Source organism: Magnolia sinica, chromosome 18, assembly GCF_029962835.1.
Source record: "Magnolia sinica isolate HGM2019 chromosome 18, MsV1, whole genome shotgun sequence".
NCBI lineage: Eukaryota > Viridiplantae > Streptophyta > Magnoliopsida > Magnoliales > Magnoliaceae > Magnolia > Magnolia sinica.
The window spans coordinates 13,472,189-13,544,277 of NC_080590.1; the positions used below are offsets into that span (position 1 = coordinate 13,472,189).

At 39.6% G+C, this 72,089-nt stretch overlaps 1 protein-coding gene across 4 annotated transcripts; it reads right to left on the reverse strand.

The window, feature by feature from the left end:
- Positions 1-3,114: 3,114 nt before the first annotated feature.
- LOC131232260 (nuclear pore complex protein NUP214) lies at positions 3,115-54,028 on the reverse strand. 4 transcript variants are annotated; one of them, XR_009164829.1, is made up of 19 exons: positions 53,554-54,028; positions 49,022-49,233; positions 42,830-42,998; positions 42,080-42,220; positions 41,607-41,731; positions 40,238-40,347; positions 37,952-38,008; positions 37,648-37,787; positions 31,430-31,592; positions 30,049-31,219; positions 17,518-17,670; positions 17,056-17,113; positions 8,419-8,552; positions 8,174-8,295; positions 6,748-7,099; positions 5,880-6,111; positions 3,758-5,791; positions 3,308-3,641; positions 3,115-3,274 (listed from the first exon to the last, which is right to left on the reverse strand). XR_009164829.1 is itself a non-coding variant. In XM_058228493.1 (18 exons), the coding sequence occupies exons 1-18, from the start codon at positions 53,765-53,767 to the stop codon at positions 3,526-3,528; spliced, it is 5,703 nt and encodes a 1,900-aa protein (XP_058084476.1). In that variant the 5' UTR covers positions 53,768-54,028; the 3' UTR covers positions 3,115-3,525. The 4 variants fall into 4 exon arrangements, 3 of the variants coding, with proteins under 3 accessions (XP_058084476.1, XP_058084477.1, XP_058084478.1); XM_058228493.1 differs by having other exon boundaries at positions 3,115-3,641; XM_058228494.1 differs by lacking the exon at positions 37,952-38,008 and having other exon boundaries at positions 3,115-3,641; positions 53,554-54,027.
- Positions 54,029-72,089: the final 18,061 nt, after the last annotated feature.

The following is a 72,089-nucleotide window of genomic DNA, read 5'->3' on the forward strand; positions in this document are numbered from 1 at the left end:
CCCCACATAATGGAGAAATACCTTTCCATAAAAATACTGCGGGGACTCCGTTAACGATTTTCTTCGTAGCAATTGTGGTCTTGGTTGTGACATGTGGGTCATTAATCAGGTGGACCTGACAATGAACATAAATGAGATGAAAGGTAGAGGCTAGTCCACTCATCATCTGGACCACACTTTTATATTGAATGTGAACTGTTGTTCATTTTTCTGACCATATTGTAGATATATTTTCTCAAACCCTCTCCTCATCTGGTGAGTGGGGTGGTTTGATTTTTGAGCTATAGTCATGGCATCACCTGATCAATGGTAAAGTTCTAGCGATTGGGCCGTGTTGGAGCCAGACCTGGATGTTACTTTCACGACTATGCATGACATGGTTCATCTCTCCATCACGTCCATCAAATCCAAGTCTTTCAATCCGAAATCCTCTCTCTCTCATCGATGCATAGGTTATCCACGGTAAGGCCCCTCAGTGTGGGCCAATCGCAACCCCACCATTGCATTTTGTCCCTTTCTTTTCTACAAGAGAAGTGGAAGGGCAGATTCCCTTCATTGAATTCACACCAGTTACGTGGCAAGAGTGTGAGTAATTTGGACCATTCATCAAGTGGAGTCTACCGTGAACATTCCTGCCCGAACGGCCTGGTCTAATAATCAGTCACTACATGCGTATGAGAAAAATGGACAGAGGATCTACATTCAACCTGCCCCAGGTGGTCCATCTAATGAGTGGATCTTGGTTGTGGTCAGATGCCACACGTGGACACTCAGCACACATTGTACAAAAAATCAGAGTTGCACACTCGTCAACTGAGCCACGCATGTGTATGTAGAACTTTTGAACCTTTCCTTTTTCTAACTGCCCGCGCTCCCCCCCCCCCCCAAAATTTTTTTTAATGAATCCGGATTCTTTTTCAATGGTGGGCGTCACTGTACCAACTGTTTTCTGTGGTGGGTCCACTTGAACTTTGGATCTGCCTCATTCTTCTGCTCATGTCCTAAAATGATTTCTCCAAATGGATGGACGGCGTGGATACAATACATACATCATGGTGAGGCCCACAAAACTTGGTGACGTCACTTCAATGGCGAACCTCGCTACTGAAGCCGTCAGTAGCTAATCCACGTACTGGGGCCATCGGATACTGAGCACTGTGACATGACCCTACAACACCTGCTTTACGCAGCTGCGTAAAACACCGATGCCATGCGGAGCCACCATGTTGTATATGTAAATCCACCCCGTCCATCAGGTGTAAACCTATTTGAACGGCACATGGAAAAGATCAGCCCGGTAAATGTCTCTGACGAGCACACTAATGGAAATAATGTAAAACTGATTCTAAAACTTCTAGTTAGCTTGGTTGGGCCCACTTGAGTATGGGATCAGGATGATTTTTGTATCTTCACTTCATCCTCACACCTGATTAACAGGCTCGGGTAGGCCTACCAAAGCTTTCAAGAAAAAGAGAGAGAGAGAGAGAGAGATGAAGTCATGATGACTGTGTCATGCAAGCCGGAAAAAGTGCCCTGTTTGCACGTGATATGCCACAGGCCTTGCTCGTTTTTTATCCATAAAGAAATACATGGATCCACGTAACAGGCATAGACCACTTGGCTTCTTTTTTTCTTTTCTTTTTTCACACGCACTAACACAAGTGAGATTTCACCGCAATAGGTACTTGAACGAGTAAGGACCCGATAGACCACTTAGCTTTTCTTTATACTTAAATAGGTTTTTTTGCAGACAGTCGTCACCTCTTTTTATGTGTTTTGAAAGACAATCGTCACCTCTTTTTTGTATATTTTGAAAAAGCCATCCTACACTTTGTTTTGAATGGACCATGTCATCATATCCATTTTACCTTTAGGAGTGCTAGTTAGAATCTGATGTACGCCCCACCCTGCATTGTGATTTGAAGTGTTTTGCCGCGGTTTGGCTAGTGAACCCAACACCAACCAGCTAGCTGGTATCAAAGCTCTGTGGGCCCCACCATGATGTATGTGTTTTATCCACGCAATCCATCCATTTTGCCGGATCATTTTAGGACACGAGCCATAAATGAGGCAGATCCAAATCACAGGTGGACCACACCATGGAAAAACAGTTGGGATTGAACACCTACCATTGAAAACTTTTTGGGGACCACGGCAAGTTTTGGACCAAGCGAACATTTGTGTTTTCCCTTCATCAAGGTCTGTGGGAGGAACCTAATTAACAAGGATTCAATTTTTAGACAAACCCAGTATTGGGTCTCCATCCACACTGGTGTCTATTGCGTGACTCACCCAAATTGTGAATCAGGCTGGGGTTCAACCCTGCTCGACCCAACCCGAGCGGTTATCAATGGGTTGGACTAGACAACCCAAACCGATCCAACCCAAAACCATGAACAAAATTAAGAAGAAAAGAATTGATCAAATTTTTTATTATTTATTTATTTTTTAAAATATGCTGTTTATCTGGGGAGGTTGTGCTTAGTCTCAGTGTCCTATTCCATTCTTAAATTTGAGTTGGGTCATGGCAGGTTTGGATTGGGTCTGTTGAACCTGACTGATTTACAATTAAATGTGTAAGGTCTAGTCAATTAAATGTGTGAGGTCATGTCGAGTCAAGCTTGAAGAATTTTTAAGTGGGTTAGGTCCGGTCAGAAGGGAACGGGTCATCAGTCAGGTTTGGGCAAGAATTCTTCGCCCATTTAGTAAATGGGTCAGGCTTGGGCTGAACCCGACCCGGTCTGAACCCGACCATTACAACCGCTAATTTACACAACTAGGCTTTCTACAAGAAATGATAAATTCCTGCAAACCCTTACGAACACTATCCTGACCCATCCAACAAACACACCAAGACAAACGAATCCAAAAGATTAGCTATTCCATGAAGCCCACCATCCAATTCAAGGTGCAGGCTTGCTTGCACAGTTGCATGGGTTACACGGGCTAATAGCCATCTAATAGCATATGTACCAGTTGGTGCATGTAATGTGGGCTATCTTTTCCTGTAAAGAAGACCCACTCATAACCATGAATACATTTCAGTATCATTGTTATGCTCTACAGCAATCTCTAAGCTTTAGTAAACCACATTAGGACATGTACGCCTCAAAATCAGACGCAAGTTCCAGTCATATCGTTATCACTCTCCATTAAATTGAGTAAATGAAACAATAACTTAAATTACAACAGATACCAAGACAAACAACCCATGAAGAATCTTACATGGAATAACTTCCATAGGAATGGCATCATCGACTCTTTTTCTTTTCTTCTTCTTCTTTATAAAAAATAAAATAAAATTTACTCGAATGAGTCAGATACCAATTTGTATACAAGCAGAAACAACAAGCACACTGCCAAAACTAGAAGAGTTGATATTTAGAAGAAAACTGCAGCTTCAGTTCCATAAAAATAAAAACAGACACCTCCCTACACATCAATATGGGTATTAGTATCATTGCTTCCAAGTAAGAGTAGTGTCTGGTTACCTGGCTTTCTACTGCAAATATTGTAGGAAACCTTCTATCTTCTCATCTGTGTGAAAAGTTCCGGTGGTTTTCCGGTTCCCATGGCATTGCTACCACCAAATGCAGAGAAGCCACCACTCCCTTGTGGGTTGCTGAAGGCCCCAAATCCACCTGAAAAACACACACAAACACAAGATCAAAGTAAGAAATTGCCAAAGGGCATTGCTCCACATGAGCCGGTTTGACTCGGTAAGGGAAGAGCTCCGTGAAAGTATCAACAATTTTACCTGAAGCAGCTCCTGCAAATCCTCCACCACCACCACCACTGCCAGAAGCAACAGCGGCAAACCCACCACCTTTAGAAGCAACACCGGCAAACCCTCCAACAGTTGAAGCCACAGTGGCAAACCCAGAGCCAGAAACAGGTGACCCGCTCTTTGCAGCAGCTGAAAAACCACCCCCATTAAAGCCACTGGAAGATGCAAAACCAACACCTGGTAAACCAGGACCCAGCTGCCTCGACTGTCCAAAAGCACCAAGAACTGATCCCAGTGCTTGCTGTCCAGCTCCAATCTGCACTGGCTGGCCGAACCCACTTCCCATTGGTGATGGAGAAGTGGCCATGTTTCCAAATCCACCAAAAAATGCACCCTGATTCATTGGTTGCGATGACTGAGGAGTAGAAGATGGGAAGCTCAAGGATGCAGGTCGAAACAGCTCTCCACTGGGAACTGTCAAAGAAAAAGGAGAGGTTGTAGGATTTGTGGCTGCAGAACCAAATGGAGCACCAAAAGGGTTGGGTTTTGATGCATTTGATGCAGGGCTTGATCCAATCCCAAATCCACCAAGGGATCCCAAGCTCAGCTCAGTTGTGTCCAGAGCTTCCTCATCCATCTCATCCTCTTGTGTAATAGTAACATCTGTACCTTCATTCTTCCCCTCAGCTGGGGTGCTCGAAGGTGTTGGAAGCAGAACATGTTCAGCAGATGGGTTTTCAGGTTGAGAGTTCAAAGAAACACGAGATGCAGCACCAAAATGGTTGAACATATTAGTCGTGGTAGAAGAACTGGGTTGGCCACCAGATGATGATCCGGAGGAAACTTCAGCTGCACGTGCCAGTGATTGAGCTGGGCCTGAACTTGAATTATTTTCACCATCAGCAGCTGTAGGTTGTGAAGGTGGAGCCTGTAATGCTGAATCCTCAGAAGGGGATTGAATAGCAGATGGAACCTGTGATTTTTGCCACTGAAAAGAGAAAGTTGAGGAAGAAGAAGAAGAAGAAGAAGAAGAAGATGATGATGATGATGGAACTGTTTTGTTGGTATCCATGCTGGGCCGTGTACTTGGAAATTGTCCTCTGAAAGGCATGGCCGGTAGAGAGGATGGCACACTTGATACAATGTTAGGTGATGAGGATGGTGCAGCCAATACTGGGTTAGGAGACGTGAATGATGTAGTTGATACAAGTTTAGGTGAGGAGGATGGTGCAGCCAAAACAGAGTTAGGAAATGTTAATGATGCAGTTGACACAAGGTTAGGTGAGGAGGATGGTGCAGCCGATACAGGGTTAGGAGACGTCAATGGTGCAGCTGATACAGTGTTAAGTGATGAGGAGAGTGGGATAGGAGGTGCAGAAGCCGGAGTTGATAATGAGAATGATGAAGAAAATGTTGCCACTGATGTTGTGTCACCAGACTGGGTTCTGCTCACTGGTGTATCAAATTGAAAAGTTTTTCCACTCAAACCAGCAGAAGGCGGAATAACAGCCACAGACGCAAACGGTGAGGTATGAACCTTTTCTGGTGCAGCGAACGGACTTTCTGGAATTACTGCCCCATGCTTCATGCTTCCAGTTGTTTGTTTTGTCTGAACATTTTCTCCCCTGTTTAAATTTGAAAGCTCACTTGCCTGAGCCTTTACATGTGCTGCTTTTTTTGGCAATCCATTCCTCGTGGATACAACGGCAGAAACACTTCGTGATGCTGTTTGATCTGGAGTAGGAGTTTCTAACTGGACACTAGATCTTGTTTCAGAAATTGAAACAGCTTGGATGGAGGAAGGATGAAACTGCCCAATACAAGTTGCCCCAAAGCTTGATCGCTCAGCAGAACCTAAATTCTCTTTAGTGTTATTCCGAACAGTGCTGAGTGGTGATGATGTCGATGCTGATGACAGCGCTTGAGGATTGGCTCTCTGCATTACTTGCATCGAAGGAGATTTCAATCCTCCAGCATCCAATGCTCCTGTGCTGTCTTTGGACCATTTGAACAGAGTAACTGAAGGAGATTCAGAGGCCTGTGTTGAAGGTTTCCCTTGAATGCCTATAAGAAAAATAGATATATATTAATACAAAGGCATATTCTTGTTAGTGATTTCATCCAGTTCTTTAAAATAATGGTACACAGTTACCTTTGCTTGATAGATATATGTTAGACCGTTGCTTGTTTATGGATGCCTGCAGGGAAGAGGATGACAATGTCGTATGATCCTTCTGGTGAAGGAAAGAAAATCCATCTTCCAGTTGAGAATTAAAAGCCAGCTTGGTTATCCCAAAAGATGACTTGTTTTTACTGACCCTCGAACGTTCCTCTAGCAACATCCTTTTTACAGTGGTTTTCTGAGGCTCGAAACTAGCCCAGCTCTGTATAAATGCAGCCCAATCAGTACCTGCCCAATATGCAAACTACAGGTTTTCTCTCTTTTCACCTGACAGACGCTAAATATTATCAAGCTTATAGATGGGAGGTATTAAACATTTATCAAGTAAACTACAATTCAAAACCCTTTTAATTGAGGCTTTTAAGACTGCAACCCTGGACTGGTTCAATAGCACATAACTCTCACCACCACACTAACTGGTCTTCATTCCAGATGACTTTATAACGGTAGAAGGTTTCTAAAACCTTCCACTAACTAATAGAAAAAAAAGAGTGAACAGGGACAGCATTTTATTGGGCATTTAAGGTTAGATGTTGAGAACAGTAAGCAAATGTACTTTTCATCATTAATGCACTTAAATTACCATACACAATATACTTCTAGTAGCAAATATCTCAAATTTGGTTATATATATGTTCAGCCTATCAGTTGCCATGGACATGTTCTGTTGAATACCTAAAGTCTAAAGCAAGGTGTTTAGAGACATTGTGTCATATGAAGAATGGAGTCATACCTAGCATAGGAGGCAAGAAAGATGATAAAATATAAGGCCATAGGATACGTAAATAACAATCCACAAAAGCATTTTTTTTTTCAAAAGGATTTAGGGAAGTATTACTCTATCCAATGAGTCTCTCCTCCTCCTTGTAGTTTCTGGTTCAACACACTTCAGAGCACTTGATGTATTTTTTCTGGACTGTTCCTTGATAGCACTAAATGAAGAAAATGGGAGTTTCTTGATGGATTCTGGACTACGGGCAGCTTTTTGCACATCTGGGGATTGAAAACCATCACCATCATAGGCTAGGCCAATTGACTCAAACAACTCTTTTGCTACATTCTGTTTCTTTACGGGCGGTGACTCTATATTAAGCACAGCCATCTGTTTTGAGAGGCAATCAGAGAGTTGCTTAGCCACTGCTAATTGTGAATTCATTGTGTTATATAAACTATGCAAAGACTGAATTTGCCTGCAGAGAAATATAAGAAACAATTAGAAGAAATAACCCTATTAAGGAAGTTGAAATCATATGGAAAATAGACAGAATGGTATCATACTTCATAGTTGATGTTATGCTACTTGGGCTCAAGGCAGCTTAACACTTTGCTTGGAAGGGCAGGCAAATTGCCACTAAATATTGGCAGAGGGTTTTCTACCGAGGCAGCCTCCAATTGCCATTGAGATCGTTCCTTGTAGGTCAAGAAACAAGGTCAATGGAAATCTGGGCAAGTGACCATTCCGTCCAATCTCAAATATAAGAATTCAAACACACCATCAATGCATTTTGCTGTCCTGAACCATTGCTCTGAATATTTTCAATGATAAAAGAACAGAAACTTTAATCTGGACTCGAAAAAGGCTGAGGCCCATGCACCATGATAGGTGTAAAAATCTTTTGAAATTCACATGTTATCATATCTTTGTAGAAGGTGACTCTCTCAATGGCATTACATGGACATTGGATAGGATAGGATCCAATACCCATGGAGGCTGGGATGTATGACTGATGAGAGCTTGCATTTATCTAATGGCCTCGAGATCTCTTTCAGTTATATTTTCCATCACACTAATGAAATAGCCCGCCTTCATGTATTGGGCAAGCTCAGATGGACCACTTCTATGCATTGGACAAGCTCTGCCCTTCAAGGTTGTATATTTCTTTCATCCTCAATAAACATTTTATTTATAAAAAATCAACCAGGTTTGGCACACAATGTATACCAAGGATCCTTGTACACCTATATCCGACTGTCAAAAGAGAGTGACTAGGAATTCAAGAAGCATTTGAAGAAGGGTGGACTCCACCAATCCATTTTGAAATATGTAGGAATTCCTACCCACCATCTTTGATAGGTGGGAGATGGGTGTACACATAGTCCTGGTTTGTCATACATGTAAGATTTTCTCTTTAGAAGAAATGTATCCAAAACCAGTATGATTTCTCTGAAATTCCTCAATTAAGGTGTTCGTTTGAAAATCTATTATCAAAAACCAGTATGATTCTCTATTCTATTGTCAGAAAATGGGAGATTATTTTTCATACCTTGAAGGTTCTGAACTACTGACTGTTCTCCGCCTCATAGAAACTCTGTTGTTGTCACCAAATTTATTGAACTCAAGGGCATTGAAATGCCTTTCCAGTTCTATAATCTGAGTCATCAAATTCTGCCAAAAGAGAGAGAGAGAGAGAGAGAGAGAGAGAGAGAGAGAGAGAGAGACAACAGAGGTACATATAGAATACAAGCAATGAGAAATAGGTTCACGTTCATAATAATGGCAGGTGAGTACCTGGTTTATTTTCAGTATTTGCTGTCTCTTCAGTTCAAATTCTGGATTCAGCTTCTGATGATTCCAAAGCTCCCAATATTGCATATTAGAAGCTTGCTTAACGACGCCTTCCATATACACTTTCCTTGCCAAAACTGAAAACAAAATTACATATATTATTGAAGAACACAAACTATAGATCAATACACAGCCTGCCCCAGAGTTTACAATAAACCATGCCTGTCTATTTAAAAAAATTGAAGATGTAGGTGCTTGAATGTGCACCGCATATCAAAAATTGAGAAAGGTGTCATGCTACCATGAAAAACAATATACATTGTGCATTGACTACCATACAGAAGCACGTGTTGTTTGTATATCACGATGCACCATCTAGCAGATGAAAACACATTATAGAAGCCAACCCATCCATATCTGACGATCTCAGTCATTATTCACTTAGAAAAGGCAAAAAGTGGACTATATATATATATATATATATATATATATATATATATATATATATATATATATATATATAATGGAAACGTTTTCACTCGCTTTTTGAGAAGTTTGTAGCAATGGAAACTTCAATGTGAACAGGATTCCTGCACACCACCAATGGATGATGGGAAATGATTCATATGCAATGCCATGGGTAGCAATTGGAACTTGTGAGTTGTGCTGATTACTAAAGGCTTCTCTCATGTGCGATAAATATTTCATCAAACTAGAGTTTACAAAATTGTTCAAACATGAGAAGAAACTTAAAATAAAGATATCTCGAAAGGAAACCTGAAACAGTTTGATGCGGACACAAGCGCATTCAAGGTGTACCAACGAAGAAAGCGCCAACCACAAGTGCCGTCCTTATGGATAGGCGACTATTGAGGAGCTGAAGACCTTTCACATGTGATTGGACATATAGAAAACCCCACTCCGGGAAGACACATGTGAAGGAAGATTGGAGAAAGAAGACCGAGCACCCAAACTTTCCCGTACTTATGTTATTTGCGCGTTTTTTACTTAGTTAGGGGTCTTTTAGTAATTTTATGTCTTTATTTGCTTATTCTAGGGATATTTTAGTAATTTTATATCTTTATTTGCTTATTTAAGTGGGGTAAAGCCCTAAACTCGAATTTCAACTATTGATTAATGAAAAGCAAGCCCTTTGGTTGCCTCCTTCCTCTCTTCTCTCTAATGGTGCTTCTTCTCTCCCCTTGATCTTCTTCTTCTAATTTCTTCTTGTGCCCCTCCAACTTCTTCAAGGTAATAATTTTTTTCCTTCTATTTTTCAGTTTTGGCTAATCCTTCTTCGATCAAAATCTTGAGAACCGATCTAAACCCTAAACCCCCAAATTCTCAAATCCCTAATCCGAAAAACTTCTTGGTTCTTCGGACTAGTGATCTTCATTGATCGATTGCGTGTGACCATGTAAGATCGGGAGGTCTCATCCCTCGCTGGATCCAACCTAAGTAGTAATTGAATTCCATAATCCATGGTTGTAGTGATGGCCTGCTCCATTGCATGTTTCCTTTATGATTTTCTCAGTTATGATGATTACTGTTAGAATTTTAGATCATTTATTCTTTTTATTACCGCCGATTAATTATGTCCATGAGCATGCATCATAATTAGGGCTGTCCTGCGTCAAATTTGGTATCAAAGCCTAGGCTTGCATGGTTTTTGTCTAGATCGAGTTATCAAATTAGGGTTTTAATTTTTATGTTTAACTTAGGAAAGTTCCAGGTTTAGAAAGTTTTCAATTTTAGAAACTTTCCAATTTTAGAAAGTTCCTAATTTGGAAAAATTTTCAGATTTAAGTTCTCCTGTTTCAACTTAATTGTGTCAGTTCATAGTAGTTTTGCATTCATCGCATTCATCTTGAAAGTCATAACACCTAGTAGTCTAGTTAGGTAGAGTTTGGTTCAAGTCTTCATTGTATGCCCACGAGAAGAGGTAGAGGTTTCGGACTTCAACATACCATGAATAACGAGCAGTTATCTGAGCAACTTGCTCAATTGATACAAAAGATAACTGCCCTAGAAGCGGGTCAAAGGCGTGAGTTTGCCCGCCTTGAGAACCAAATTACCACTACCATGACTAAGGTAGAGCAACTAGAGGCATCCCAAAAGGAAAACCCCGCTGTAGGGGAAGATGCGCACTCCCAAGTGGAAGGAATCATTGAAGAACGCGCTGCCGCACGTGGTGGTAGTAAGGATAGAGATCGTGCTAACGGTCGTGGCGTGGTGCGAGAGGCACGAGCCACATGTGGTCATCAAGACCGCTATGATCCAGATGAGCATGCGATGAAGAGTGTGAGAGTTGAGCCCCCGAGTTTTGATGGGCGCTTGGATCCCAAGGCATTCCTTGACTGGGTTGCTGACATGGACCACTACTTTGAGTGGTATGGCATGTCAGAAAACCGTCAAATGCGGTTTGCTAAGATGAAGCTTGTGGGTCAAGCCAAGCTCTTCTGGACCAACACCGAGCGTAGGATAGAGAGAGTTGGTAGAGCCCCTATCACACATTGGTATGAGATGAAAGAGAAGTTGAAGGAGAAGTACCTTCCTCTCTCATACCGTCAGAAGCTCCTTGACCAATGGTAATCCTTACGCCAAGGGTCAATGCCTGCAACTGACTATATCGCTAAATTTGAAAAGTATGTGATGCGATGTGATATCCGAGAAGACCCTCTAGTAACGCTCTCGCGTTTTAAGACGGGCCTTTGTGCGGATCTTCAGCGCGAGCTTATTACTCGGTCCTTAACGGACTTAGATGAAGCATATCAAGTCGTGCAGGAGTTAGAGCAATATCTGAAGGCTCCTGTCGTTCGTCGTTTTGAGTCCCGAGACTCCAGTGCTAGATCTAGTTCCCAAGGAACTAGACCTAATATTGGTAATCAACTTAGGGCACAGGCGACCGTTCCGCCTAGGCCTAGGGAGGACAAGGGCAAAGGGGTTCTTGGTGCCGGTCCTAGTAACATGAGCCAAGTGAGGTGCTATGAGTGTGGCAACCTTGGCCACATGTCTAATCAGTGTCCTACGAAGAGCCATGGGAGAGCCTTAGTTATAGGCAAGTCCCACGAGGGTGGAGATGACCAGGGTGATTATGAAGTTGAAGAGTATCACCCTGAAGGAGGACTTACTGATGAAGAAGAAGTGAATGGAGAAGCAACGCTTGCAGTAGTCAGGCGTGTGTTAGCTCAGTCTAGAAGTAGTGATGACTGACATCGAAGCACTATCTTCTACACTATTGCCAAGTGTGGTGAAAAGAATTGTAAGGTGATATTGGACAGTGGAAGTTGTCAGAATGTGATTTCCACTAGCATCTTAGATCGCTTAAAACTGAAATCTACACCTCATCCAGACCCGTATAAAGTTTCTTGGGTTGACAAGACATCCCTACCTGTTACCCAGCAATGTCTAGTCCCCATCGAGTTTGGGTCATATAAAGAGTCCCTGTGGTGTGATGTTTTACCTATGGATGTGGGATATGTTATCCTAGGTAGACCATGGCTATTCGATAATGATGTCACGATCTTTGGCCGTTCGAATGCGTGTACTTTTATGTATAATGGTAAAAAGATCAAACTTAATCCCATGCCACCTGAGAATACACTAGGGAAGAAGAAGGATGAGAAGGCAAGTGAGCCTAGAGAAATGAGGAAATCCAAACCCAAGTCTTTACATATAATTAGCGCAAGAGAGTTTGAAAAAGAGGCTAAGGAGGATTCTATGGTGTATGCCCTTGTGGCTAGAGAAATTACACCTGAGTTTCCATCAGAGTTGCCCCATGAGGTAACCTCGGTCTTGAAGGAATACAGTGATGTATTTCCTGAAGACTTATCGAATGAGTTGCCACCTATGAGGGGCATACAGCATGCCATTGATCTTGTCCCAGGGTCTACTCTACCGAACCTTCCTCACTACAGGATGAACCCTGCAGTGCATGCAGAGTTGAAGAAGCAAGTTGATGAGCTTCTGCAAAAGGGTTTCATCCAAGAGAGTATGAGCCCGTGTGCCGTGCCTGCATTGTTGACGCCAAAGAGAGACGGCACGTGGCGCATGTGTGTGGACAGCCGTGCCATAAACAAAATTACTGTCAAGTATAGGTTCCCTATACCTACACTTGATGATATGCTTGACATGTTGGCCAGGTCCATTATATTCTCTAAGATAGACCTCAAGAGTGGATATCACCAAATCCGTATACGCCTAGTAGATGAGTGAAAGACGGCGTTTAAGACGAAAGATGGGTTGTATGAGTGGTTGGTCATGCCCTTCGGCTTGACTAACGCACCCAGTACTTTCATGCGGGTGATGACACAAGCTTTGAGGCCGTTCATGGAAAAATTCCTAGTGGTGTACTTTGACGATATTCTTATTTATAGTACTACTAAGGAATCACACCTTGAACATTTAAAGAAGGTCTGTAGTGTCCTTAGGAAGGAAAAGTTGTATGCTAATCTTAAAAAATGTGCATTCATGTCTAGCCAAGTTGTGTTCTTAGGATTTATAGTGTCATTTAAAGGGATGCGCGTAGACCCTGAAAAAGTCAGGGCCATAGTTGAGTGGCCAGAACCAAGGAACATTCATGAGGTGCGAAGTTTTCATGGCCTAGCAACTTTTTATCGTCGGTTCATTAGGGGTTTTAGCATGATCATGGCTCCCATTACCAAGTGCATGAAAAAGGGAGAGTTCGTGTGGTCTAAAGCCGCCATCAAGGCTTTTAAAGAAATTAAGGGCAAGATGGTGGAAGCTCCTGGCATGCGTCTACCTGACTTTTCTAAAGTCTTTGTAGTAGCGTGCGATGCATCTGGTGTCGGTATAGGTGGAGTGTTGAGTCAAGAAGGACACCCAGTGGCCTATTTCAGTGAAAAACTGAATGAGGTAAAACAAAAATACTCCACTTACGACAAAGAATTTTATGCGGTAGTGCAATCCCTGAGACATGGGCGACACTACCTCCTACCGCAAGAATTCGTTTTGTTTTCTGATCATGAGGCTTTGAGATATTTGCATTCTCAGAAGAAACTCAACCCAAGGCATGCTAAGTGGGTAGCGTTTCTTTAGGAATATTCGTTTGTTTTAAAACACAAGGTCGGGGTTGAAAACAAACCAGCGGATGCCCTTAGTAGGAGAGTGGCGTTGCTCAACTCCTTGAGTGTAAAGGTAGTCGGATTTGAGCAACTGAAAGATGAATACCCCATATGTCCTGATTTTGGGGGTACTTACGCGTCGCTCTCTAGTGACCAGCATATTATGGGTGAATATGTTCTTAAAGATGGCTTTCTTTTCAAGGGAGACAGACTTTGTATTCCCCGTATGTCCATTGGTGAATTCCTCATCTGGGAGCTTCATTCAGGAGGGATAGCTGGCCATTTTGGTCGTGATAAGACCATTACCCTCGTGGAAGATCGTTTCTATTGGCCAAGCCTCAAGCGAGACGTAGCCAAAGTTTTAGGGCAGTGTCGAACATGTCAGCTGGCAAAGCAAAGAAAGCAAAATACTGGGCTGTACACGCCATTGCCAGTGCCAGTGCCACATGCTCCGTGGCAGGACATTAGTATGGACTTCGTGCTCGGGCTTCCCAAGACTAAAAAAGCACGATTCCGTTTTTGTCGTTGTGGACCGTTTTTCTAAAATGGCGCATTTCCTCCCATGTTCGAAGACTTCAGATGCGTCTCATGTTACTCGTCTCTTTTTTGATGGTGTGGTGCGTCTCCATAGGTTACCTAAAACCATAGTGTCTGATCGTGATGTTTGATTTACTAGCTATTTTTGGAAGACACTGTGGCACATTATAGGAACTCGTTTGCAATTTTCTACTGCTTACCACCCACAAACAGATGGTCAAACTGAAGTGGTAAACCGTAGCCTTGGAAATCTTCTACGTTGTCTAGTGGGTGAACATGTTAAGACTTGGGACCTAATTTTACCAACTGCTGAACTTGCTTATAATGGGTCAGTTAATAGATCTACAGGGTTGAGTCCTTTTGAAATTGTAAGTGGTTATAAACCTAAAATGCCCATAGATCTCTTACCTATGTCTGTTACCCAAAGGTCTTTTGAGTCAGCTGATGCATTCGCACGCCATATTCATGATTTGCATACACATATTAGACAGCAGTTAAATAAAAGCAATGATGATTATAAAGTTTCAGCTGATTCTCATCGTAGAGTGCAAGAATTTCAAGAAGGAGACTATAATGGTGCGAATAAGGTCAGAGCGATTCTCTCAAGGATCTGCAAAGAAATTACAAGCGTGTAGTGCTGGACCATTCAAGATATTACAAAAGGTTGGGTCCAACGCGTATCGGGTTGACCTTCCACCTGAAATGAGCATTAATCCAACTTTTAATGTGGAAGATCTAGTCCGTGCCCATACTCCCATTGTTGATACATCGTCCCTTTCATGGCCTTTTTCTGAGTTTGCTACCCAACCCCTTCCACCCCCTCCTCCACCCATTACCCATAAAGAAGCAATTGAGGAAATCTTGGATGACGAGATAGTATCCACGAGAGATGGGGGTTTCCAAAGGTATCTTGTCAAGTGGAAGAACAAACCATCGTCTGCATCTACGTGGCTGTCGGGCGACGCATTGCAGGGTATTGATCCAGATTTACTCGAGCGCTACAAAAGTTTCAACTCGTCGGAGTCGAGTTTTTCTCACCTGAGGGGAATTGATGCGGACACAAGCGCATTCAAGGTGTACCAACGAAGAAAGTGCCAACCACAAGTGCCGTCCTTATGGATAGGCAACTATTGAGGAGCTGAAGACCTTTCACATGTGATTGGACATATAGAAGACCCCACTCCAGGAAGACACATGTGAAGGAAGATAGAAGAAAGAAGACCGAGCACCCAAATTTTCCCGTACTTATGTTATTTGCGCGTTTTTTACTTAGTTAGGGGTCTTTTAGTAATTTTATGTCTTTATTTGCTTATTCTAGGGGTATTTTAGTAATTTTATGTCTTTATTTGCTTATTTAAGTGGGGTAAAGCCCTAAACTCGAATTTCAACTATTGATTAATGAAAAGCAAGCCCTTTGGTTGCCTCCTTCCTCTCTTCTCTCCAATGGTGCTTCTTCTCTTCCCTTGATCTTCTTCTTCTAATTTCTTTTTGTGCCCCTCCAACTTCTTCAAGGTAATAATTTTCTTCCTTCTATTTTCCAGTTTTGGCTAATCCTTCTTCGATCAAAATCTTGAGAACCGATCTAAACCCTAAACCCCCAAATTCTCAAATCCCAAATTCGAGAAATTTCTTGGTTCTTCGGACTAGTGATCTTCATTGATCGATTGCGTGTGACCATGCAAGATCGGGAGGTCTCATCCCTCGCTGGATCCAACCTAAGTAGTAATTGAATTCCATATTCCATGGTTGTAGTGATGGCTCGCTCCATTGCATGTTTCCTTTATAATTTTCTCAGTTATAATGATTACTGTTAGAATTTTAGATCATTTATTCCTTTTATTACCGCCGTTTAATTATATCCATGAGCATGCATCATAATTAGGGCTGTCCTGCGTCACAGTTTCCCTGTGTTGCATTGACAGATGAAAATAATGCGCGTGGGCAGAAATCCTCTCAAATTTCTCTTGCAAATTCAAAAATTAATTTACAATGCTTGTTATATACCATCTATAGATCTGCTGCAATAGCTCCTAAAACGTCCAACTAATCATGTGATCAGAGCGTTAATCACAGCTAACCCACAACAATCCAAAACAAACTCCAACCACCTTGCAACTCCCTATCTAACAACTAAACAACACTAGGAATTAGAGAAATATCCCCTAATGTCCTTACACTTGCTAAAAAGATCAGAACTATCCGTGATATGTTCATGCCACCTATCACATGGCCCTTTCCATTGCTCTTTTTCGGCCCTTGGGATAATTGAGGCCCGTGTGGTCTACATCACCGGTTTACCAGATCAACAGATTGGGATGGCACATAGATGCAGTAAACGAAAGCAAAACAAAGAAGAAAACATGGAATATGCAGTTTGTCATGTTGGGTGACTATGTGCAAGAGAGAATGATTGGAGAGATTTCACTATGCAGAAGTTTCATAGTACAATTGAGATATATACTTATCCCTAACATTACTCAATTTGAGTTACCTATTTTCTAGTGTATAGTACTACCCGGGGTCAGGTGAAACACAATAAAAAACACCTGCATATTATGCAACACTAAGAAAAACTCTATACGTGTTGATAGAAAACACAATGCAAGGTGTTCCACAGACTTCTGTAACAAAGCAAAGCACACACATCTGACGAATGGAGAACAGATGGTTCTCCAGTTAAACTAATAAACGCGGGAGGAGACTCCATCACCCAAATTCCATATATTAAAACCATCACATAGATTTGAGCCAATGTTCCATTCGTTGCTACAACCACCTGGGGAGATCCAAAAGTTGTCATCCATTAGGTCATTCTAATAGACTAAAGCCACGCTCTTTAACTCCTTAACAAAGGGGAAAGGACTTTTGTGTCCCTGAGTTTCACTGCAGATAATTTTCAATTGCATGCATTTCTGAACCAAATATCGAAACGTCCTTATCATCAAGTGAAAAAAGAAAAAGTATAGGCCCTTTTAGGCAACAATCTACACTTCGGTAATTTGTAGAATCCAGAACATACCTTGCACAGTTTTGTCTCTAAGATGTTGGATATCGCCAAGCCGTTCGTCCAATGTTTTCTACAAAGTCAATGAAAAAGTGAACTTCTACATAAGCAAATTAAAAAGAAATGCATTGACCATTGCATGAATTATCACTTCTGAATTAATTAAATAATATGAACACATGCAAAGCAAATCAGACCACAATCATCTTGCAAATATGATGGTCAATGGAGGACACATATCCAATACTAAAGTGCATAGAAACATTAAAGATTAGCCTCTTTTCTAATCAATGTGAGAAACTCTGAAGGGTCCATAAAAGCAGTAGTGGTCAAAGCTGTGAAGTGATCATAATGTATGTCATTGGCACATGTATGGCAGGGGTAAACAAAAGTAAAAGCTACGACAACCTTAGTTTCTAGACCATTGCATCAAACTCGCAAAAAGAAGGTACAAAGGATACAAACTAAAAATGTTACCTTCCACACTCTACATCTCTCTGAAAGGCTCTCTAAACCCTCCTCCAGTTCTAAAACTGATCTTTTCTGGAAGACAGTGCATGCATCCCTGAAACCACCCTCTTTTTCAATGTCCGATAGAAGAAAATCCAGTTCCTTTGTCATCTCGATCACCTGAACATAAGATACACCATTGGTGCCACTGAAAAGGAGAAATATATGATTTTGAGAACAATCATTGCCAAGCTTTGGTGCAAATCAAATATCATAAATTTGGTCCTTGGGAAGCATCATTAGTTAGCGGTGTCATTCCAGAGATTTAGAAAGTACAACTAATACTGTTATCATCTGCGTCCAAAAAAAAAAAAAACCAAATCCATGACCAAATAAAACTGAACACAAGCTGAGCAAATGAAGCCGAATAAGAATATTAAATCATAGTTTGCAAACCAGGACTCCCATTAAGACTCGATCAATCACCGTGTCAGGTCGATAGGAGATTTTGTAGGCTCTCCTGTTCATAGCAGGACCCATCAGGTCACCAAACATTTAGGATCTCCAAACTAGGAGATCTTTAAGGATCACCATCCATGTCAGAACATATCATGGAAGATAAAAGAATCGTGCCCTTCTTCCATTATGACCAACTGAAACTCAGGATAATTGGGGCAGGCCCAGTTTCCCCAACCCAGTCAGCCAGTAAATGATCGGTACAAGTTGACTAGCGTAAATCCTGGGTTGACCAGAGAGGCTTGCAAAATATATACATGTGGGACTGCTCTTTTAAAAACCAGCAAATTCTCACCACAAGATGCATGAGCAGTCCATAACCTGACATGAAGAACCAAGGCTGTATCATATACCATTAAGTACATACGCATGATGGAGTCTGCAAACATGACACAATAGATATGCATCAAACATATAGAGATCATTTTATGATAAGCATCATGCATCTAAATGCAGAAATCTGCTGCACTTGAAGTTAATCAGTACTTGATCTTTGGTGTTTGAATCATCATGAATATTTATAATCACCCAAGAATTGACCAATGGCCAAAGGTCAAGGCTAGATCTATGTTGACGGTCAAATATTGCATATTATCCCCCATTTATATCTTGGTTTTATGAACATGATAATGCTTAATGTTTTATTTTACTCATGTTTGTGTTGCAAGGTGAATTTAAGAGCTTGGATTGAAAAGGGTGCTAAAAGCATGGATTTGATGCTCAAGAATCACCAAGGCAAGGGATGGATCTTAGGAGACCAAGATTGAAGAATTCACATGCCAAAGATCCAAGAAAACCAAGCGAGGAATGAAGAGAATCAAAGATTTGAAGTGAAGAAAAGGAATCCTGAAATCATCCTGAAAAAGCATATTCTAAAACTCTGGGTCATTTTGTGAAATTGTGCAGAGTGAAGTCTATTTTGGGATGCGCAGAGTGAAGTCTATTTTAGCAAACTGCGTAAATTTAAGGCGGTTTCTAGAGTTTTCCAACTAGGTGCGAAAGTTGGAGTTCCACAACTATAAATAGGAGTCCCTAGGATATTCCTAGGCATATTCTAGGGTTTAAGGAGTGGAGCAAAAGGGTGGAGAAGCTGTCGCCAAGAGTTTTTCTTCCTCTTCCTTAGTTGTTTTCATGTTTTTCTTAAGAGACTTTGGTCCAATCATGTTTATGGTTGGATAAACCTCTTAGCTAGGGCTAAGAGGTGAAGCTTATAGCATGATAGGATGTTTCTATTGCTTTAATTCATGTTTATGTTGAACTTCATGGATTCTAATTTGATATTTAAAGAATACTTTCAGTTTTTAACAGTTTATTGTGACTCAAATTACAGTAAATCTGCAATATCTTTGAGTATCTTCTTTTTCTGATTTAAGATTGTGAAATTAATAAGTCTTGTTGTTCACCATCATCTCTTGGGCATGGTAGGGTGATGGAATCCTTCCTAATCTTCACAATTCTCCTGCTTTGAGATTATGGGATTGATAAATCCTGTTGTTTGCCATTGTCTCCTGGGCATGGTTTGGTGATGGAATCCCTGCTAATTATCATAGTTCTCCTTCATTGAGAATTAGGTCAATGGAAGTTCAGATTTGGTTTTATTAATATATTTTCCAATTGGATAGGATATGACTCCAATTCTAATTGTGTTACTTGAATCAAGCAAGAGGGCTCCTTGATCACTACAAGTGGATTTTCCCACCTTTAAATTCTTAGTTTTAATTACTTAATTCACAATTACTCTCTCAATCACTTTAGAATTAGTTTTATATCTTCTTTTAGTTCTACTTCTAGTTAATTTCATAAACACACAAGATCAGTCCCTGTGGATTCGACCTCGGTCTTACCGAAATTATTACTACATCGCGACCTTACACTTGAGGTTGTGAACAAGTTTTTGGCGTCGTTGTCGGGGATTGACGGTTGCGTTTTCTGGATTTGATTAGTTTTGGAATTAGGTTAAAATTATGATTTTTCTACTTTCTATTTTTAGGTTAGGATTTTTTCAGAATTATTTTAGAAACTAACTTAGCTTTTTGTTTCTAGGTTTAGAAACTTTCCTTTTTTGTTTTTAGAAACTAATTTACTTTCTAATTCTAGAATAGAAACTTTCCTAATTTGTTTTTAGAAACTAATTTTTATTTTTTATAAACTTTCCTAATCCGTTTTTAGAAACTAATTTCCTTTCCTTTTTCTGTTTTTAGAAACTAACTTACTTTCTATTTTTAGAAACTTTCCTTTTTCTTTTTTTAGAAACTAGGTTGCTTTCTTAGTTCTTTTTTAGAAACTAATTCACTTTCTTTTTTCTTCTGCAGGATCCCAACATAGAAACTTCTAACTTAGTAACTTCTTTCTAATTCTTTCTTTCTATTTCCAGATTTAGAATCTTTCCTAATTTGTTTTTAGAAACTAACTTTTCTTTCTATTTCCATATTTAAAAACTTTCTTAATTTTTTTTAGAAACTAACTTTTCTTTCTATTTCCAGATTTAGAAACTTTCTTAATTTTTTTTAGAAACTAACTTTTCTTTCTATTTCTAGATTTAGAAGCTTTCCTAATTTGTTTTTAGAAACTATTTATTTTTTCTAGAAACTAATTTGTTTTTAGGACTAACTTTTTGTTTTGTTTTTAGGTTAGGATTTTTTTTGATTTATTTTTAGAAACTAGCAATTGTTTTCTGTTTTGTAGGATCCTAACATAGAACTCTCCAAATCGGTAAACACCTTCTAACTTCTCCTCTACTTACTTTTCATATTGCTATAGGATATTTCTTTATTATATTTTAGGATTAGGTTCAGGATTAGGGTTTCACCATATATATGCAAGAGTGGAAACGTCAGTATGCTGAGCTAGTTTTAGAGAATGCCAGAAATTGTGAAGGGCTGTCAGATGATTATGTTAGGAAACTACCTATGTCTTAAAAATTTTCTGAACCATCATCAAGAACCAACCAGAATACAATGTTCCACCGGTTAAGAAGTCCTTACGCGATCATAGGCAGGAGAATAATTACACCCCATAGATTAAAAAAACAGTACGTGATTGTTAGGGTTATCATAATTATGGGAGTGAGAACTATTATCACCCATCAGACAAGAAGAAAACAATGAGAGATTATATTATGGGTGATAATATGTACCAACAACCATCATATTCTCCCACCTATGACCCGTACGACTATGATCAGTGGAAACATCAACATTGGAGAGATGAACTAACAATTGATTATAGTGACTATTCTCTTGGATCTCCTACCTTTGAAATCCAACCAGAAACGATCCAAGAGGATTCACGTTTGAATTTCACCGACTATCAAGAACAGTTCAACCAACTTGTCGCGAGCATGATGAAATCAATGGAAGTGAGTGAATTGCGCCTCGATAAGGTTGAAGAGGCTAGATTATCACAATCTTAACCCAATCTAGAAACACAATGCGAGGAAAGTGATCCTAACTCGCTTGTGGAAAGTACTGAAATTGAGAATGAAGAGTTGGATTGTGTTAACGAGCATACGACTCAATTTTCCGAAGAGTCGATCTTAATGACTATCCAAAGGAATGATCAAGAGACATGGGTGTCTTTCAAATATAATGATACTGACACGCTCCAGTCATATGACACACTTGACTTCAATGAGGAAAAGGCTAGTTTATTCGTGCTTCAACTCAACCTAGAAAAACAGTGTGAGGAAAGCGATCGCATCCCACTTGTGAACTGTACTGAATTGGAAGATGATAAGTATTGGGATGAGAATCATGAATTTATAGCCCAAGATTCACTGGAATCGATTTCAATTATGGTTCAGGAAAGTGATCACGAGGTACAGGAAGTTGTCGACCATAATGATTTACTCCACCCATCTGACACGCCTAATTTAAATGTGAAGGATAAGCCTCTTTCAATTGACCCTTCCAGCTCTTTTGAGGCGTGTGTAGACCACTCGCCTGATTTAGATTATAGTATGACTAAGGAGATAAACAAGTTGCCCGATATAACTTTGGAATTTGAAACCACACAGTTAAGGCCACCTTCTAAGCCGTCAACACTTGATGATATACTGCCTCTACTAAGTAGTAACAATGAACAGTCTTCACATAAATGCGCCTACTGATCCACAATCTGTCTATACAGGGCAGAGCGAGATGTATCCGGTGACAATTGACTCTCACCAAGGTGAAGAATAAGAGATCATGTTTCCCTCTATTCTAAGAGAAGACGAAAGAATCATTGGGCATATCATCACAGACCTCAATGTGGAAAATGAGCCTTTCTCAACTGACTATCTCAACTCTCTGAAAGATCGCTTGGCATATTTTGCAGATTCAAATGATCCCATGATTAAAAAAAATATAATGGATGCCTTGCAAAACAATACCTCGGTGGTTGTAACTGACCGAGAGAACCCTTACTATGAAGCCCCTCCTTCCACAGATCTTGAATGTTTACCATTAAGGGAGGAGTTGAAAGTTGAACCGAAGCCTGTAACTTCGGAATATGTTGAGACTACATCACCTACTGAGAATTTCTCTGAATTTTATTTACTTGTAGTCTCTGATTCACCATGTTGTGCTAACTCTGAAACTTGCTCTGACTCAAGTGAATCATATGTACTTTGGACACCTCAGGATATTAAAAAGAAACTTTATGCTGAACTCTACAAATTTCTCTGGAAAATCATGCTCCAGGGCATCCAAACCTATTGCAAAAAAAGGCTTTTGGATGATCTTGTTACGAAACCTACTGAGAAATTTATCAAGATACTGGTCAGAGGAGGAAACTTGTGGCATGACTAAGTAGCTTTCCCCTGTTTTCCTAGTTAGGTTTATTGCTTTCAAAGAATTTAGGATTAGGATAGTTTGGTTTTCACCGTTTAGGATAGTTTGCTTTTTGCTGTTTAGAAAAGTTTACTTTCTGATAGTTTAATTCTTGTGCTAACTCATCTTCAAATTGAAATATTTTGAAAAAAAAAAACTCGGAATTCCTTCTTCAAGTACTACCTTTCCACCACTTCCCTTTTCTTTTCGTTACCTCATTTGCATTGAATGCTTATCTCTTTTACATTGATGACAATGTAGATTTTAGGTTGGGGGTGTGGATTAGGCAAGCCAATCCGTTGTTTTCTTAGTCTTTGGGCGAAGTTGTGAAAAATTGAGAAAATTTTCTGAAATTTCTGCAAATTTGAGTAATCTCAAAGTTAATCCATGAAATAGAATTACAAGATACTTAATGTTGATGCCTTATGTCTCTTGGATTTTAGTCACATGGGAGATCTCAAAATTAAGTCAAGTCATTGATCCTCGATTAGAAGTTTTAAACATTGATTGAGTCATGATTTCACATGTAACATCCAGCTTACACATTAAAGTGTCAATTTGACATTGAATTATTAACTTGGTGATTATTTAACATGAAAGGAACCCACCTGGGGAATTTGTCCATCATATTTAAAAATAATAATAATAACAATACCCAGCTAAAAAATAGTTGCCTTCAAAAAGGCCACCTATTAAAAATCTTTAAAAAAGGTTGACATAACGTGAAAGCCATCGATGGAAAAATCAAAAGCTGGAGGAATAAAAGAGGTAATTAAAAGATGAACTGTTAGGCAAGTTTCGGTTTAGATTTTGGTTGTCCTGAATGCTCTTTTAATTATCAATGTTATCATGAAAGTGAAGAATTGAACCTTCACCCATGGAACTCAATGTTTGGAATTGTTCTAATTGGAGGATTAATGCTTTGAACTTGATTATAAAACTTACTGAGTGCTAGAGTTTAGGAGAAGGCAATGCACAACATTGATGTATTTTAGAATTCTATTATCTGGATTGTTTTTTTAGGAACCACTTGAGCCTATAGAAATTATCCTGTGGTTCTCGAAATATTTTTCGCATGTTTTGCTCGGGACTAGTAAAATGCTGGTTGGGGATTGCTTCCTAGACAATATGCTTTGATGGAAACATCTTAAAAGTGGAGCTTCTGGAGAGGGACTCCCCTAAAATGAGCAGTTTTGTGTTTAGTGTGGTTTCACATCAAAGAGCTGCATCAACGGCACAGTTTGGATGGTCAATAACTACATGCAACTGGGAAAGGAAACAATAACACTTCATCAATTACCTAAAATACTTCGTAGTTACAGGCATTCAAAAATTCAACATGTATAAATACAGCTCCTTGGTAACACGAATTCATCAAGGGTCATTCCCATTTTAATTTTGATACATTTGGAGTGTATTAATCTACAACACGAAATCTGCTACGATCACCCTGGAAATGTTGAACCTTTCCTCTAAAACTAGGTAGTGGTAGAGAGCCATGTACCCAATTTCTTTCTTCTTCATCTTTTTTGAAAGATGGGAACTTTATTATAACAAAGAAGGAAAAGAAAACACAAAAAAGAGAAAAAAAGAAAGTAGAAAAAAAAAAAAGAAAAAAAAGAAGAGAAATAAGAAAAATGAAGGAAAAAGCTTTCAAAAAAAAAAAAAAAAACTAACTAGAAGAACCCTAAGAAACTAAAAATTAAAATTAAAAAAATAAATAAAAAGAGCCAGACCCATGTCTGGAAAAGACCCCAAAGGAAATCATTCAAGGAGCCCAATCACTAAAAAACACAAGAACTCTAGAGAATACACCTGCCGAGGAGACGCTTCTATTCCTAAAACAATGATTGTTTCTCTTTGCCCAAATGGCCCGGACAACAGCATGCAACAGGAATCTCCATTTCCTATTTCCAATAACACTTCCAAGGTCAGCATGCCACAAACAGAAGAGTTGATCAACAAAATCAGGCATTGCCCATGAGATTCCCGCCAGTCTGAGGATGCTCCACCACATATCTAGAGAAAACTGCTAATGGATGAACAGATGATCTATTGTCTCCTCGTTATTTAAGCAAACATTGGGGAAGATCATTCATCTTTTCTTTAAATTATCGATGGTGAGGATTTGGTTCCTTCCAACGAACTATCCAAAGGCCGCTACTTTTGGAGCGACACCGTATGCCCAAAGAGCTCCTGTATGACAACATCGAGTTGGGACTATAGGAGCTGCCAAGTGTTGATAGATGGATTTAATTGAAAACAGGGCCGAACTTGACAACGACCAATGCACGGCATCCTCCTCAAAAGGAGAAGGGGTGAGCTCCTGCAAGCGAGATAAGAGGCTAGTAAACTCGTCAATTTCATTGTCAGTAAGGATTCTTCTAAACAAAGGCAACCAAGTCCCACCGTTCTCATTTTCATTGAAGGACTCTCCCACAAAGACATACGGGTCAAGGCCGATTGAGAAAAGATTAAGGAAGCATTCAGCCAGCGTGGGAGATCCACACCAATTATCAAGCCAAAACCAAAATTCGGTGGTCATTCCCTAAGGAGAAGGAGATTTTATCAAATACACAGGGGGCTAACTTCGCAATGCTTTTCCAAATGAAAGACGCTCTATACAAAGATGAGTCTTTTGTCCTCCACCCATAAAGAGAAGTGACATACTTACCAGCGATAATTTGGCGCCATACGCTATTGGTCTCTATTCCAAACCTCTAGATCCACTTACCAAGGAGGGCTTTATTAACCAAATCAAGATTTCTAACAGCAGTCCCCCCTTCATCAAAAGGGGTACAAACCTCCCTCCATTTTAAGAGGGGAAATTTTATGGAATCATTGCTTCCTTGCCACAAAAAGTTTTGACGTAGTTTATCAATCTTAATAACGATGGACTTTGGACATTGGAATAGGGATAGATAGTATATGGGCAAATTCGAAAACAAAGTCTTTATCAAAATGAGCCTTCCTCCAAGTGATGAAACATTCAATTTCCGGGTTAAGAGTTTCCTTTCTATCCTTTCCACAATTTTGCCCAAAGGAAATGAGGAGGTTTTCTAACGCATAGGGGCAAACCCAAATAAATAATGGGGAGGCAGCCTACCTTGCAACCAAAAAGATCCAACTAAAGAATTGCATACCTCCTTCTGAAGATTGATATTTGATACCAAAGATTTCACCTTTAGAGAGATTGACTTTCAGACTTGAGATTACCTCAAACCAGCATATGGTCATGCTAAAAAAAGTAACCATATTCTCATCTGGGTATCGTCAGCAAACTAAAGGTGGAATATATCTGACCCTTAATCAACATTCTACTGAGGGCTTCAGTCACAATAACAAGGAGGAAAGAGGATAAGGGATCACCCTGCCTACGGGGAGGACCTAAAATAGCCAAAAGGGGAACCATTGATCAGCACTGAGAATTTGGGAGAGGATATGCACACTCTAACCCAGACTCTCCACCTAAAACTAAAGCCCATTCTTTCCAACATATAATCAAGGAAGGCCCAATCAAATATTATCATAAGATTTTTCTGAATCCAGCTTACAAAGTATGCCAGCTTTTTCTTTAATCCTCGATACAAGAGTCCAAGCTTTCATTAGCTATAAGCACACGGTCAAGAATCTGCCTGTCCTCTACAAAAGCAAATTGAAAGGGAGAGAAAACCTTGGAGGCCACTGTCCTAAGCCTTTCAACTAAAATTTTAGAAAGGATTTTGTAGGGCCCTCCTAGAAGACTAATAGGACAGAAATCTTTAATGCATTGGGCACCTTTGATTTGAGGAATTAGAGCCAGAAATGCACTCCCCATTTCTGAAGACAAACGGCCGTGATTGTAGAGTTCCAAAACAAAGGCCTTTGACTCCATCCGAATGACATCCCAAATATGTTGGAAGAAAGCAATGAGATAACCATTAGAGCCCGGGGCTTTATCTCTAGCTAAACCCCCAGCTGCATTTTTAATTTCTTCTATCTCAATGGGTCTTTCAAGATGCAAAGCTTCTTCCTCAGAAATGCATTTAAAATTTAAATCATCAATCCTAGGGCGATCCACATCTTCAGTTATAAGCAACTTACAATAGAAATCAACAATCAAGCCAGTAATGGTCTTTTTATCTGAGACTAAGACCTCATCAACAATAAGGGAGGAGGTAGAATTTGTCCGCGATCGAGCAATTAACAATACTATGAAAGAACTTTGTATTACGATCTCCCTTGTTAAACCAAATAGCCCGAGATTGCTGATGCCATTTTATCTCTTCCTCTTTAAGCCTTAAACAATAGTCATGGGAAAGTTGAGCTCTAGCAATCTTGTCCTCATCAGATAATAACCCAGCCTCCTCAATATCCATATCTTGAATGGTTGGAGCAAAGAGGACATTTCAGCTTCCCTTAATCCAAAAACTTCCCGATGCCCAAGATTTCAGCTTCAATTTCAGCATCTGGAGACTTTTTAATAAAACAGAACTAGTACACCCCTCAATCTAGAAGGATGCCGACCAATCGAAAATCAGATATTTAAAACCTTCAACCTCCATCCAAGCCAACTCAAACCGAAATGGTTTAGGCCCCCAATTCAATTCATTAGTTTTAAGTTAAACCAAGATGTGGTTAGAAATAGGCCTGGATTCTCCCTCGATGTTTATCTCGAGATGAGGATACAATCGAGGGGGGCAGGGATTTTCTCCTAGATGAGGTTTCTCTAGAGTGGGTATTCTTCCTTCTAAATCACCAACCATCGTTGGCGTGGGAAGAAAACATACCGATGGTCACTTAGTGGTATGTTAGAGGGAAGGACTAAGTCTTCCTAGTTTCCTTCCTTTTTGAAGCAATTTTCTCGACCTCTTTCTCTTCAACAACATCTCTAATAATAACAGTTTCAACTCCCCAATTTCTTTTGAAAGCACTAGCAAGAAAAGCTGAGTAAATAAATGGAGAAAGCGCAAGAAAAAAGAAGTATGGGAAGGTGTTATATAAATTTTGTGATTAGGGACGATACACAAATGCTAGAACTTATGCTGCAAATAATAGCTTGAAGCAAATACAAGATCCTGTTGCCACATAAAATAGGAATGATATTCAATACATTTTGTAACCATATGGATTGGGTGCACATGGATGACCTAGATACTTCAATAACCAGGTAACTACTATGATTGTTGAGAATTATCATCACCCATGTTTTAATAACATCTTGGAGTATGTGATTGTGATTTTGTAACTCCTACACTGGTTTAATTATAAGTTGGAAATTATAGGTGGTATTGATAATACTACAAATGATCCGTTCATTTGATCTAGACCATCATCATGCCCACCCTTGATTGCCCATCCCTCTTGGGAAAAAAAAAGGCTCAGATGATCCTTAATGGAAAAGGAAATAGACGATGCATATTGATCATACTACAGTCTAATAATTGATCACCCATCGATGTCGAAAATCACTTCTGTCAGATGATCGTAACCATCAACAATGGCTAGGGCAATGGACGCCCATATTTATCATACTAAGAACGATCCGATTATCTAGACTATAGTTCCATGACGAGTGAAGGAAGCGGTGATAGATTTGGGTGCAGCACCTAATTAGAAGGATCCTAGCAGCTCCTGCCCTTGATTGCCCATCATTATAGAAAGATCATTATGTTAGATGAGCCGAACTGTCTATTCAATGGTTAGGGAAACGGATGGTGCATGTCATAGTAAAAACGGTCCGATCATTGATCTAGACCATCCATCATGTAGCCCCACCCTTGATCCCCCACCACTATCCAAAAATCACTTTTTTTCACATGATCCCTATCGTCAGTATGGTTAGGGAAATGGATCTAGACCATCCATCATTTTTTCTGGCCCCAATTTGTTACATGGAAGCAACGTCCTATTACTTGTTGGCCCAATTTCAGCTCTTGCTAGTGTTCTTCCTCTAGTAATTGTTGTTATTGCATTCTTTTGCTCTTATGCCAATTTGTTACCTCCAATATCCATTTCGCAATCCACGTTCCAAGGACTTTTAAAAGGCAACAATTTTCTTCAAACGAGATAGGAAATGACACTACGGATACACAAAAGGCCAAACAGTTAGCGACCCACTCAAGTCTTGTGACTCCCTTTAGTGAGACATTTGACCATGAAGTTTGACTCCCTGGGGACAATGGCCACAAATCTGCACAGACGCTAAAGATTTAATCTCTAAAATGCATAAGGTGAGCCTCCACAGCCCCAGCTTATCCGATGAAGCCCACTGAATTGCATTATGAGAGTCTCCTTCAGAGATCAACTTTTCAGAATGAGAGGGTTAAAAAAATTCAGTGGCACCCATTTTATGAGAATCTTCTGCATGTTTTAAGAAATGGTAAACCATTAAAACAACCACTAACAACTTCCAAGATGATTAGCTGCAAGTTGAATCACCTAGACTAAGCCAGCAACTGCTGCAATCATTTTTAGAATTGCAACCCATGGAATACAGTTTTGCATTCAAGGTAATATAAACAAGTTAGCATAGTTTTTCATGACTCGTAATAATAATTCTATAAGGAAATAACTGCAAAACATCCCTTGGAAACAAAGAACAATAACAAATGAATAATAAAGATAGTTTTATGTGGAAAATAACGACGACGAAGATGACAAGTAATCATATATGTACATTTAATCAGTAAGAATCTTGCAATGCAATGCAATGGCATGTCCCGAATTTGAGTGCTATAGGTTGGTAATTTGGTGGTATCCAAGCCCCCAAATCAACATGCATGAGCTTATTAAAGAGGATTGTGTTTGGTAGGAAAGTATCATCTCAAAGTGCAAATGATGATGGATATTCTACAATGGTTCTAAAAATAGAGGAACACAACTGCATAGATTGGATGCAGTCTGATAAGGGATGGTGGAAAAGTTCGAAAAGCATGAGATCTACCACAAAAGTCTGACCAACAATAGAGAAATAAAAAAGATAAACAAAACAACACTAATTTTTAATCTAGTCTCATTCAATCAAGATTTTATTGGTTATATCAACTAATGAAAGGAGACAGTCTAGAGCAAAGCCACTGTAAAGGCATGGTCATGCAATATATATATATATATATATATATATATATGTTAAAGAAGGCATTATTGCAACAAATAAACCAACTAAAAGGAATATGCAGTTATTGAAGTCAAACATAAGAAAGCTACATTTCCATGAAAATCAGTAAGAGCATGAGACGTGAGAGATCACATTGATATAACTCTTTGATAACTCCTGTTCCGAGTCCAATGCACCTGGAGACCGGTTCGTTCTCTGGTAGGTGAGCATATGGTTCCCTTTAGAGCCAAGAGACTTCCCAAGCATAGAATCTTCTTGTGACGAGCTTGGAAAGCTATGAATGAGAGTTGTAGACTCAGCATTTCCTGCCCCAGTCCAAGCTGTTCTCCGCCCTTCACTTTGAGTGGCTTTACCAGAAGAAAATATGGAAGACGATGGAGTTGTCTCAGAGGACTTTGAGCTAACAATTTTTGCGCTCGGCTGAACAATAGATGGAAAACTCTGATTGGCAGGAATATGTTTGTTATTTCCTGTCCAAATACCAAAACCTTTATTCGCGTCACTTTGAGTTGAGACACCAGAGGCAACAGACGAAGACCTTGTGTTGAGGTCATTTGAATTGGAGAGTTTTCCACTGGACTGGGATCCAGACGAAATACTCCTGACGCCAGTAGATCCAGTCATTTCTGTCAAACCCTTGCCCACCTCACTACTTTTAAGAGATCCCTTGTAGCTTTGTTGCCAGGTGGCAGATGTGTCACTTGGTAAGTTTCCTGCCAGAGAACTAGCGGTCATGCCAGTTCTTATTGGAGTTGAATCAAGTTTTTGTGTTCCTGTCTTGGTGGAATCTTTAATTGCTGGACTAAATCCCTCTAAAAGTGGTGACTTCACAGGTGGTTGCTCTAAATTTGAGATTTCTTGGCCGGAAAGCCCTACATTCACACCAGCAGTAGCACTGTCTTGCTTTTGTCTTGCAGGATGGCCGTTGAGTTGTGCATCTACTTCAGATGCCTGGATATTCCCGAGACTCTTCAGTTCCTTATTTGCAGCAACTGATGATGAATCATGAGAGGCAGACCCAGACGTGGTGACGCTCTCACTTCTTTTTACAGCAGACATTTGATCAACAACAGAGGATGACCTTAAAGACTCTTTCTGTTGAATAAATTGTGAAGCATTTTCCTGCAGAATGACATCACTTTTATTCATTTGGCTTGACTTGCCATCCATAACTACTGCATCTGTTCCATGATCTTTTATCACTGATCCCATTCTCACTACACAAGCAGAATCCTCCGCCCCACCAGTAATATCACTACAAGGTGCAGAGGGAGTCTGAGGCAGAACCGCCATATCCGAAATCCTACGAAAGAAAATTATTTCAAGGTCAATAAAAAGATATGGTATGATCATGGAATTAAAAAAAAAGTTTAGAAGAAACAAAAGACACATCCTCGGTATTCAAATACAAATATCTGTTTCCTGGAGGAAAATAAAAATAAAAAATCTGTTTGCTTGAAAATACTTCAAGACCATGGAGGAGCCCTGAAATACAAGCATCTTATTGAAGTACCTTGCGACATGGAACATGATAAGCTTCCCGTCAGTAGTAAGGCATAGTAAAATACAGTATGGTGAAAGTTCTCTATGTTCTGCATCACGCACATATTTAACTTTTTCATATAAGGAAACTTTGTCGATGCCAAATCCCACGATCAAATTATCATCCCCACTCTCTGAAAGAAAGGAAACATATTTCAGTCAAAACTTGCGATGGGGTGCGAAATAAATATCCTTCATATCAATTGAAATATAAATGATGAGATAGATGCAGCAAGATGATCATATGCAGTCTGTTTACATTGAGCAGTCTAACAACCCAAATATTCCAAAAAGTGCTACTTTACCTCCAAAGACGATCACAATTTGAAAATGAGATCACAAACTTTACTGAGCGTATGAATCAGTTACATGGTACGTGTTGCTGTCTTACGAATTGATAGCTAAAAACAGAACGTGTGGTTAAAAAACAAAAAGCATAATGAAACATTGACTTAAGAAAATAAGGTTAAAAGACAAAAAGCATAATGAAACATTGACTTAAGGAAATAAGATACATTCCAAAGTTATAGTAAGTTCATCACCTTCACCTTTTATTCTCGTTCTCCCACCTTTTTTTCTTGTTTTAACTTAAAACTTTTGATTATAATAACAAAACTGACCCGAACTTCACCTATTTGTTTAGAGAGATACACATGAATGCTATTGTCCCTACCTAATGAAGACGTTAGCAACTCCCACAAAGCTTTTAATTGACACAAGGATAGCAAACCATTGACTCTGTCTGTCAATTTGTTCAATACCATGATTAGTAGGCCATGGACAAAAATCACAATGATTGTATGATCCTAAGATCCTTCAAATGTTGTCCACTTGTTATGACCATCCATTTTTTACAAGTAATGGATAGGATGGAAACATCATCAACCAAAAAAATGCTTCTTTAGAATCATACCCAATCCACAGTGCAGCTTATCGATTAGATGTTTCCAGATAATGGCTGGACCTGTTTCTCTGTTCAATCTAGACTATAAATTTTTCATGCTATTTGTCAGATGGCTAGGATCAACAAAATGGACAGTCCGGATTAATGATTGACCATCACATGTGTCATTTAAAAGCTCTGGAAGCATTAGTATTACCCTACACAATGCTTTCCGCATCTTTTTCGCATAATGTATCACAGCCTTCGGATACGGATACATACCGGTTATCGGATGGGATATATCGGTTGCATTGCGCAATGTCTCATTGTTGTTGGGAAACATGGAAAACATTGGGAAATTGGTTGAATTTCTCAATGAAACTTCAAGGATTGTTAAAAAAGAAATCAATACACACTTAGAAATCAAAACATCACAAAAAAAAAGTACACATAATAGGTTTCCTCTATATAGGGTCCTAATCTTTGTTGTCTGACTGAACTGAGGCAAACACATTCAAAGTCAATTCATATAATTTACAAATGTAAGAAGACATGTATACTAACACAAGCAATACATTTAAAAGTAAAAGAAGTATAAAACTAGAAATATACTTGTGAATGATGTGTGTGGTTTTGGCTTAGACCCGCATAGAGTTGCGCATGCATTAGGAATAGAATTTTTTTAAAAAAAACTCTGAAATGGGGGGCCAATTGACCGCTGATCAGGGTAGAATATATATATATATATATACACATATATATTATTTTTTAATTATTCTTTAACTAAAAATTATTTATTTCCAAAAAAACCCCAAATTACTAAGAATAACTAGATCAGGCTGCATACATGTTTAATTTCGTGTTTGGGCAGTAAAATTGCAACCAATTTGGGAGAAACTGGGAAATTTTGACTTTTTCCCAACTTTCAGCAAATTGGCACATCTCCCCCAAACCTCGAAATCGAAGCCTCCGAATCCATGATTATTTTTTTATTTTTTTGCATAACATAAAGAATCATGGATTTCTTACCATTTGATACTAATTTCACATGATTTTACAGCAAAAGAAAATGGGGATCAAACTCGAAAATGTTCATCATATCAAAAACGGCCCCAAATCAGCTTGGATCTGGATTCCGACTCGAAATTTGTGTTTTTCTTCAAAGGGATTCGAGGGTCGAAATTCATGACGTGTCGTCCAACACATCTTCTTCAAAGACTTGTGGTCCAATGAGTTCCCTAGATACATATGATATTTGTATTGCCCTAAAAAAAGGTAAACTTGCGCATCATCCCATCTTTAAATATATTTCATTTAATTGCTTATCTCCAAATTTCCGCAACTTTATCTTATTCTTGCCTTCTCACTTTGTTCTCAAGTCATTTGAGGAAGCTCTATTACATAAGGGGTGAATGTGTGTGTGTGTGGGTGGGCAAAGAGAGAGGGAGGGAGGATGATATGGAGTGTGCGTGTGTGAGAGAGAGACGGTTCACAGTGTCAGTTTCCTAGACTATTCTGGCAATCCTTTTTTGCACACTCATTAGTCTTGTGTATCTTTTGCTTAGGATTAAGGTCTATATCCCTCCCTTTAGATTATCACCATCTAAGCCTTATCCAAATTAATTAGGGTTGGCTGCATGAATCCTTTTCCACATTCCACTCTATCAAGGGTCGGACCTCTAGTTAGACCATAGGTCATCAAGCACATCCTTTTAGGCCTTTCCTTGCTCTTTTAGAGCCTTTAACTTGTACACACTCCTAACTGGCACAATCCTTGGTCTTCGTTGCACATGACCAAACCATCCAAGTTTGCTTTCCCCATCTTATTACCTATTAATGCTACTACTAAATTCCCTCGAATGCATTCATTTCCAATTCCAGCCTTCCTTGTCTTGTCACTCATCCATCCCAACATCCTACGCATCTCTACAACAAGTATGTGCATGCACACATGCATCGTGCATGCTTGTATGCATGTGTGAGTTCATGCATGTGCAAGCATGCACACATGTGAGAAAGAGAGGTATGTGCTTGCGCAGGTAAAGTGTGGCCCACATGATGAGTAAATCCACCTAATTTTTCTAACAGGACAGCCATGCAACAAGCGGCCACAAACAAGTAGCTTGGATCTTGCACACATGTGATACATCTCAATGCCAACCTATTGGATGTGTTGGATCTCACATCCAAAGATGCACCTGACAAGTTGGAACTTATCTGCTGGTTAACAGTAATATTTATCATCCAGCCAAAAATTTTACACGCACACACACACACACACACACACACACACACAGAGGAATGATCCCATGCAGTTGACCATACATTACAGTTGACTGCATGTTGGTCCCAACATGAAGTCGGTCAGCCATTCAAACCATGCATCAGAGGCGACCCGCCATGAAAATGGGACTCCCCAAAAATCGGCCAAGACCCGAAACTCAGGTGGAACACACCAACTGGAGCAATGCTAAGTCATGCCTAAAACCTCTAACATCACTTGGTGGGGCTCACCTGAGTTTCGGAATGGTTTGAATTATGGTCAGTCCCTTCATACGGGTGTAGCACAACAATGAACGGGTTGGATGGCCTATAGACATCATGGTTACACCCAAAATTTTGAGTCAGCAGCTGAATTTATTTTTCCCACAAGTCACGTCCAAAATGTGGGTTTAACACAGTTTTGCTGCAACCCTTTGGAAAGAAAATTACAAACAACCCCTTCTGAATGGAGACCAAGGTGTTCCGTTGCGGTATCGGTGGGCATAACGGTGCCCACTGTTACCGATACGGATACGCCCCGTATCGGCCAATACCGGGCCGTAACAGCCGATGCAGCGTGTGTAACGGTACAACAAAAAAAATTTATTTTTTATTTTTTTTAAAAAAAGGTCAAAAAATTATGCAAAAATATCCATTAAATCCAGAATATGCTAAATATTCCAAATATGCATTCATTTATAATTTGGAACATGTTTGTGGTGGTGTAACGGTCCACTCTTTGATAAGAATGCTATATCGGGTTGTCTGATGGATTTATGAACCTAACAACCTGGAATTAACTGCAAACCTTTTACATTTAGTTTTCTAACTATATAATATCTATATAAATTTACTATAATGAATGTAATACCAAAACATCTTATATTTTCAAGTTTTCCTTTTATTTATAATGCTAGGGCATTGCATACTTCGTGACTCACATACATTTCATTTCAATATATAGAGTTTAGGGACTTTTGTATCCTATTATGTAATTCGTATACCTAACAATTTGATATCATTTTCCTCAATGGATCTTTAAAAAAAATTAAAATTAAATTGGGGTAAATAGTGTTGTCAATTTGGGGCTAATTAGGGGACCGTTTGATGCCCTAAACTAGCCTCAAATTAATGCAATCTATTGGCACTTATCCCACTAATGGATTGGTGGACATTTATTGGACAGTGAAAAATGAAAAATATCAAATGGTCCTATTTCAAAAAATAAGTGTCTACAAACTAATAGTGAAAATTGTTCAAACAATTTAATTTTGGGATTGCGACTTAGCAACAATGGCCCAAAATTTAATTGGTTAATTTTGAGTTGATATATACCTCATGTATAAATTTTTAGGGCCATGTACGTGGGGTTCACTCGATTATCTATTATATATACATGTCATCCATCCTTTTTTCAACTCATTTAAGGGTATTGCAAAAAAATGAGGTAAATCCAGACCTCAGGTGGACCACTAGTGGGCCAGGCGGGCCACCTCGATGTATTTGTATATCCGTGCCGTCAATCCGTTTTGCCAACTCATTTTAAGGCATGGTCCAAAAATTCAAGTAAATCTAAATCTTCGGTAGACCACTAGTGAGCATGCCTTTAAAAGTGGGGCCCACCTTAATACATTTGTTGTATATCCATGTGGTCCATCCTTTTTGCCTACTTATTTCAGGGCATGGACCAAAAAATGAGGCTGATCCAAATCTTAGGTGGATCAGAAAATAAGGATTTAATTCCCACCATTAAAAATTTCTTAACACATTTTATTTTGGGATCAAGCTGTTATTTGTGTTCTCCCTTCATCAAAGTGAAGGTCCATGTGACCTCAATAACAGGTTGGATGGAAAATAAACATTATAATGGGCCCTAAGAAGATTTTAACGGTGGGCATTCAATCCCAATTGCGTGATCCAATTGAGATTTTGATTCCTTCATTTCAAGGATCGTGTCTTAAAATGAACCTGAAAAATTATGGATGGCATGGATTTACTATACAAAAATCAAGGTGGGCCCCACCCCATTCGTTTTTTTTTTTTGGAAAAAGAAAAGAAGAGGGAGGGAAATGAAAAGAAAAGAGGGAAAGAAGAGAGAGGGGACCGAAACAAGAGAGAGAGAGAGAGAGAGAGAGAGAGAGAGAAGAAGAAGAAGAAGGGCAACAATTGTTGCCGCCGCAGCCCAATAATAATAATAAGAAGAAGAAGAAGAAGAAAAGGAATATATATATATATATATATATATATATATATATATATATATATATATATGTTTTTTTTCATCTTTTTTCATTTTTTCCATTTTGCTTAAGGGTTATGGCCCGTAACGTTTGTTACGGTACTGTAACGGCCGTTATGGGCCGTAACGGCCGTTACGAACCCAAAAAAAAGAGGTGCCCCGTTTTAGGGCCATATCGCGTAACGGTTACTGTTACCGTTACGGATCAGCCCTTACGGCCGAAACGTAACTGATTTTGAATACCTTGGTGGATACAATGGCCCAAATTTTCTGCATAGGGGCAAATAGCTATACCACCAGTCCACCCAAAACCGGACTCTATTTCTCAATCCAACCCGGAATTTAACATGATTCTCTGTCAGTTGAATAGAATTTACTTCTATATATTTTATAACTAAACTCAACATACATTGTAATAATATGTATGTAGATAGGTGAATAGTGTTTCTTTTCTTTTTTATAATTTCCCCCTCTTTCTATTTTCCCAAATTTTCCATGTCTTTCTGATGTTTTATTAAAAGAAAAAAACTCCACTAAGTTACAATTCTTGTTGCATCAATTCAGTTCAGTCCCTGGTACCAAGTCTTAGAACCTTCATTACAAGCAAAAATGAAAGACATTTACGTGAAAATGTTGACATTCTACAAGCACCCCAGGACTAATAGCATCTGGAATCAGTTACGTTACACGCACTAAAAAAAATGTGGTCAACAAAAATATTGAATAAGATTGATCCTTAATCTTAAAATGCACAAAAAAGGAAATCAAGGCAATTGTTTCCAATACATAGTGCAAGGTATTACACCTGGAAGTTCAATCCTTGGGACTTCTTTATCATGTTTAAACTCAACAGCCACTGCTTCTCCTCGCTTGTCACCACCTGACCACCCTAACAGAACAATATGTTGGTCTGTACTCTTCCTATTGGCTGCAAGCATGAGCTCCCTAACACAAAAAACAAAGTGATTATCAGCTACCAATTACTCAAATGTGATATTAATCTGAAAATTTTCAAAGAGAATTATTGAAAACAACTGAATTTTTCATTCAATAATTTTTTTTTCAAAAGCACAATTAATCCTAATTTATGGAACCTTAGAAAACATTACCAATTCAATGGAAGTGATATGCCATTTGAACAATTGATGTTGGGAGTGAACACGCTCCTTATTACACCACAATGATGCAAACCCAAGCCACAACAAACCCGGATCAAACCCTAGATATTAGAAATTCGGATCTAACACCACTGCTAATCCGTGCGCATTATGGAAGCTCGATAAACGAAGATAAAATAATAAAATACAACAGATAACCAAACCAAAAGCAATCAACCACAGAACACACAATATTTTACATGAAAAACTCTTACGGAAAAAAAACCACGCCACAAAGTGATAGAGATCTCAACTATAATCAAAACCTTAGAGTACATCACTCACCATCTTCGATTACAGGATCGCCCGATCTCCCCTTGCGATGCACACCCCTAGGAAACCCTAGATCCCTTGAGAAAATCCCTTCTCAAGCCCTTACAAGTGTAAAAAACCATCTCCCTTAGCAAAACCCTTGCCCCTTAAGAGAAAACACTCATATTATGTTAAAGCCCTAATCCGAATTAGGCTTTATATACCTCACTTACGCAAAATCGCACAATTCGATGGTTGCACCACGGTCCACCGGCAGTCAACCTTGAACATTACACCAAGTCATGGTCGACCGTGGATTCTCACGGTCAACCGTGAACATCACAGCGAGCCGTGGTGGACCTTGGAACTCCAAGGTTGACCGTACTGCCCTATGGAGCAGAATCCAAGTCATCCTGCTCAATAGTTGAGTTTCAAGAACAACAGGAATTATGCATTCATCTTTAGTAGCAAAACCCATAAAGGCCACCTAAGTCAACAGGGCAACTGTATTCTCACTCTATGAAACGAACTCAACCAACTAGTCTAGTCCAACCCCCAGAACGGATAGGTTTATCAATACAACTAAGCCACCAAAAATGGCTCTGATTCGGCTTTCGGAGAATTGACCAGTTTATCTTGTTTCTGATGAGCCTACCAGTTCTTCATTTAGATGAAGTAGCAGTTTGATAGAAATCCAAAGTTTATTAAAAGGGAATGGGAGTAGTGATTCTAATTCAGTTGTTGCTTCCTTTCTCAATTGGGAATCACTACGCCCTTCATTTGGTGGCCCTAACTATAAAATCCACGTACAGACAAATTTCTGATCACCACCATTTTCTATTCTACTTGTTTTCTATTATTTCTTCTTATGATAGAACAAAAGACAAACTTTCTCCCGAATGGCAAAGCCATACAGTGACAAAACTACTCAAAACAAACAAATCTAAACTATCATAAACTATTCGTGGCCAATGGGGTGGTCCACGATCAAGAGTGATCCAAAGGCCCATCGTGCGCGGTCCAATAGTCTGATCGATGCGTGCACTCAATCCAACAGTCTAGACTCCTCAAGAATGTAACCCACATGCATTTTCCTAGTGTAGGATCTTCGAAAATGCATCAAATGCATGTAAGGTCTTCAAAACGGTCTAGTCGGGCCCACTTAATGGTCATCCATCCAAAGGGAAACTGGTGATGATCTCCTCCTCTAGTAGACCCTGAATGGTGCTCTGATGTCTTCATCGAAAGAGATAAGATTTATGAAATATTAGGTTCTTTTAAGAGAAGAAAGGATAAGACTTCTGAGGAGGAAGATTTTAAAGTTCGATTATATTTTTATGTGGATGTAGATAGCAAAATCTATTATAATGCCCCATGAAAACGGATTTTTTTTTTCTTTCTTTCTTCTTCTTCTTTTGAAATTTTATGAAATTTAATACACAAAAACGCAAAATGGCAATTTAATAATGTAGACGGAAAGGAAAAATAAATGAGAAGAGAATTAGAGGAAGAGAACAATTGAAATGCATTATTAGAATGGGTACATGAGAGCATGATTTATAGACCTCTCCAGCCCATCCAGGAGATTTCTAGACTATACAGTATTTTAAAATCTTCCTAAATCTAATGTAATTCCAAGACCATCTACGGAATTTCTAGAATATCAAGGAGCATTCTAGAATCCTCCTAAATCTACAATAATAAAAGATTTCCATCGTCTACAAATCATCCTCTAGCATCTACAAAATTACAAGAATTCTATGTGCCATTTCCTAGAGACTTATTTTTCTATCACACCTCGAAAGTTTTAACCCATACCTTTTCTATGGGTAGTTTTAACCCATACCACAAACATGAAACAACTAAAATGCATGAAGCAACTATTATGCCAAAAGATCATACATGAAGTGAACATCATTAGGAATTAGCTTTTTTTAGGGGGAAATCATGAAAAATTATAAGAGCAAAAACAACTTTCAGCCATACCAGTGCTCCAAGTAGTTCGCATACAAATATGGTCCACGTCCCAAGGGTACTATATCATCAACAATACATGCAAATAATTCACTGAAGGAAAGCACCGCCGGCTTGGAAGCCTACAATAAAAAAGTATGAAAACAATTTAATGACAGTAACAAAAAATATTCGTATGTACAACTGAAGTCTAAGAAAAATAAGCCAACATTTTATGTTGTAGAAATCCAAAGTGGGGCCTTGTCTGCAAAGCTGAAACCGTTATGACACATGTAGAGACTGCCATTTGAACATAAAAGCTTGTTCGTTCAGCTGTAAGGGTGGAATAACCTCCACATTTTATGTTTTTAAACTGCCGTTTTTAAAGGATTCCAAAATTTTATTGGAAAAGAACTATACGAATGAATGACAAGACATTATCCAAGATAAGAAGCGGAGGACACTCCTCATGATCCCCTCAAGCACCCATGATTGACAGGGAAAACCTTTGTAGCTCGAACCCAATCAATGGCCAAACATTTAGCTTTGAGGAAAACCACATCAACAAGGTATCACTGGTCACAGAAGATCTAACATTTCATTCATTACATACCGCCCAAAGAACCGCAAGCAAAGATAGCCCCCATAAAGTCAGCCTTCTCTTGCAGCCCTTCCTAGTGCCACACCAAGCCTAAATAGCTCCCCCATTGAGTACACATAAGAAATTTCCACCGTATTATTGCACAAAAGGGCAGCGGATGAACAAGTTGCCCTCTGATTCCTTATCCCTAAGACGATGCACCTATTCAGAATTATAAACCCTCTCTTCCTTGCGTTGTCAATTGTGATTACCTTGTTCTTCCAACCAACCAAAGAAATGCAAGAACGTGGGGGTGTTTTTGTATTTCCCTATAAGATGTGAGTCCAAATCATGTGGGGAAGGTGGGGTAGACAACCGAGTAGAAGGATTTGACTGAGAGATTTCCCATTGACATGATAAATCACTAATCTTGCTCGGATTTATTTATTTATTTATAGAGGTTTGCTAGTACCACGCAATTGTACAACCCAGCCTTATACATTGGCTACATGCAGCCACATGTGCCAAGCAGGCAGTGTGTGGGACATCAGGCCATCCATGTAGACCCTACCATGAAGATTGCATCTCTAAAGTCAGTTAAGTTCACTCATCAAGTGGACAACAACACATGAGATAAATGTGCAGCCATGAAACTTGGCCGAAGATTTTTCGCCATCGGTTTCATGCACTAGCCAATTTTTTATTTGAACTGGGGCATCGGGTGAAGGCATCTACTTGATGAGTGGACTGATGTAGACAAGTAAATTGGTATGTGAACAGTAATGGTGATCTTATGACCAAAAGGCACAGGTAATAACTAACCTCAGTAATTTTTCCATCATTGTTGGTGATCACTTGAAGCAGATAACCATTCTCATTGCCATCCTCAGTTAATTTAAAGCATCCTATGGTGATGCTGTCAGAACGCACCCAATTGATAGAATCCACTGGTGAAATTTTCAAGGAAAAGACAAAAAAGATTAGCAACTAAAGCTAAAAACCTTAAATAGTTGGATATATCTCATACACCAACATATCCAGAGTCATGGACGTAAATGGCAATTCCCATACATTTTTGGCATAATGTGCATGCATTGGAAACAAAACCTTATAATGGGTTTAATGGTAAGTCGGTATACTTTCTCTACAGTTAGACAAAAGTACACCTAAAATTCAAGAAAGACATTGCAGTTTTTAGATTTGGATTCTCATAAGGAACTGTACAAATATGTGTGTGTGTGTGTGTGTGTGTGTGTCTCTTGGGGGGGGGGGGGGTAAAACGTATGGAAACATACCTTTTATTTCATCAGGATCATCGGCCCATGATTTAAACAAGAGTGACATATGAAATTGTTCCTTGAATTCAGACGACAAGATTCTTAAAGTATTCCCTCTTGTTGCCACAGCAATATAATCTCCATTCACACTCCAATCAACTACAGAAAAACAAACAGCAACAATTAAAATAATCAAATCATATAAATCCTATCTAATAGAAAATAGAATCTATGAGGTTCCTTGTGTAACTTCCACAGCATCCAAGAGTAGGAAAAAAGGTCTCCAATTTCCAATTTCCACAGCATTCGATCCCTGAGACTAGAAAAGCCAGAAAAATATTAATCTCTCCTTTGCAAAAGGATTTACATCTATCCTTTTGCTCCATCCATCACACATGCAACCATGTGTACATGTCTTTTTAAGGGTAACGTGTATGAGGTTTGTCACCCATGTATTTAGTTTTTTTCTCCCTTTTACATCTCACCTTCTCCATTCTCATCCACACCGCATTGTGCGGCCCATGGCCCACCTTTGTTCAAAATCAGTAGCCAAATGGGAAGGGGCTCGTGCAATGTACCATTCACAAAGCTCATCCTGATTAGAGGTGCACCATTGGCCAAAGTGGCGTTTATTTTCCCAAGATCACTCTGACGCAACAATAGGTGGAGGGATGTACATGTGTATATAATCCATATACTTCCCCATGGAGACACCAAAGTTTGACATTGTGGAATAAAAACACATTTACAAAGTCACAAGATACATACTGGCATCAACAGTGTCCATTACATCCTTCAGAAGGCCACCTAGATCTCCATGATATAGCATGCCATCGCTTGAAAGAACAACAAAAGAATTCTTCACATTTTTGCTCCATCTTAAGTCCTTAACATTGCCAGATTCACCGAGCGAACATGAAAAAGATGGCCCTTTCTCCTCCATAATGGCAATACAAGCAAGAAATAGAGCAGTTTAAGCAATGGGTGCAAAACAACCAAATTACCAAGCACAAAAACAGCTTATAGGCCTCATACAGAAAAGCAAAATAGTTGAAAATTTATCTCTCTAAGCAGCATAGTAACAAACACCAAAAGATGCATGCATCTAGCACTCAGACATTAATTTGATTGCTGAAATAGTTTTAAAACAGTTTAATCCCTGACATACTCTTTTATGAAGACAAAACACCATACATAAATTCTTAAGATGGCCAGATTATTATTTTTTCCTTTTTTAACATAGGGCACTCAAAATATATTAAGAAAAGACAGCAGACGATGAGAGATTATTGCCCCAAGGAAAAAGGAGAACTATCCTCCCAATATTCCACTACATGATCATAATTATATCCCGAAAAGCTTTTGAGAACCCTAACTAGATAACAATTCTCCCTCTAGCCTTTTGAAAAGAGATTATGGATGTTTCTGCTTTGTCATGGAACATCCTACTGATTCGTTGCATACAAATCAACTAAATAAAGCTCAGATAGCAAAGAAAAACACCAGAGAATTTTGCACTTTGCACCAAGGTATTCCATATCGGTAACGGTGGCCATAACAGTCACCACCGTTACCGATACGAGGGTGTAACGACCTTTATGGCCCTCGTAACGGTTCCCCAAAAAAAAAAATTTGCTTGAAAAATTCTGAAAAAATATATAGAAATTCTAGAATAATGTAAATATTCCAAATCTATATTCATTTTTTATTTTGAACATGTTTATGGTAGTGTAACGGCCCAATCTTTGTCGAGAGTGTCATATTGGGTTGTCTGGTGAATTCATGGGCATGGTTATGTGTCTCTAATGTTTACGCGTTACAATAAAACATTAGAATTAGAAATTGGAAAAAAAGAAAAAAATGTATATTATACTACTATTTTTTTTTTTTGAAAAAAATGGCCCACGAGCTTCTACTACGGGGTAACGTAATCTGAAAAAAAATGGCCCAAGGAAAAATTTACTATTTTAATCCAAAAAACTTTAGTACGAGCGGTTAAAATTTGTTGTAGAACGATGAAAGAAAGCTTTTGGAATGAGAAAAGTGAAAAATAAGGGAAAAATGGATTCACATGGAAAAAAGAAGTGGCCTTTTTCAACCATTACGGGGTAATGGTCATTATGCCCTGTAACGGCTGATATGGTCCAAAAAAACAAAAAATAATTGTCATGTTTCACCCCCATATCGCGTAACGGTCACAGCCGTTAGCTATATGTATCAGCCTTTACAGCCATATCGTAACGGATACGGAACACCTTGCTTTGCACCCCATTGGTTGTCATTCCATGGCCACACCTACGTAAAAGTCTCAATCATCTTTGGCATCACCCAAAACACTCTGAATATCAGTAAGCATGTTATGTATTTCCATACCAAATGCGCAACGCCCTTGGATGGATGGTCCCGCTTGCTGGTCTGTTGATCTAGATGGTCCAGATTGCTTGTGAACTAGAGTGTGGGGCCCATAGATCCAATCGGAAGTTATTCCCTCAAAATTACATGCTATATCCAGCAGGTTTGTTCCACCCCAACATAAATATATAATTTCCAGTTAGGAGAGATTCTATTTTCTCTGGGATATATCCTCTTCTTTTTCTTTTTCTTTTTAGCATTTCGTATGGGAATATATACAATAGGCAGCAACTATTTTGGGAATATTTACAATTGGCTAGAAATATTTGGAGTCTCATACCAACTGCCTGGTTTTTGAAACCCACACGGTTGTACTCACGGTTGAAACGTGCAGTTTTTTGAAAGATTTTAACTCTTGTTTATTTCCTTCCAAGAGCAAATTGAGATATTTTAGGGAAGATCTACAAGATACTATAAAGACTTTCAAGGCTGTATACATGCAGCCCAAGCATCAGTATGGGTAATTAATATTTTATTTTGAACTTAATGAAGTTTTCCTTGGATTTTTTCAATGGGGATTGTTTTTCTTTTGGTGAGATGACATGACAGTCTTTGGTGCAATTCCATTGAATTGGGGAGTAATTCTGCCTAGTTATCCATTACTTCTTGTTCTCTACTACTGGTGTTGTTCCATATTGGCATTGGATCCAGATCTGCCAGAAACAGAACCGATATCTTATTTTTCTTTTTTCTGTTGCACCTATGTATGAATTATTGGAGATTTTTTTATGCCAAATCTGAATGTATAACTTCGGATATAGATCTACAGCAGAGCTTGCAATCAGTGTTTGAAATATCAATATCGCATTATGTATCGCATCCTTGGGATATGGATACATATCGGTTATCGCACGGGATATATCGTTTGTATTGGGTAATTTATCGCACTTTTTGGGAAACATGAGGAAACATTGGAAAAATGGTTGAATTTTTCAATGAAACTTCAGGGATTGTCGAAAAAAGACTTTAATACACTCTTTTAAATCATAACGTCTCAAATAAGAAGTGCACATAATAGGTTTCCTTTGTATAGGGTTCTAAGCTAAGCATTGTCGGACTGAACTAATGCAACTATATTCAAATTGAATGCATAATATTATGAGTGTACGTGATGATCATTTCATCAAACACTCCTAAATACTTCGACATTAGTTTTAATTAACAGCTAGTTGAAGGGAAATTTAGAAGAAAAAAATATTTTTTTTTATTTTTTTATTAATTTTTAATTAAAAATAATTTTTATTTTCCAAAAATTGACAAAGACTTAACAAATCAGTAGAATAGCCATCATAGAGGCTTGATTTCATGTTTGGAGTGCAACATTGCAAGCAATTTGGGAGAAATTGGGAAATTTTTGAAAATTTCCCAAATCAGACCACCTACACTCAAATTTCGAAATTAGAGTATATGTGATTATCATTTCATCAGATACTCTTAAATACTCCGAAATTAGTCTCAATTGACAGCTAGTTGAAAATTTCGAGGAAAAAAAAAACATGGAGAACATGAAGTACCAATGGATATCGAAATCAAATCTCCAACTTCATGATTTTTTGTGCAAAACATGAAGAACCAATGGATTTGTAACCATTTGACACTGATTTAACATAATTTCACTAAAAAAAGGGATCGGAAATTGAAAATGTTTACTAGATCGAACATATGAGATATATTGGCACTACCAGTGCGTTTCGTATCGCACAGGTGGGATACAATATAGATCGTGTGATATATCGGCCGATATTGTCGATATTTAAAACATTGCTTACAATAGAACAAGACCATATTCACCTAGCCAATTTTCTATTGCATCAGTACTCTCAATTGAACCATCATGATTACATCTGAATTCTCTCAGTTACATTGGATGTTTCCCTGGCTTGTGCAACTAATATGCTATTGAGGACTAGTAAATGATCTTACACTGGTCTTTTCTAGGTTTAAATGATTTTTAGTGGAGGAATATAAGTGAATCAATCACTATGAAAATATACGCATTTTTCAGGTTCTCAAATTTTCAAGAAACAATTTAAGAGAGAGGGAAAGACAGAGAGGACAAAGATATGATATCACTGCTAGATAAGATTCGCAACATTTCAAGTTTCAAGATCAATTTCTTGCACTCCATGCCAAACCATCTCCACAATGGCAAATAACCTCTCAACTATTCCCAACAGGCTCTTCATTATACAAACGATGCTTTCTTCTATAAGGGCACTTTTGGCACACATCATAGGCTACTTGCACAAGGATATCACTATTGGCATCAATTGTCTCATGTACGGCACATTAACAAGCTATGCTCGTAGCACATTTAGCTAAATAATGCCACTGATAACCCTTTTTCTACGCATCAATTGAGGTGTTATGCAAATAGCTGGATTCGGAGAAAAAAATGTGGAATAAAATATTTCGTAAGAGAGAAATGAGCAAGCGAAACAGCAGCTTGACTGACATATCCATAATGTGGGGTGTGACTTGAGCTGATGTAGGGGAGGATCCAAACCGTCCATCAGCTGCCACCCCAAAGCCCAAAAATCAAGCCAATTCAAAATTTGAGTGAGCCACGCCACAAGGAACTGTTAGATGGAGATGCACCATTAATGTCACGCCCCAAACTCGGAAACCGGATTCACAAAATTCCCGATCGCCGAATCCGGTGCTGACAGCCTCCGTAGTACCCCATTCTCAGCTCCCAGCGTACCTTCTAAATAATGTGGAGCCCATCATGGTGCACATATGCCATCCAATCCATTCATCTAATGTGGGCCAATGGGATGAAGGGACACCCCAAAAATCAAGACATTCCAAAACTTTGGTAGGCTTATACCACATGAATTTAGAGGTTTTAGGCATAATTTTACACTATTCCCTTTGGCATGGCCCACCTAAGTTTTGGACGGTTCTGATTTTTGGGATCCATAGTGACCATTATTAGGTGACACCAACAAGGTGGATCACATAATTGTTTCCCCCACATTGTGCTCAGTTAGCAAGCGACTCCCCGTATACCTAAGCAAGGCAAGCTAGGACAGTCTAGAAGGGAATTGGGCTCCGACAGTCCTACTCCTTGTGACAGAGTATGATGGTTGTTACACATGCACTCAGAAAATTATACTGGTGTCCTGTGCTAAATCAATATTAACCATCAAAAGACCCATTGATATAATTTAAGAAGCTCATATGTAGGACGGTCTTAACCTTTCAATTTGTGGCCAACAAATTGACAGTTCATAAGAGAAATACAATGTCTATATTCAAGTGATCTAGGACCTCCCAATCTCAAATGATTTTGGGAGTGTCCATCCACAAAGGGACAAGTCAGGTCAACGGTCTGGATTACTCAAACTGTGCCTTCCAATGAGTTGCACCATCTGATAAAAACAGGGACTAAAATTCAAGTTTACATAGGAATGGTGAATGATCAAGGGCTAGACTCTAGTGTTACGTCTGGACCATTTAAAAAATTTGGTGACTTCTGCAACCATACACGCAGCGTAGTTGTTGTACAGAACTTTAGACCGTCCAAAACGATAACTCAACTTTGGATGGACCCCACTTGGTACATGGACCAGATATCACACAAGTGCACCACGTTGGCATGTGTGATGTGTTATCTCTTCAATCTCAAAGAGATGCCCATTAAGTAGAGGTTAGGATTGTCCAAAAAATCTAACTTTGAACAACAACCTATCAATGGGTCCCACATTGTGGACAATATACAACATTAGGAGTCCACGCATGTGCATACTCCTACCCATCTACATGCTAGTGCATGTACCAATATGGAAAACTTTTGCAAGATCTGAGCAGTTCATCAGTTGGGTCATCCTGTGTAGAGATTATGGCCCAAAAATCAGATTAGTTCACTCATTAATTCAGTTGCCATGTAAGAGAAATAATTTACATATTTTGTCATTATCATGTGAGAAATCAGTGTGTCATCAAACAGTATATAATACCATCCACGCAGGCTTATAGCGATAGTGTGACTGTCAAACACCAAATATCCATTGTCGTCGCAATTCTAAACATCATAAAATAACCATATCCAAGAGATGCAACCCACATAGCGATGACCCGTGCCAAATATACCCTAAAATAACATAATCCAAAAGAAATGTTGACAAGGAGTCAAGACCTAAATCAAGATAAAGATATCATACAAGGCCCAGCCTGACTTAATGGCATCTTCATTTGAGCCAATGTTTGGTACAGGCAGGTCCAACTTTTCAATTATCCAAATTGCTCATCTCATGGACCCCGCAGTGGATAGGTGACAGAATAAAACTCTAGCCATCCAAGAGGTAGCCAAATTTCTTTGTCAAACATCCATTTACAGGACAACAGTAGAATGGCAAGGACTCTTGATAGGAGAGTCTCTTTGCAGCACTGCCCATGGACGGTGAACTTTCTTGCAGCATCACCCATCCACAGTTGGTCCTACCAAATGAAGTCTGGATCAAAATAAGGTGGGCCCAAAGAGTATGGAATGCGCACCCAAATGAACTCATGACAAGAATTGTATATATCTCACCAAAATAATACCTTGTTGAGCAGCGAAGTAACAGAGAAGAACAGAATTTCTCCACCAACACAGGCAGCAAGTGTTGATGAGTCTGTTGACAGTGCTAGAATGGAAACTCTACCAATCTGAATGTCCACAATACTCAATTCCTGAATGCTACATGAACCCTTTCCTTTTTCTTTAATCTCTTTGGCCAATTCAATGACGTCTTTCGTCCTCACAACACAAAACCCTAAAGATCAAAAGCATCCCTAAATTAAAGGATGTATTATACTATTTTAAGATTCTCGGTAAAGCAAATTCCCTTTTTTACCTTTTTGCAGGACCCAGCAACTAAACAGTTCAGCCATTCCAGCCGTTCATATGGTGGGCCCATCATGAACAGGCCACAACACCAGAATCCCCTCAACTGGATCAGCTGAATGTTCAGCTGGTAGTCAGCAAATCAACAGCCTTCCAATGATCCGTGTTCAATAGTTATCAACAACACCAATCATGCAGCTAAATGGAGATCTGCATGGCACCATCCTTTGCATGGGTCAAACCAGCTGAACATTATTGATCAAGTAATGCTATGGCAATTCGCTGTGTTACAGCGACACATGTCATCTCCTCCCAGCATGGGCAACATAAATCTCTGTCAGGCCCACCATAATGTATATGTGTCATCCAATCCATCCATCAGTTGAGCCAGCCCATTTTAGGTGCGTCCGAAATCATGTGATCCAAAACTCAAGGGGGGCACACCATAGGCAAAAGTGTGAACAAAGATGCCCACCGTTGGTATCTTCCTGGGTCCCACTGTGATGTTTATATGACATCTAACCTGCTCATGAGATGAGTACATGGAGGATGAAGGGAAAAACCATCTACCTGTTTTATCCAAGACTTTGGTGGGTCCCAGGAAGATTTCAATGGAATGCATCATATCCCGCTATTCCTTGTTGTGGGGCCCACTTAAGTTTCGGATGTTGGATATTTTCAAAATAAAAATATTTTAGGGATGTTTTTTTTACCACAAAAAAAGGAACTCTTAAAAAAGTTTTCCTTTATGCTTTGAAAATGCTCTTTTTAACAAAAAAAGATCTAAATTATTAGTGGCTAAAGGAGAGGGAATATAGCTGCAGCAGAAAAAAAAAGAGGAATGGGTAAGAGGCCTACTTTTTATAAACTCCTCTATGGTCCAAGCCAATGTCTACTACATCTTTACATTATGATAGCGAAGCAACACTATCATAAGGTTTAGATATACAATGGGAAATCCAGACACATAAGCCTAAGTAATAACTATATTAGACGGCTGCTAGGATTTAGTGAATATCATCTCATACAGTGAAAGGAATTTTAGCTGATCATTTTACAAAAGGCCTTGCAAGGGGAGTAAACTAGAAGAAGTCTAGGAAGATGGATCTAAAGCTCGTTAAAATTAGTTATTTATGATAAAAACCCAACCTGAGATTTGAAACTTCAAGTTCAATGGGAAACACAAGTCGAAATAGTAACTATATTAATCCACTAAAAGAAATGTACACAATCCCATCCAAGGTATGCATGCCTGTATGGTAATAAGCAAGGTATACCAAATCGGTTACGTATCAGCCGTAGCAGCTGAGTCCGTTACGCGATATGGGAGTCAAAACAATCAACTCCCAGTTTTTTGCTCGGACCGGTCGTTACGGGAGCCGTAACGGCCGTTACACCCCATAAAGGTCATTACTACCCCGTAACGGTCATGGCATAATGGTCATAAACAACAAGTTTTTTTTTATCCTTTTAAATTGCGATTTTTCTCATTTTTTGACACTTCTCTTCCAAATTATTTTTTAAACTATTCTACTGCAAATTATGTCCATCCTTAGCTTGAATTTGAGGATCAAAATAAGTTATTTCAAGGATTTAATTGAATCAAAGCTCTGTGAGCCATTTTTCAAAAATCTTCAAAAATAAGAATTTATACCTTCTGCTTTTTTAATCTTTGTTATTATAGTTGAATATGATGCATTATTCAAATTAGAACATATGAATGTACATTTTATAGATTATGAAACTGATTTTCTTTTTTTTTTCTTTTTTTTTTTTGGATTATTTTCGGTCAATTTTAAAAATTCTCAAACACCTACACATGTGAGATATTTTGATGTTAAATTTATTATATTATATCTATCGTTAGTATTAGATAGTTAGAAAATTAAAACTATGAGTTTTGCAATAAATTTCAGACTATCGAGTTCATAAATTCATTAAACCATTCGATACAACTTTCTCACCAAAATTAGACCATTACACCACCATAAACACGTTCAAAATTATAAATGAATGCATATTTGAAATATTTAGAATTTTCTGGATTTTTTGTGATTTTTTTAGAACAAAAAAATCCATGGCCGTTACGAGGGACGTATCGACCGTCATGGGATACGGTCCATAACCGTAACAGTCGATACAGCCCATAACCGTATCAGTAGTGGTGGGCACCGTTATCGCAACAGTACACCTTGGTTATAAGGGAGGTTGAGAATTCACTCTTAACAAGTCATAAAGGTGTACCTATATTCATATGGAATTATACAAGTCATACAGGTGTACTTCATATGGGTTCGCCTATGTAAGTGTGGAAGTGAGGCTGCTTCCTATAAGACTTGGGCTTATCTCTAAAGCACTTACCAAACTAGAAAAAAAGCACAAGGCCATTAATCGCTCGCTTCTTGAAATTATATATATATATATACACACACACACACACGCTATGTTTTCAATATATCATTTTTGTTAAATGGAATCCTTAGTTCAAAATTGCAGTTACCAAGCACTTTTACAAACCCTAACGTACTTGAACTGAGCGAAGGTTCATGTCTAAACGACACCATGTAAGCATAATCTATCAATTACCTTGAACGACGCATTTTAATATTTTTAAGCAATTTTTTAAAATATGAGGGATTGTTGGATATTTTCAAAATATAAAATTATTTGGGGGTGTTTTTATTTTTCCGACAAAAAATTTGAATCTCCTAAAAAAAGTTCCCTTTTATGTTTTGAAATGCTCTTTTTAACTTCTTTCTTCTTTTTTTAAAGTTTAAAGGATAAGTGGCTAAAGGAAAGGGAATAGGGTTTTTCCATATCAAGGGTTCGAGCTACAAGTACTGTAAGAACGATGTGACGAACCATGCACACAAGAGCACGTGGAGTGGGCAGTGGGTTGTAGGCCTACTTGGGAACCTTTTGGCACCTTAATTGGGAGGGAATGCTTTAGAACCTTAGAATTTGTTAGTATTGAATTGTTGCCAATCTTACATTGGCGTATCTCAAACGGTTCAACTGCTATTACCAAGTGATAAGGAATGGCTCCGCTTGATATGGGTCTGCCCTGGCAACAATTACAGCTTCTGCTAGAGTCTAGCCATGGTCCAAACCATGGCTTAACCTACAGCTCAACATGACTAAGAAAGAAGGCTCAGTCAATGGTTGACTCTGCATTGACTGTTGTATGATGTGGCACCCATGTGCCAGTTATGCATACAGTTGGATGGTGTGGCAATTCCCTAGTGGTAATCGAGATGGCAATCAGGCAGGATGATGCGGAAGGGTGTTGACCCAGTCAGTTATGTTGCCCATTGTAATTAAATTACAATGATACTATGATAGTACTACTTCATATCAAAAGACAAGCATCTCTTGCCACCGGACAAATGCCTCTTCAAGGCACCCTCTCATGCCTCTCCTAGCAACCATTCAAATTATATATATACAAGATCTGGGAGAACCACAAAACATAAGAAAATCATCTCATACTCTCACTTAATCTCTCTGTCTCAAGCCTCCCCTATTTCCGTTTTTTCCTGGGTTATTTTTTAAAAGTGTTTGGGTTGTGCGTTAGTTTTCCATCTTTTATGCAACAACATTTTTAGGACTGGGCCTGGATTATCCTGGAGGTAGACTCGTTGGAACCCTTTGCAATACCAATTTAACTAGTCTAGGGTCATTTACTGTCGTAAGGACAGCGCAAGCCATGATTCAGGCTATGGATTTCTGCCTCCTCAATTTCTTTTAGTAACATTGGGGGGGCTGGTTTCTGGGATCAAGTCTTCGAATGATTTTTGGCAAATGATGAACAGCGTGGATTTCACACAATCATCACAATCAGCCCCATGGAGATTTATGCCTCACCTGCTACCTCCTTCCAATTAAATGTGGAGCAAAGGACATGTGTCGATATAATAGGGTGATCGCCCCCAAGCAAATCATCGTAGCATTACTCTTAATGATCACCAAAATGTGGGCCCGCTTTACAGCTGCTAGACAATCGAAGAAACATCATTTTGGGCAGCAGAAACGGTCCTTACTTCAGTTGAAGATGAGAAATGATATTTTCATCCCTTTTCTCTATACATGTACCCCTTTAAAGAAATGTTTCAGTCATTGATATGAACTCTCTCCAAATAGAAGAGTGGTGTATTTTATCAAGAAACAGGGGGTGAAGATAAAAGTCCCCCGAGAAACCCCCAGCCTAAGATGAAACCAACAGAGCGCTAGCAAAAAGCAAAAATCCGACCTTCTGTATGCGCGAGAAATACAAGACGGGACTGTTCGGAGACCGCCAGCGCCTGCACCGGAGCATTTTCGAGGTCGAATTCAGAATTGGTGGGCTTCAAAGGAACAGGTTCCCCGATCTTCCGGAAGATGAAATCGCTGGAGCCAACACTGTTGCCTTCGGTTTCTTCGTCTAATTCGATGGCGTTTTCTCTGACTTCGATAGATTCCGCCATCGGAGAAGAAAATCTTATACCTCTCTCTCTCTCTCACTCTCTGAGATGAAGATCTGAAACCCTAACCCTATAATGAGATGGAGCGATTTAAGGGAGAGCTCGACCTCTCCAGACAGCTTACAAGCCTTCGAGGAGTGTAGAAGTAATTAGCTTTGGTTTGAGGGTGTTTATACAGGGAAGAGAGGAGGGTTTGGGCGGGAGTCGAGGGAGGAAAGCTGGAATGGGAGGGTAGCGCGCGCAGCAGCGATAGGCACGCGCGAAAAGGGGAGCGGATTAGCTGTTACCCGGGTAACACATTATAGGTGTTATCCTTGCCGTGTAGGGCCCACCTTGATTAAATTTTTTGTATATCCACGCCGTCCATCCATTTTTTTCATATTATAACCAGACGTTTTACAAAACATTGATAAAACTCAAATTTCATGTGGACCGTACCAATGGAAAAATAAGTGAATGGCAATTTAAAGCTTTGTGTATGAAGAAGTAAGCCATGTGAAGTTTTTAGTTGTAGGCGTCCAATCACCGCTATTTACTTTGGTGTGGTCCACCTCAGATTCGGATCTGCTTAATTTTTTGGACCATTTAGAAAACTTATGGACAAAGTGGATGTACGACACATCATCGAGGTGGCCTCTACCCTAAGGGTAACACTCCCTGAGAGACTCAGCACAGCTCTACTCTGCTCGGCCATTGGCAAACCCAATTCAAACTTAGCTGGGCTTGGCCCGGTCCTTGAGCCTATCAAGCCAGCTTATCTTGGTTTGGTCAATGACGGGTTAGTTCAAGCTTGTGCAACATCTTCTCAAACACACAGAATGCACCTTTAATTTCTCACGGTATACATAATAGCTGCAGCAATTTACAAGTATTTCATCAAACACTTAGCATGCAGCATCAAAATCAATATACAATGATAGTTTTAACATATAATATTTGTTTTTTGGTAATAATTTGTTTTATATATGTACCTTTCCCATCACAAGCGGATTTCACAGAGAATGTATGCACCGAAACAACACTTTGTTGAGTCATTTCATCAAACACTTGATGAGCAACATCAATATCAGAATAATCAAGTCATTGAACTGGTTCAATTTGAGTTCGATTTGAGTTGAGGTTCAATTTGAGTCAATTTGAGCTCAGACCAGCTCAAACTCAATTTCAAATCAAGTTAAATCGAGCTTTTTCAAATCAAGTTGTGCTAGTTAACCAAGCTAAATCTGTTCATGTACAACTCTACTCACTAAGGAGTCACCCGCGACACGTAATTCACTTGAAGCTAAAAGATACCACGTCCTTCTTCATCAGGGAGTGTATTTGTTGTCACCGAGGTAATAGCTTAGTGTGTGTTACTCCAATTGAGCGGAGCCCACCTTGATTTCTTTTCTGTATATCCACAGTCTATCTATTTTGCTTGTATATCCTCTGACACGACCCCATATCTTAAGAACCCCAAATCTTAGAAAATCCAAATCTTGGGTGGACTGTACCACTAGAAACAGTGATGAATAATTATTAAAAACTTTTTCGAGGCCCAAAAGTTTTAGATCAAGATGATATTTGTATTTTCCCTTCATCAAGATCCTTTTGACATTATCAATAACTTGGATTGCAAATAAATATCACGAAAACCTTAAGATGGGCTCTATGGTATTTTTTATGGCGAGGCACTCAATAGCCACTGTTTTCAGTGTTGTGGTCCACCTAATATTTGGATCAGCATAATTTTTGGGATCCAGTCCTAAAATGGGGTATAAAAACGGATGGACGGCGTTAAAGATAAAGCAACACCCATAGGCTGACACCATCAAGGTCGGCCTTAAAGTAAAAGTAACACCCATTAAGCTGACACCATCAAGGTCGGCCTTAAAGTAAAAGTATCACCCATTAAGCTGTTACCCCACCAACACCTGATCCGCTCCCTTTTTATCCCGGGTACTTTCCAGACACGTCGGTCCTTTTTTTATCACAAGTCCTTGGTGACAGACTCTATACTCTCAGGGGCCTGTGGGAACACACCACGATGTATGTGTTTTACTAACGCCGTTCATCCATTTTTACGGATCATTCTGTGGCGTGAGCCTAAGAGGTAAACAAATGCAGGGATTCAGTGAGCCACACTAAAAGTAGTGGTGATAATGACACCACTGCTGAAACCTTCCCTAGGACCTGTGGTGTTTATGGTATCACTTTGATAGCACTTGTTACAAGGAGCACCGGACAACACAAAAAGTACTAGAATTATAGGGGAAGCACCCCAATATCCATTTATCTAGCCTTCCAAAGTAAATCGACCAAGATCTTTTTGTGGGCTACCCACATCTCACAGGTCTCACAGTGGGACCCACCACATGGCCATTGTGCATCTCATATACCCTACCTTGTGGGCCACCCCACCCCAGTGCGGAGACGCACCTACATCCCTTTCTTTAAAAGCTTGAGCTTTTAGAGGCTAGCATATAAATGTATATCAAGGGACTCTAACATCTTTTTTCAATCTCTTCCGCTAAATTCTCTTTCAATTTTTTTACTTATGATGCAAGGTCTCTATTTTTTCAATATCTTCAACTAAACTCTCTTTCAATTTTTACTCATGATGCAAGATCTATCTTTTATTATCCATCGCCCATCATGGAAGGGCTAACCTTTTGATGTGGATTGATTATTTTATTAGGCTAACCTAGATGTAGGGCTAACCTTATCTTTTTAATATTTTTTCTATTAAAATCTCTCTTGATTTTTACTTATCCATGTGCAATCTATCTTTAACATCCATCATTCATCATGTGGGGCTAAGCTTTGACGTAAATCATTTATTGTATTAGGCCCACCTTGGCCCTATCTTTTATGTGAATTGTCTATAATACGGGGCCCACTTTCAATGCAAACCATCCACTTCGTGAGGCTCACCTTCGATTTAGGTGACCATCATGCAATGCCCACCATTGATGTGGGCTCCATCATGTGTGGACATTGATGTGGATCGTCCATCATGCGCCCAACTATAATGTGGATTGTCTATCGTGTGGGGACCAACTTTGAAGTGGGCCTCCATCGTACAGGCCCACTTTGGATGTGGGTCATTCATTGTAGGGGGGCAACATTTGATGTGGGCCGTTCATCATAGGGGGTCAACCTTTGATGTAGGCCACCATTACATGTGTCCTACTTTCACGTGGGCTATCCATCACATGGAGCCTACCATCAATGGTAATTTATCCTAGGGGGTCAAGGTAAGCTGCTTGAGGTATATGGTGCTTAAGCAAAATGACTAACCATAAAATGGGCCTAAATGACCTTTTTTTTAAGGCATGTGTGAATGGGCAGGCATGATGCCTAGAGTTGGGCATCAAGTGGAGTTGAGTTGGACTGAGTTAGAGTTGACTCGACCTGAACCAGTTTTGAAATAGGTCTGACCCAAACTTGATACCGAGTCCAACATGCCTAACTCGATTTGAGTCTGGTCTGGCCTGGACTAATTCAGATCGAGTCTGATCCGATGAGAAGTACCGAGTCAGGTCAAGTTGGCACTGAATCGGACTGAGAGATGAGGGATGGAGAGACCAAGAGAGTGGATAGGAGGGAGGAGGAGGAAGAGGAGGGAGATGGTAGTGGGTGGTTGTCGGGCTTGGAAGATGAGGAAGATGAGGGAGGGAGGGAGGGAGAGAGGCCGGGCTTGGATGATGAGGAAGATGAGAGAGGGAGAGAGAGTTTGGGATTGAGTCGAGATAGGGTTATAATTGATAGAAATTATGTTATATATATATATATAACTTTTTTTTTTACACACTCTCACACCATAGTGGGATTTCACCACCTATGGGTACTCAAACCCTTGACCAGGTGTTGAAACTCTTGAGAGTCTACCACCAGAGCAAGAGTAAGGACCCGAGTCGAGTCGGGTTTCGGATCGAGTTAAGTCTAACCGGATCTCGTTTTGGGTCGAGTCGGGTGGAGTTACTAGGCAACTCGAACTCCACTCGGCTTGAGTAAAACCTACTCAGTTCGGATCGACTCATCCATTCGGTTCAAGTCAAGTCGGATCTGAACGAGTCAGACAAGTCGAGTTAGCCGGATCGAGTTGTCCCATGCGCCCCACCTTCGATTTGGATAGTCCATCATGTGGAGCCTCCTTTGATATGGACCATCCATCACATGGAAAGATGACAGAGAAGTAGAAAAGAAAAAGGTTAAAATGAAATAAAAAAACATATACAAAAATAAGTAAATTTCATCACATAAGTTACTTTTACAATGACACTTATCCAACTAAGTCTGAAAGTAACTTATCAAGTTAGAAAAGTTACTTATCGAGTAGCATCCAAACAGGCCCTTATTAATCCATGGAAGAGATTTTCCATCCCATCTAATCTCTCAAATCCACGGGACCCTTTCTCAGCTTCTTTAGAACCTTTTTCTGAAAATTTCTCCCACCAACCTATTCTTTCATCTGCATTCAGCACTTATTTCGCTGCCATTGAATTTTCCCAAGTTATTGGTTTTAGAATCAACAATCCTCGTCTTCATGTTCTGTTGCTCCATAATGCATGAATTCTCTTATGAAAGTGGATCGAGCATATCACCAATCACTCATGAGAACAACCCGTTTCTTGTTACCGAGCAAGAAGCCACTCACGTTTGTCTGTTCAACAAGCAGGACAGAAAATAACGATAGGCTAGAAGAACCGAGGGTCAGATATATAGAGAAATGTACACTTGGCAAGAAAGTATCGCGATCAGGGCCATTGATCTTGCGGGAAATAACCTGGAGTATCGGAAAACTCTGAGCTCTGATCATCCGTTCCATGTGTGTTTTACCCGTTGCACTAGAATGCCAAGCTGCATTGATTGGATGGCAACCGAAGTTCAATCCCCTTGATTCATGGCATAAGGTTCATTGCGGTGGCATACCACAAAATCAATGGTCCTGATCACTGTAAACGAGTGGCATACCACAAAATCAAGAGTCATGATAAAGAACATTTTCTACACTAACGTGTATGAAATCTTTATGATTTTCACTCAAAGCTACATAACAGGCTACTTAGGCCTCTCTACATTCAAGCAAACGCTCGCGCCAATCGATTTTTTGCTGCTTTAGAAATTGTTAGTGTCAATCTCCTTCCAACGGTAAAATGAGTTTATAGGATTTTGGTTGTAAGTAAATTAAAAAGCTTTAGGCAGTGTTTTAATAACTCGTAAGGGATTTCACCACCTGTGATTACTTGAAAATCTCAAAAGGAATACACAAGAACACACATCAACCTCATGTGCAACCCAGTGGTGCATTCATGGTATCCGAACCGTCCACAAGATGCATTCCTGAGAAATCCCCATAGCCCAAAAATCAGCCCAATCTGAAACTCTGATGGGCCACAGAACAGAGAATGTATTGAGAGGGAACACCATTCATTGGTTAGAGTGGGCAGCCTACTGTGTTGTGTACATATAATCAAGGCCGTTCATACCTTCATCCAGTCCAGATGAAGGGTCGGGCCAAATTCAGGCTGTTTTGCGACTCAGTTGGGCTCCTATGAAATTCAAGAGTGGTCATTGCTTTCCAGCTCTTCTGTGTCCCACCTTAGTCTTGGATTGTTCTGATTCTTGGGTCCTCAGGATTTTCTAAGGTAACACATCTTATGAATGGATTGGCTAAGGTAACACATCTTATGGATGGATTGGATTATGTCAGCAGATCATGTGAGCCACACATCTGCCTGGTACCCATGCCATTGGAGCACACGGGTTCTTAAAATGTAAACCCCACCTTATCCATTGAATATCATTTGTACATCCATAACAATTGTTAAGTGTTAAGATCCCTTGATATACATTGACACGCTATCTTCTGCTACCTGAGCTTTTAGATAAGGTGGTTGTTTGATATGGTATCATATCAAAAAGTATCGTGTATGCATTGTTCATGTGGGTTCCATCGTCCGGCCATCCAGACCGTTCATCTGGTGCGATTAATTTTTTATAAGAGGATCCTAACACTTCAACTGGTGACCTGCAAATAGACTATTAGGTAGCAACAACAGGAGTTCAATCCCTGACGTAGGCCTTTTCTCCTATCAATCAGTTGTATCTTTAATACACAATTCGAAGTAAATCAAGATATTTTGAGCCCCGTTATTTCTGGGCCCAACATAATGGAGACATTTCTTTCCACGCAGGTAATGGGGGTAGTCTGTTAACAATTTTCTTCACAGCAATGGGTCTTAGGTGTGACATGTGGGTCATTAATCAGGTGGACCTGACAATGAACATGAATGAGCTAAAAGCTAGGCTGGTCCACTCATTATCTGGACCACACTTTTATGTTGAATGTGAACTGTTGGTCATTTTTCTGACCATACTGTAGATATATTTTCTCATACCCTCTCCTCATCTGGTGAGTGGGGTGGTTAGATTTCTGAGCTATAATCATGGCATAACCTAGGGGTGCACATCGAACCGTTGGATCCGTGTAACCGGACCGAAACCGTTGGATCGGTCCGGTTATAGGATGCTAACGGTCCGGTTCTGGTTCCAAAATTTTCAAAACCGTTGATTACGGATCGGTTCCGGTTTAAGGCCCTGTGGAACTGATCCGAACTGTTGAACCGAACCGTAGATCCGAACCGTTAATCCGAACCGTGCCACGAACCGTAGATCTGAACCGTGGATCCGAGCATTCGTTTTTTTTTAAAAAAGCCCTAAAGTTCCTCTGCCTTTAGCTTTAGCGCCCCCCTGCAGCCCTGCCTCTCGCCCCTCTCGCCCCTGCTAAAAGAAAAACACGAACGATTTCATGCTTGGGCCGTTAGCGGTTTCGAGGGTGTTGGAGAGGACGCAGACAACCTCGTCCTGGTGAGCAACGTCCTTCACTTGCTTGGGCGAGCTGATTTATTCAATTCAAGCAATGAAAAATAAAATCAAGAATTAGATATTAGATAGATGGAGAGAGAGAGAGAGAGAGAGAGAGAGAGAGAGAGGGTTTGGAGATGGGGATTGAAGAGAGAGGATGCATTACTATTTCTCGACCCATGGCTGAGAGCTCTACACTACAGGCGCCCTCTCTCTCTCTCTCTGCTTCAAAACCCATTTTCCATGCCTTTTTTTTTTTTGAATTTCAGGACTGCCCAAGTTGGGATTTTTTTGGTCTTTTGACCGAAAGAAGGGATTCGGATTTCGGACTATAGGCAAATGGCGTGGAATTTGAAGAGATACGATTCAGGTGTCGAGAATAAGGCAGGGCTTGTTCTTCCTGCGACAAAAATTCGCATTGAAGAAGCAATTACTGCTGTCAAAGCTGGGAAAGTTATTGCGGTGCCAACGGATACCCTCTATGGATTCGCTTGGAAGGCCTAGTATGATGGAAAGCTTATACTTATATTGAAAAGTTCTTATGAATTGTGGCTTCCTTTCCTTCTTTAGTGGAAATTTAACTTAAAAGAAAAAGAAAAAGAAAATCCATTCTTCTTCTCTGGCATGGGAAATCAGTTTCAAAGGGAGGGGGAAGAAATGACAAAACATTATTTAATGGGGCTGGATTTTTAAAAGCCCATAACCATGGAACCGATCCGAAACTGAACCGTTTTTCACGGTCTGGTTCTAGGGTGCTAACGGTCCGGTTCCGGTTCCAAAAATTGTAGAACCGTTAGGAACGGTTCGGTTCCGATTTCACCCCAAAACCGGACCAAACCGAACTGTGTACACCCTTAGCATAACCTGATCAATGGTAAAGTTCTAGCGATTGGCCTGTGTTAGAGGGAGACTTGGATGTTACTTTCACGACTATGCATGACACAATTCATCTCTCCATCACAAATGTCAAACGAAGTCCATCCGCTCCATGGCCAATTGGCCATGTGTATTGTAACGCCCTGAAAATTGGGGGTCGAGCAGGAGCCCAACTCCCGAGTTCCAACGCATCACTTATGCAACATAAATAATGATGATTAAATATTGTCTGTATTAGCACATTAAACATGAATGAGATTACACTAAATAAGCATATCATACTGCAGAGACAGTTAAATTACGCAAGTGGAAGACTGTGATAAGTATATAAAACGTATAAGTGGGTGTAAGTCCCTATAGTATGAACATGATACCAGGTTAAATAATTACACGTTTGGTTCCAAAATATACAAAATGATAAAGTATAGTGTCATCTAATCCATATCCCTGTAACCCCGGTGACCTAACTCCAGGTCTACACAGACCTGCCAGAGAGTTACAAATTGGAGAACTCTTCATCATCGTAGAAGTCAGGCTCCGTCTCGTAGGTTTCGACATCACCCGAAACTATAACAGAGTCTGGTTGGTGTTTTAAAACACCGTCTCAGAGTGGGAGTGAGTGATCAACTCAGTGGAGCTATAAGGCAAAGGTTAACACGTTATCAATTCAGTCAATTAGTAATGATGAAGCAATACAACAAACATTCCTAAGTACTCTGATTAATGCAAGGATGATATGTATTAATGATGCATGCCCTCGCCTACACTCCCTCTACGACATCATCTCACGATCCGGCATGTAATACTCCCGCTGTGCTCAACTTCAACGCCAAAGGCACATGCAATGCGGTGCATGTGCGTAATTAGCCAAGTTCTTAATTAGTCTTATTCATATAGTAGGTTGGGAAGCTAAGACACCTCCCTTTATATCATTTACCCAAACAATGATCCATATAGGGTCATCAATCCTAGTTAATCTCATACGATAGCAGTTCTAAGTCGCTACAGAGAGGCTCTTCACCTCAGCACATGCCTAATTTATACTCAAAGTCACTACGGAAAGGCTCATCACCTTAGCATAGTCCTAGTATATATTCGAGGTCACTACGAGAAGCTCGTCACCTAATCGTAAGCCAACAGCTCGAATGCAGTGTCTCATACCACCGTATTCGGCTCACGAGTTTGATTTGCTAACTGGACACTACGGGGAGGCTCGCCGCCCCAGTGTAGGCTGACAACTCGACCACGGTGTCCCATACCACCATGCCCGGCTTATGAGTCTTAGCGGATCGAGGTACCAAGGTTAAACGGGCATTACATTGGTTAGTTGGTATCTTAGATTCTAGCGTCCATACATGGTGAACATACATTAGGGCAATCGGGTCACTTGAATAGCTCAACTGGTACGAGTGCACATTGAATTAATCGACATGGAGCGCGTAAACACTCCTCGTGGCCTAACCACTGTTGATAATTACCGTACGACTCGGATTCATCGCACGTAACCGTCGTGGCTAAAATAGTCCGGCTATCGATCGTAAACCATTACCGATTGCCTAAACTACATTGTAGCCTCAATCATACTCCAAATAATAGTATTCATATGTGATAGTCAAAGACAACATGTGACAACCAATCTAGATATAAATCTCATTTGAGCATTTCAATAAACAAATAGTACACATGTCAGCATACTTAGGTATTTCATCCATAAATCACATAGTAGTAAGATATGTTACATAAAGGAAACTGTAACTATAGATAAGGAAATTGAGAATCTTATCTCAACGCCCTCATTAAATACATTACAACAAGCATTTTCTCATTCAAGCATTTTATAAAACAGTTAGACTACACATATCAACATACACGTAATATAGTAGTTATAACAGGTATTATAGCAAATCCTTCTACAAGGGAGTTTTCACATGTACAACAATCATGTATTCTCAAACATCAATCATAACAAGTACAAATCATAATTCCATATTCAATCAAACATTTCAACGAACACATAAAATGCATTAAAATCAACATAGTACACATATATATGTAATATATGGAAAACATCGTATTTAAGCACATGTGATCGCAATCAAGTCAGTCATAAATCATTAATTGATATTAAAAGCCTTAAAAATCATAACTTAAATGTTTATAGTCCGCACTTTTCGCCGGTAAACTCATATCGAACTCAATTCGAACACTAAGTCTTCGTCTACGGCACAACGGCAACTTGAATCACGAAATAGGTTAGCTATTTTGTCGATTCTTCTACTTGGATACCTAAAACGGATTAGGGTTAGGATTTCTTACTAAACAATGGAGTCGAAATCGCTGGTGTAACGACACGGGAGAGACGATTCAGCACGTAGAGCGGTGAGATTGAATCCCAGCAACTATCTCTCACTCTCTCTCACTTCTCCTCACCTTTTCCTTCTCTTTTCTCTCCTCTCTCCTAGGGTTTAGGAATTTCATATGGAATGAGAGAAGAGTGGGTTTAGGTCCTTATATAGGCCCAGAACTGATGAAAATGACCCCAGGGCCATGGTATACTTAGGTTATAATCAAAGAGTGGCTGTTTCGATCCAACGGAGTTCATCTGGAGGCCCATTTCCTGCATACGGTCGGGGAAAAGTTCCCTGACGTTGGATCTAGCTCAAGTTAAGACTTCGGTCCGATCGAATCAGTGGATTAACCGTGGAGGACTTGTTTCAGTTCAACGATCACCGGTACTCGATCAGGGCCACAAGTGCACTGACATATGTTTAAAATTTTTCCTGATCCGAGGGTGTAATTGGGTCAGAATCTGACGGTCTGAAACTTTAAATTTTTTCTGGAAGCGAACGACCCAAATCACTTAAGTTTGAATTCATTTTCTAAAGATATTCGCATTTCTCACACACTTTGCTCCGGGCTCAAGTTGTGCGTTTTTAGGTACTATTTGGATTTGATTTCCGAGATGGTTATCAAGCCTAGTAAGGCGGTCATAATCATATAGCTTTGTGGTAATTGGACTTTTGACACGCGGTCCAAGTCCGATACGGAGTTTCATAATGCTCCCGAGAGCAACTGGGTTTTGAGATTGATCCTATATTTTTAAGTAATATAGCGTTAGAGATTCTGCTAGTTTTTGGGTCTTACAGATGGTGTAAAAAGCGGTTCAAGCTAATCCATCGATTTATTCAGTTTAGCACTTAATTAATTTTCGTCTAATTTCTAAAGGATTTGGTCCTCAGTGATTTCTGCCTGAGGTGGTACTTGGATTTTTGTACGGATTTTTTCGAGACGTTACAATCTACCCCCCATAAGAAAAAATTTCGTCCTCGAAATTAGTACCTTTTCGTACTCCTCGAGAATCTGAGGGTAGTTCTTATGGACCTCGGCTTCTGTTTTCCAAGTAGCCTCTTCCTCAGTGTGATGTGTCCATAGCACCTTCACAAGTGGGATAACCTTACTATATATCACATGTTCCTTCCGGTCTAGAATACGTGTCGATCGCAGTACATAAGTAGCATCCTCACTTAACTGTACCTACTCCCATTTGATAATGTGGGAAGGGTTAGGAACGTATTTCTTCAGCATAGATACGTGAAATACGTTGTGCACGCCTACGAGTGGTGTGGGCAAAACAAGGCGGTAAGCTACCACACCCATCGATGTAGTATTTGGAATGGGTCAATAAATCTCGGCGTAAGCTATCACGCCTACTATTTTTTTTTTAATTTGCTCAAATTTTTTTTTCAAAATGTTAATTATTTAACAATCTTGATTTTTTTTTAATCTCAATTTTTTTTTTTCACACTTATATTCCCTAAAATCTCAATTTCTAATAAAATACTAAGAATGTAGAGTGGAATTTTTCATGGATATTACAATGCATTTAAATATTAATTCAAATGCAAAAAAATTGTTATTATTTTGTACTCAATTGGTATATATACACACACACACACGCACGCACAATCGATGCATTCAATCATTTAATACAGAAATAATGTTAGATATAAATAAATAATATAAAAAAGGGTAGGTGTAAACGTCAATTTATAATGGACTAGGGACTGACGCAAAAACAAATAAAATCCGTCTCTAAATGTTGTAGGTTAAGTCTTGGTTGGTACTTTGCAACGGACCAAGTTAGTCGCAAAATATTAGTTTGCGATCCATTGCAAGTCATTTTAGCGACGGATTTTGGTCTGTCGCTAAATCCCACCACTCTTAACCGCCACATTTTCTATTAAAAAGATGCCCGCGACGGACATTTTCCGTTAGCGACGGACTTAAGCTCGTCGTTAAACTAATCTTTTTTTTGCGGCAGACGATGTCCGTCGGAAACGTAAATTTTGCCCTCCTGGACTGCTGCATCGTGTATCACAATCTAAAAATCAGATGATGCAAAAATAAGGATGGTCCACTAATCCAGTGAGCCACACATGAGAAAACACGAATGCTTCAAGAAAAGATGATCGATGATCTCCATCCAACATATAGAACATCGCGTACCTGATTAGCTGATATATCGACTTTTTGGCCACGACCAATGGACCCCTTATAATGAATGGTCCAGATCCTTTACTCTTATGCCACATTGGCAGGTGTGCCACACATGGCCTATTAAATCGGTCCTTGATCCCAAAGTTAAATGGGAAAAAATGATAAGAATACACCTGCAAGTAACAACAATTAAGACACTCGACTTACATGTAATATGGAACAAAAATCATTCCGCTTCACACATTAACTAGGCCCCGTTTAAATTGCACCGCTAGGAAAACTTGAGATCTAAACAACGTGGCCCACTGATGGACCGCTAGGATCTTTCACCCCAGTGGAACATTGGCACGTATAGTGGCATGTAGATGAGCAGCATACACACTCATGCGGACTTAGTAAATGATGACAGCTCTTTGCAGTCCCATCGTGTTATTTTAAGAGAATGATCACCAGCCAACGGCACTAACTTGTGGAACGTACCTTTCCTGTGCCACACGTGTAGAACATTCGCACCATGAAAATGGTAGGCCCCACTGTGAAGATTGCCCCTTCTTTAAGATCAGGCGGATCTAAGACCGTCAGTTGTCCAATGATTCCAACGGCCTGGACAATCTAAATTGAGTTCGGTACCATATAAATTTACTGCTACATGCACCTGTTCGACGCTATATTTTGAAGTATATCCAAATCGGTTTACATGGTCCTTTATTTTTTTTTACGTGTGTCACCAAACTGGTAGCCAACCGTCCTGATCTTTTAGCCAGATCATGGGTCCCGCCTGATACAAGGCTAGGATGCACCCTTCACAAGTGTCATGTTGACACGTGGGCAAAATCTAGTGCTTTTGAAGTGGTGTGTATGGAAGGAAAACTCCCTACGTTCACGTCATTAGTGGCGAACACAAGCCAGCCCTTTTAATGTTGGTTGTTTAGTCCTGAGGCCGGCCTATGGGTCTAAAATTTTTAGCCCAAGGTAAGCTAATTAGTGCTATAAGAAGCCCTGTGAAAGTTGTTGAACCAGAGGCCCGGGATGGCTATCGGGCTTTCAGTCATGGCCTGCTTTGACTGTACTTGGACTGAAATTTATATTGGCCTGCGGTCTGGACCCTGGCCTAAAATTTACGCTCGTTTATTAATTGGGCTGGTTTGGGCCAAGTTTACGCTATTTTTGTATATCATGCATGTTGGGCACACTTTCAATGGACCCAACACTTCTACCCTTTCACGAGCCGGAGCAGGGTTCACCACTAGGTTTAACTTTGACGGACCCACTTGGAAAGACCTTGGCCCAACCCGGTCCAAGCACAGACTGTTCACGGCCCCACTAAACAGCAAACCCCATGGACCCATCTTCTAACTGCCATCATTTATGGTCTAAAAAGTGAAATTGGTTCACTGATCAGGCAGGTGAACTGAAACTTGACCACTTTATCTGAACAGGTCATCTAACACTCCACACTGATGGCTGTCACGCTGAAAGGTCGTACAGAAATCTTTGGATTTTCGGTTGTCAGGCCCATCGTGCATTCATCCACTATAGATGGCTCCGGTTCATGTACCCAAAACCTCAAGATTAGATTATTAAGCTTAACCCTTTGAATAGGAAAAGGTCAACAGGCCATGACCCTGCTTGAACTGACGAGCCTGACCCAGCTTTGGGCCAAGCTGGGGTCTCGAGTGCATTTGGTTTGATCAATTTTTAGGTAGGGCTTGGGCTCAAGTCATTTTAGCCCGACCCGACATGACATTTCATATACATGTGTTAAATTCTAGAATATGTCATTTCAATCCTTAGGCAACCATCTATCCTGAATGCAGACTATATTGATTTCATTCCCTTAAAAATGACTTTTAGTATGTGCTGTCCAATTAATAAATAGATAAATTAGGAAAATTTAAGGGGGATATATATTTTATCAATTTTTGGGTAGGGAATGGTTGGATCCGCAACTTTTATTTATTTATTTTTTATTTTTTAAGGTCGGGTGTGAGCCTGTTACGCTAGGCACATGCTGGATATGGGCCTGGATCTTAAGTTTTGGATCAAGCCCAGGCCAAGCTTGACCAGGCTAATTACCACCCCTGATAATGGATGCTAAAAAAATGGACGGTCAAGAGATATTACAGCAACAGTTCACGATCAACCATGAGAAATGCCAAATATTGTACGGCTAGGATATTCTGACCGGGAGGTTTTTTTTTTTTTTCCCTCTCTGCTGGTTATCCACAGTAGAGTCTCTCAGTGTGGGCCAATTGCGACTCCGGCGTGGCAAAGTTAACACTCGGGTTTTTGGAAACTAATTCTACCGTGAATATCAAATGAGCTGGTTCAATAATCCATCTCTACATGTGTATGAAAAAAATGAACCGAGGGCCTAAGTTCGACCAGCACTTGGTGGTTCATCTAATGAGTGGACCTTAGTTATGGGCAGATGACACACGTGGTGGAGACCTGGCTGACCTGGCCAATTCATCAGCCAGTGAACACTGAGCATGCATTATACAAAATAAAAAAATAAAAAATCAGAGTACACTCCTCAAGTGCGCTACGCATGTGTGGATGTTGAGCTTTTGGACTTTTTTTTTTTTTCAACTGTCCATTTTTTCCTACAAATTTAACCTGACTGATCAGTGAACCTTTGTATATATCATGTTCAAAGCGTACCCTATCTGATGAATGGCCCAGATCATGGACACCTATGACGTCCGCTATTGTTTCTGACACGTTCTGCCCTCATCCAATCCTAGAAAGGATCGAAATCAAGGCAAGGACAGAAATGCGTCCCAAAGATCAGAGCAGGACGTCACACGCGTTCGTGTATAGCACTAACAACACCGAAGCTATGCGAGCCCACGATGTTGTATATGTAAATCCACCCCGTCCATTAGGTTTGAACCCTTATTTGAACGGTACATACAAAAGATCAGCCCGATAAATGCCCCTTAAGAACAAACTAGTGAGAAACAATGTAAAATTAATCCTGAAACCACTTAACTTCACTTGGTGGGGCCCACCTGAGTTATGGATGACGATAATTTCTATATCTTCACTTCATCCCGATGAATTACGCCTGATTAACAGGTTTGGGGGTGGGCCGATCAAAGCTTTTTTCTTTTTTTTAAAGAGAGAAAAAAAGAAAACGTCATGATGGCGGGTCATGCAAGCCAAAAAAGCGTACTGTTTGCATGTGATGTGCTGCAGGGCTCAGTCGTTTTTAATCCATAAACAAATACGTACATCCACGAGGGAATCATTAGGACACTCGGCTTTTCTTGATGCTTAATGGCCTTTTTGCAGACAGTCATCACCTCTTTCTCTGTTTTGAAAAAGCCATCCTAAACTTTGTTTTGAAGGTACCATGTCATCATGGCCATTTTACCTTTTGAGTGCGAGATAGACTCTGATGTAGGCCCCAACCTGTGTTCTTATTTGAAGGGACTATGGGCCTTCCCTGTGAACGGTCGGATGGAAGACCGGGAAAGTCTTCAAGGTTGGGGATCCTGTCAAAGGGACCACAATGCAATAGTTGAAGTAGAATATTGTTCATACTTTCGTATTTAATGGAATAGGGCTGGGGCCTGTTTGGGACGCGGATTGCCTACTCCAAAGTAATTACCCACTGGACGGTGCTCCGTGGGCCCAACAACGATGTATGTTCCATTTTGCCAAATCAATTTAAGGCATGAGCCCAAAAATGAACACATCAAAATCTCAGGTGGTCTACGCTACAGGAAACAGAGGTTATTGAAAGCAGTATTAAAAACTTTTTAAGCCAATGTAAGGTTTATTTGCCAATTAGGTCACAAAGACTTGGATGAAGGGAAAGCTCAAATGTTATCTTAAACCATAACTTTTCTGGTCCCTGAAGAATGTTTTAATGGTGGCCGTTCAATCATCACTGTTTCTTGTGGTGTGGCCCACCTGAAATTTTTATCTGGCTCATTTTTGTGATCATGCCTTAAAATGAGCTGGCAAAATGGATGGACAATGTGGATAAAACATATACATCATGATGGGCTATAGGAGTGTCATAAATGACAGAGATTGCCTGCCAAAGTCTTTCCCAAAGAACTTCCTACCACAGGGACCTAGGTGGGGATCACTGTGATGTTCCTGAGGAATCCATCTTGTCCATCTACTTTGCCAGAGCATGTTAGGACATGGGCCTAAAGATAAAACAAATTAAAAACTCAAGTGAGCTGAGCGATAAGAAAAAGCTGATAGGAAAATGCCTACCATTAAAACTTCATGGGTTCCACTGTGATGTTTATATGCCAAAATATTATCTTAATCCAAAACTCCACTCCCACAAATGTTTCAATGGTGGACATTTAATTAATCCTCACTTTTTCCTCATGCAGCCCACTTGAGTTTTGGACCAGCCTCATTTTTGGGCAATGTCCCAACATAATCTATCAAAGCGGCTGGATAAGGTGGATTTCTCACAAACATCACAGTGTGCCCAACTTAGCTTTCAGTCCCAACAAATTTCCTTGAAAGGCTTTTGTAGGCAATTTGCCCCTCTTTGAGTGCCCAACTATAATTTTTTCTTTTTTGGGATAAATGCATGCCATCCTAGTTAGGGTTATCAACAGCTTGGTCCTAGGCATGCATCGGCCTGGATTTTGAACAGTTTTGATTTCCTAACAGGTTAGGACTTCAAATTTCAATTTTGCTTGGCCCAAACCTAGTCCATTGACAATCCTAGTCATACTTAAAATTTAAAAGAGCTATAAGTTTGCTCTTACATGTATGATTATGTAACACAAGTGCATGATTTAGACCGTCCAGTTGAAGGGGAAGGGTGTTAAGATGAAGATCAACATCTACCTTAAGTATGCAAAACCTTGAATCCATAGGACAATTTTTTATTTTTTATTTTTTTAAATTATTATTCAATAATGCTCACACTTCTTAATTACATCACTTATAAAGAAAAGATAAAAATCCTAATTAGGAGTCTTAATTCAATTAAAATAAAATTTATTTGAAATAGTAAATTTTATTAAAAATAGAAAGTTCTAATTTAATCATGCTGGATAATTCCTAATACGATTACAAACAACTTAAGAAGATCACATATACTAAAACTCTAAAATTAAGAAGATACATTCAAATTAAATATTATTAAAAATAATAATTTTTTAATTGTAATTTTAAATTGGAAGTAAGAATTTTCTTGCGAAATGGACTGACGCGACCCATTACGGGGTCAATTGGCCCCGAATAGCTTGTTATAATAAAGATTCATATGTCGCGTGTCCCATAATGATACTCAGATCAAAAGTTATGACCAATTTACGGTTCATACTTTGAACGACAATTTCTCCATATCAAGAATGAATTTTTTTTAATTGAATGCGCCTAAGGCCCAGTTACGTCATGCCCTACATAGGACTGGGCCCAAATATGATGGGCTACATCTGCTTTCATTTGGGCTTCTTTCAATCTAACTGTGATAAGAAAAGATCTGCACCATGCTCTATATTAGTTATGGTCTCGATCTCCTTTCGAGTTCCAAAACATCACTTATGCAACATAATTAATGAATGATGTATGTTGAATGTATTAGCACATAAACATGGGATAGATTAAGCCAAAACGCAGATATGATTCAGGGGTACGTGAATAAAGCAAGCGGAAGACTTATAGTAAAATATGTGTACAAGTGTAAGTCCCTGAATTACATATACAACCGGATCGTGTAAAAGTGTTATTTATCAAAATTATAAGTACAAGTTACATCATTTCGTTCCCAAAATAGTCATCCCATAGATCCCGCACACCGAGGCTCGCTAGAACCCGTCAAAAATCATATAGGAGAAGGCGACCTCATCATCACCAGCTCCCGCTCTGCCTCGACGTCGCATCCACATCTGCAACATCGGGGCCTAAGACAGTCCGGTGGGTGTGTAACACCGCCGAAACGTGGGAGTGAGTGATCAACTCGGTGGAACAATAAGGCATGGTTAACATGCTATCATTCAATCAAACAAGAATGATAAAGCGGGGCAATTAAATAAATCCTAAGTACTCTTATTAGTACAGTATGAATGCAATATGATGCGTGCCCTCACACGTACACCCTCGGCGTCTTCATCTT

Coding starts and splice junctions, on each gene's coding strand:
- LOC131232260 (XM_058228493.1), bottom strand. CDS start 53,767: ATGGCGGAATCTATCGAAGTCAGAGAAAACGCCATCGAATTAGACGAA. Junction 42,999..49,021: donor TTACTTCGCTGCTCAACAAG/GTATTATTTTGG, acceptor GCCATTATGGAG/GAGAAAGGGCCATCTTTTTC. Junction 6,112..6,747: donor GGAGAGACTCATTGGATAGA/GTAATACTTCCC, acceptor GCATTTATACAG/AGCTGGGCTAGTTTCGAGCC.